The sequence below is a fragment of the Neomonachus schauinslandi genome, chromosome 4 (assembly GCF_002201575.2).
Source record: "Neomonachus schauinslandi chromosome 4, ASM220157v2, whole genome shotgun sequence".
NCBI lineage: Eukaryota > Metazoa > Chordata > Mammalia > Carnivora > Phocidae > Neomonachus > Neomonachus schauinslandi.
This window is the reverse complement of record NC_058406.1, coordinates 82,656,732-82,728,820: the sequence shown is the minus strand read 5'-3', so window position 1 is coordinate 82,728,820 and position 72,089 is coordinate 82,656,732. Positions and strand designations below refer to the sequence as shown.

The window sequence follows — 72,089 nt, the reverse complement described above, 5'->3', positions numbered from 1 at the left end:
TTGTTATCTCTAAGCCTCAGTTCCCCATGAAAGTGGGGTATTGATAACTGTCAAGCATTGTAGTGAGCATCAGTAATAATGTATATAAAGTACATGCCTGGTATACAGTAGGTGCTCAGTGAATGGTGCCTGTTCTTATTAGTAAATGTTTTAAGCTACAGAAAAACGCTAAGAATACATCATCTGTGTGTATTATTTTTAACTTGAGGATTTACATTGATGGGTGAGATCGAGACCATTAAAATCATGTAACTTTGTTCAGTATGCAGGTTATCACCCGTATCTTGGTTGTATAGTGATGATTTTAGCAGTTCTTCAGCCTCTTTTGGCAGCCTTCAGGCCAACTTTACATGACCCAAGGTACTTAGAGCTTTTATATATAAATGGTCTTAATGTGGATATCATTATTTGGCAAACTAATTCCTTTTTTTTTAATTATTATGTTATGTTAATCACCATACATTACATCATTAGTTTTGTTTTTTTGTTTTTTTTAAAGATTTTATTTATTTGACACAGAGAGAGAGAGAGAGCTAGAGAGGGAACACAAGTAGGGGGAATGGGAGAGGGAGAAGCAGGCTCCCTGCCGAGCAAGGAACCTGATGCGGGGCTCAATCCCAGGACCCTGGGATCATGACCTGAGCCGAAGGCAGACGCTTAACGACTGAGCCACCCAGGTGCCCCTACATCATTAGTTTTTGATGTAGTGTTCCATCATTCATTGTTTTGCATATAACATCCAGTGCTCCATGCAGTGTGTGTCCTCTTTAATACCCATCACCAGGCTAACCCACCCCCCCACCCCCTCCCCTCTAGAACCCTCAGTTTGTTTCTCAGAGTCCATAGTCTCTCATGGTTTGTCTCCCCCTCCGATTTCCCCCTCTTCATTCTTCCCTTCCTGCTATCTTCTTCTTCTTTTTTTTTTTTTTTTAAAAAAAACGAACTCCTTTTTAAGTGAAAACACTTTGCATGTTATAAAATTCAGTGATAAATTATATTTACTTTAAATGGTTTTAAAATGTATTTCAGATACCTAATTCCTAGGCAATAAGGGAAATTTTGTGCTTTTTATTCTCTTGGGAATTAATTGTAGTTCTGTCACTTTTGAGAATACTGACTGGTTCTTTATTTGGTAGAAGGCCAATGTTTAACTGGACTCATTGGAGTATGGGCACAGCTGCTAGAATAATAGCAGGTAAGTAATTGTGATGCCACTTATTCATATATAATTGCTGGTTGTTTATATTGCAGATGGTAATTTGGCTTAAATGATTTTTAGATGTATTAGTAATTGGAGTAATTGGTTGTTGAGGAGAGATCAGTCTTAAACATTGAAATCCAGAAAGTAATTTCTAGAGGTGACTATTTAAGTCATTTTTTCAGTTTTAAGTTTAAGGTTTTTGAAATGGCTTTAAAACTTTCCTTCTAAGACTCTTTTTTTTTAGCATTTGCCTTTGCCCACAGAATAAGCTGTGCTAATGGCCAAACGCTCAAGTTGAGGGCCATTTGTGAGTTGGGCTGAGGTGGGCTGTGGGCGTCCCAGCCTTCTGTCTGCAGGTCCTTTCCATGGAGAGGGTACCTTCCAGGGAAGGGTGATTTTCAAAAGTCAGGTGTGGTTATCCAATGTATTTTGATGCTTTGTATAATAAATACATAAACTGACACCTCCTATTCTTTTTTTTTTTTTTTTTTTTTTTTTTTTAAAGATTTTTATTTATTTATTTGACAGAGAGAGAGATAGCGAGAGCAGGAACATAAGCAGGGGGAGTGGGAGAGGGAGAAGCAGGCTTCCCGCCGAGCCGGGAGCCCGATGTGGGACTCGATCCCAGGACCCTGGGATCATGACCTGAGCCGAAGGCAGACGCTTAACGACTGAGCCACCCAGGCACCCAACTGACACCTCCTATTCTTACATTTTGATAGTCTTTGGGGGTTCTTCGTGGAAGCAGGAATCAACATCATAGTCAACAATGATTTCCATACTTTTCTCCCTTTCCTACATTACAGACTTAAAACATTTTGGAAAGTTTGAGTGTCTCTTTTTAAACAATTGATAGATCATCATTTAATTTCCCATCTTACCGTTTCTAGTCTTACAATTAAAAAAAGATTAATTATTTGGTCTTAAATATTAGTCTAATTCAGCTCATAAACTCTTTTACTGTGTTTTACTTGATATAATACACACATAATTACCTCTCTTGAGGGTGACTACATTTGAATATATATATTTTTCTTATAAATGTAGTGGCAGCAATGTTCCTGGGAATGGATTTACCAGGACTAGATCTTCCTGGCCCATGGAAAACCTATACAATGATTGGATTTGTAGCCTGGCACGTTGGGGTGGAGATTGTTCTGGAGATACATGCCTACCGACTTTCTCGAAAAGGTAACCTGCTCAGCCATGTTATATAGAATCACCTTTATACAAACTCTAGGAATGTGATTAGTTTCTAGATACTGATGGTTGGCTCTTACAGGATAGCTCACTAAAACTGTCTGTGGTGATTAGTCAGTGTTAGAACTCATGGAAATATTCTGCCCTTGTTTTTTATACTCATTAGTATTACAATTTATGAGGAAAAAAAGGGAACGATTTTAGGTTTTAGGGAAGAAGTCTTTTTTTATAATGCTGGTCTGACTTGGAGCCAGTCCACACTGAGAATCCTGAATGCATGGAGCTGAGAGAACTCAGAAATGGAGGAAGAAGAGATGCCTAAAGTCAACAGAGGGCAAAGCTGCAGGCAGGTTTTGCCTATTTGATAAACTTACTGTGTACTAACACTTCAGTTGTCATGTACATCATATATAGCTAGCTAACTAGGCAAGCTAGAGGGGAAGAATTCTTTTACCATGACTTTCTAGTGGCCAGTCCATTTTGATCTTAGTACGAAATGGGCCTTAGGCAGGGTCGAGATACCTATAGCCATTAGGAATGGAGACATTAGTAGAGACTACGTGACATTTTAAACTAGCTTGGCTTCTCGGCTGTGTCCTTTGTGTCTTATTTAGTTTCCACCCCCCTAAATGATAAGTTAAGGTGGCCTTTTAAAAATAAGACCTCTTTGTTGTGAATCTAGGAGCCTGGGCAGCTTTTAGGAGCCGAGTAGTAAATATCTATCCTGCCATTTTTGGTTCTCAACAGGGTCACATACATGGGGTTTCTGATGACCACTGAATTATGGCTTGCTATTTAAAATACATACATACTTAAAACATGGTCTGTTAAGACTTTGATATGGTGTTTATTGACCAGGAGAAGAGGCATATTTTAAGTCCCTTGACAAATATGTTCTGTAGCCCACTTGTCCCAATTTGTGAGAGCCTTACATGTTCAGGAAGTTTGCAACATTTGGTAGCTTGATATGGGAGAATATACACCTGGAAATCAACAAATGCTACACAGCAGGACTTTTTTTTTTGAAAGTTAGTTTACCGGCATACTCACAGGCCTTACAAACTTATGTTGTTGTTTTTGACAGTTGAAACATTGGATGATGCCAGAATTCAGATCCTTCAGTCATTTACTGTAGCTGAAGCAGAAGTAAGTCCTCCTTTTCTTATTTACTGACACAAACTTCAATGATAGTCGTTTCTTTCTTTCACGTCTCAATTTTTTCTTTCAGGGTCATGCTTTTAAAAAGGTGGTGTTTGCAGTTTATATCTGTGGGAATGTGACTTTTCTCATCATCTTCTTATCTGCAATCAACCAACTCTGAGCAAGCAAAGACCTTCGCTTTGCAGACCAGATGATAATGATCATTAAGCCAAAGAAACTTGAAGCTTATACTGACTGCTTGGAGCATATTCATGAATTCTGAATTAGAAGAGCAGGTCATATCTGTAGAGGAATTCTGAGTAGCGGTCTTTAGAGATCAACGTTTAGCAGGGTCCTGTGGACTCTAAAAAGGACATCAAGCCTTTATATGTGGCTCTGAGTGTTACCAGGGAAGGTTATCCTTGAGGAGAAATGACTCTCAGATATTTTCCATGATGAGATTTTTAGAATGTTAGCATTTAAGAAAAGAACTGTTTGGAAAGACAGAAATGATGTTATTTGGAGGAAATGGAGATTGTATTAAAGTGAATATATTTTGGACTATAAAGGTGCTGTTTTAAAGCCGATATTTATGCTAGTTTATCTGAATGGTCTTTCTTAGGACATTTTTTTGAGAAACTGTGTTTTTCAGTCCAGTTTTTTGGACATGTCCTTTTTTCTATGTATTCTGTTACTTCTCTGGTAAAGGTGGAAGTGGGGCTAACTTACATTGTATTAACATTTAAATATATTACGGATATTAGAATTTCTTAGCAGTGAAATGCAAGTGTGCATCTTCTGCTTAAGACTGTATTTATATGTTCAGTTACAGGGCTGAAAGGACATTTTATATATTAATTGTTTTGACTCTAAGATTTAAGTCCTAGCTTTTGGAGATTGTAGACTTGCATTTCAAAAATAATAAAATTTACCCTTGTGAATATATTTAGCAGTTACTCTCTTTCTTTGTGGTAATAAATAATATGGATGGTTCTTTTTTGTTAGAAGTTCCTGATGGTGTAATGAATTAGAATATTTTCCTTCCTACTCCAATAATCTCTTTTTTAACGGTTGGATTTCATATTTGCTATGAGGACTTCTAGCCAGTGGGTGGCGCCATAATACCAAAGTACTGCTTTGTTCCTGTTCATTGTGTTGTTAACTCATTTTTAGTACTTAGGTAATACCATGGAGTGGCATTTCCCTTAAATTCACCAACTCTTAATCTTTATTTGAAAAGTTTCTGCCTTTTTTGGGAGGGAGAGGGGGCTGGGGTTGTGAGTTAGAAACTGAAATTAGGGACTATTATTATTTTTCTGGTTACATTTCTGTTTGTTTTCTAACCATGATTGTAACTATTGCTTGGTAGTTCCCTTTACGTTCATCTGACCCTGTGATAAATGAATATAACTATCTTAAGCAGAGGAAGCAAGCAAAACTGGACATTCCTAAAAAAATATTTAGGAAGGCATGTTTTATTTTTTAGGTGTTCTGTCTGATTATCTTATAGTTTCTGCTTAGTCCAAGGACCTAATTTGTTTTTGGTGTAAATAATAGCCTTGTCTGTGTTTGCTACATCTTTTATGGGGTAAAATGATATGGAAGTTTTAGTTTTGTTCCTTATATAGGTGTTTATCGTAAATAGCTTAGGGTTGAGATGTGGATCTTCTGTGTTCATGTTCTGTGAGTGCCAGGCTATTTATAGTCTAAACTTTCATTTTAAATACTTTCATTAAAAACATTTTTTTTAAATATAGAAAATTAAGTGTGCACTAAAATATTTTCCTCCAGTTTTCAATTATATGGGGCTTAAAGGTTAATACATTTCTTTTAATAAATTATATTCTGTTTATGACAAAGAAAACTTCCTTTAAAGGGAAAATGAACCTTGGTGTTTAGTTTTCAAATATGTGACTTTATTGGGTTTCTAGTACTGAGGCTAAGATATTTTAACTTTTTCTTTTTCCCTGATTCATCTGTTGGCACTATTTTGCTGTATCATCAATTGATATACAGAGTTGTCCAAAAAGTCTTTCTTATTTAATCTTGATAAAGACACCATTTTATTAATACCAAATTATGATTTTTCTGCTTATGAATGGTTGATATCCACAGATTGAAAAATGCTTATTTTTTACTCCTGTCATTATTTCTTTTTGTTTTTGTAATAAACAATTTTTTTTACAACTTCTTTTGATAGGAGTGATTGTAAAACTAAATGTCTTTAGATCTTCAGCAGTGTTGCCCCCAGTGATCAAAATCATAAGTTTTCTTCCTAAAGATGATTTCCTCTATAAAATAAAAATATGTTTTTTGGAAAAGATGAAACAAATTCTCGAACACTACGGTTGGGGTAGCATTCACAGCTGAGGCTATTTTTTGCTTTTATTATTTTCTGCTCTGTGGAAATGAATCTTAAGGGTGTAGGTAGCCTATGGCATAAGTTGGCAAATAAATGAATCAAAATCCCTTTAGTGCTTACTTGATTTCAATCAGGATTTTGGCTGTAATGTGTGTGAAGTGATATTCTTCCCTTCCACATCCGGCCTCAGTCCGGGATGCGGTGAAAAAAGACGGTGCCGACCGGCAGTCAGTGCCAGCTAGGAAGCTCTAGGGGCACATGTAGCTTTTGGCTGAAATGTTATTTATCTCTGTGTTCTGCTAGAGCAGGAAAAAAAAAGAACAAATGTCCTTGTTTAAGATAATCCATTATAGATGGGAATGAAAGATAGGAGTCTTCTAAGCTCTTCTCAAATTTGATTAGGATACACCCTGTTCCTATCCATATCCTGCTTCTTTCCTCCTTGCCCAGTACCCAGGCTCATCTGCACCCAGGTCCCTGATGGTCATGATGATGCCTAGAATGCCCACTGTGTTTCTCTCTTTCTAGCAAAAGCTAGTTTATCAAGTTCTATCTCAAGATCTTCCTTGTCCTTGGAGCCTTCCCTGGCTGTCCCTTCCACATGGGTCTCTCCTGACCATCCTTATGAGTGGTGTGGTATTGGGCTATGAGGCAGCTGATCCTGTCAATTAAAAAGGATTGGGAGTGGGGCGCCTGGGTGGCTCAGTTGCTTAAGAGCCTGCCTTCAGCTCAGGTCATGATCTCGGGATCCTGGGACCGATCCTGTGTTGGGCTCCCTGCTCAGCGGGGAGCCTGCTTCTCCCTCTCCCTCGGTCCCCCCCCCCCCACCCGCTCATGTGCTCTCTCTTTCTCAAATAAATAAATAAAATCTTCAAAAAAATAAAAAAAAAGGACCAGGAGTTTGGGAATGGAGTTGGAAGATCTTTGTGTGCGTGTTTATATTACAAGTTGCCTATCCTTGGGCAAGTGACTTATGTCTTCTCTGAACCTGGTTCCTCACAGGGCAGTTGTGAGGAATGAATGAAGTGATTTCAACAAAAGTTGCTTTGTACATGTTATTGATGACGTTGGTGCTGTTTGATTACAGTGTTAAACTTGAGTCCTTTTTGCATATAAAATGTATATTTTTGTTTTATAAAAAGTTTTGATTTTTACCATGAAAACATTATGCTCAGTGAAATAGCTAAGCATAAATGGACAACCAGGGTGTGATTTTATTTATTTGAAGTACCTAGACTTGTTAAATTTCATAGAGAAGAAAGTAGAGCTGTGATTACCAGGAGCTGAGGGAGAAGAGGGAATGTTTAAACGTTTAAAACAGTTTCTGGGGCGCCTGGATGGCTCAGCCGTTAAGTGTCTGCCTTCAGCTCAGGTCATGATCCCAAGGTCCTGGGATTGAGCCCCTCACTGGGCTCCCTGCTATGTGGGAAGTCTGCTTCTCCCTCTCCCACTCCCCCTGCTTGTGCTCCGGCTCTCACTGTGTCTCTCTCTGTCAAATAAATAAATAAAGTCTTTAAAAAAAAATAAAAAAACAGAGTTTCTGTTTGGGATGATGAAATAGTTCTGGAGATTGGTTGTGGTTATGCTTGCATAATACTGAATGTATTTGATGCAATGAATTGTACACTTAAAAATGGTTAAAATGGTAAATGTGTTATGCATATTTTTAACAATAAAAAACAAAGAAACAAAAGAAATTTGGTGTTCATAGCAGCACTAGTCACAATAGCCAAATGGTGGAACTAGCCCACATGTCCATCAACAGGTGAATGGATAAACAAATTGTGGTCATACATATAAGAGAGTATTATCAGCCATAGAAAGGAATGAGGTAATACTACATGCTATAATGTGGATGAACCTTCAAAACACTATAGTAAGTGGAAGAAGTCAGATGTAAAAGGTCACATATTATGATTCCACTTACATGAAATATCCAGAATAGGTAAATTCATAGAGACAGCAGAGTGGTGGTTGCCATAGTCTTGAGGGTGGGGGAGGAGGGAATGAGTAATTGCATACTGGGAGTAAGATTTTATTTTGGAGTGATGGAAAAGTTTTGGAGATAGAGGTGATAGTTGTACAACATTGTGAATGTGAGAAATGCCACTAAATTGTCCACTATAAAATGGTTATTTTATGTGGTGTGACTATCACCTCCATTAAACAAATATTTGTCCTTTTTTTTTTTTTTAAAGATTTTATTTATTTATTTTAGAGACAGCACAAGAGGGGGAGCGGGAGAGGGAGAAGCAGACTCCCTGCTGAGCAGGGAGCCCGATGCAGGACTTGATCCTGGGACTCCAGGATCATGACCTGAGCCGAAGGCAGTTGCTTAACCAACTGAGCCACCCAGGCGCCCCCAAATATTTGTCTTATTACTGCTTTTGGATTATACCTTTGGGTGGAAGGACCTGGGGTTTTTGCTGGCCCTAAACTTGGTATCAGCTTCGTTATCTCATTATCAAAGAAGTTAATGGAATTTTATGTCATGCCTGGTTATATACCTCTAGTTTAGGGGAGAAAAAGTCTCTGGAACATATCTTTAGAAGTATATCTTCTTCATATGATGTCTTATTCATGTGTAAAAGAAATTGTTATTGTACTCTGGGTTTCCTGTAAGGACCTAAACACATTTTCTGATTTGTCCTCAGACACTGCTATATGGTAATCAAATTCTTGGTATAAGAATTTCCTGAACCCATGCGCCTTAAATATGTACAGCCAATAATGGCCGGGTGAGATCCTGCCAAACGGACTCTCCTCCAGAAAACTAGTGTAAACTTCAAAAAAGTAGCTATGAGGGTTCCAGAGAGTGAACAGAAGTAGGAGGATGCTGGAGAGGAGTCCACACTCAGAGGAGGCAAATTGTTTAGAGTGCCCTGTTTTCAAAGTTTTTAAGTTCCGGGCAGTTGTAGTCAACTGTGTGCGGTGCTGGGTGGCAGGGGAACCACCGGGCTTCTGGAAGAGGAAACCAGAGGACTGATGGCTGGGTCAACTACCACTGTCAGGGGGAGGGGTGAGGTGATCTTGGAAAGAAAACATGAGAGAGGAGATCCCAATTCATATTTGCCAAAAGCTCTGGTTGACCCTTGGATATGTTCACATGAGTGAAGCAAACACAAAGCAGTTAGAGCAAAGAAAAAAAGTTGACCTGAGATTGGAGCTGTAACACAAGAAACAGAGTTTGCGTTCTAACCCAGTTAATTGGAAAAGTTAATTGCTTCATTTCCAATGAAGGAGCATTCAATGGAGAAAAATAAGAGAATCCAGTATTTTTTAAAAAAGATTATTTATTTGAGAGAGAGAGAGAACGTGTGTGTGGGGGATGCAGGGACAGAGGGAGAGGGAGAAGGAGAGAAGCAGACTCCCCCAAGTGCGGAGCCCACATGGGGCTCAATCCCATGACCCATGAGATCACGGCCTGAGCTGAAATCAAGAGTCGGATGCTTAACTGACTGAGCCACCCAGGTGCCCTGAGAATCCGGTATTTTTATAACCTAATATTTTATGATGTACAGATGATAATCCAGAATTACCTAAGGTAAGAAGAACCAGGAAATTCTGACCCATTCTCCAAAGTAAAGGTTGGCTATCTTTTTCTCTAAAGGGCTTGATAAGTAATAATTTAGGCATTGTGAACTACGTATGGTCTCTGTAGAATATATATATATGGTTTTCTTGTTTTGTTTTTTAACTAATTCTTCAAAAATTTGAGAAACCATTTTTAGCTTGTGGGCCATGGAAAAACATACAAAAACATACACAAACAGGATGTGGGATGGATTTCCACCTATGGGCTATAGTTTTTCAACCCATGCTTTAAAGAAAGAATAATCAATGAAGACCAACCTTAAAGATTTCTTAGATGATTAGATTCAGTAGATAAGGATTTTAAAGCATCTATTATAATTATTCTCATGATGTAAAAGAATATATGCTTGCTATAAATAAAAAATATGCATAGAAATAGAAACAATACAGAAGGACCATATAGAAATTGGAGAGCTGAAAAAATAAAACTATTTGAAAAATTCCCTGGAGGGAATTAATATCAGAATGGAGACGACAAAGAAAAAAACCCATGAACTTGAAGACAGATCAATAGAGATTGTCTAATGTTTTAAGAGAAGAAGGAAAAAAATTTGGAAAATAATTGAACAGAGTCTCTGGGACCTGTTAAATAATAGCATCTTTAGGTGTTATCTAAGAAGGAGAGGAGAATCTGAGGAGATTATGACTGGAAAATCCCCAAATATGCTAAAAAGCTTAACTTTACTCACTCATGATGCAGGAAAACAACTTCAGCAAAAAAAAAAAAAAAAAAAAAAATGAAGGCAGTTATGCTTTTTAAAATCATAGTCAAGCTTTTGAAAGCAAAAAAAACATAGAGCAAATCTTGAAATGAGAAAGAGAAAAAGGAGGGATTTTATACAGGGAAACAATGATTTAACATCTGACTTCTCATAGGAATATATAGAGACCAGAGAAAGTAGAACATCTTTAAAGTGCTGAAAGAAAAAGTCATCAAGAATTCTACCTGAAAAAAAAAATCCTTCAAGAATGAGGGCAAAACGGGGGCACCTGGGTGGCTCAGTTGGTTAAGTGTCTGCCTTTAGCTCAGGTCGTGATCCCAGGGTCCTGGGATTGAGCTTCATGTTGGGCTCCCTGCTCAGCAGAGCCTGCTTTTCCCTCTCCCTCTGCCCAATCCTACCGCCCCCTCCCCCGCTTGTGCTCTCTCTCTACCTATCTATCTCAAAAAATAAACACAATATTTTTTTAAAAAAGAATGAGGGCAAAATGATGACATTTTTGGGTGAAAGACATCTAAGAGAATTTGTTGCTAGCACGTTTGAACTATAAGAAATGCAAAAGGAAGTTCTGCAGGCTAAAGAGAAGTGATACTAAATGGGAGCATGGATCCTCAGAATGGAACGAAGAGCACTCAAAATGGTAAATAATTGGTAAATATAAAATGCTTTTTGGGCTTTTCCCACTTAAATTCTTTATAATAAATATGTCTGTTTAAAGCAAGCAAACAAAAAAGCCTACATTGTTTCATGGGGGTTTATAATATAGGTAAATGTACTACATATAACAAGTTAGTATAAAAGATGGGAAAGGATAATGGACCTATATAGTTGCAAAATGTCTGCATTTTATTTAAAGTTGTACAATGTTAGTTCTCAGTTCTAATGCAAAAAGTTAAGAATGTATATTGTAATTCCTAGAGAAAAAAATAAGACATATATAAAAAGCCAAAAAAAGACTTAACATGGAATTCTAAAATTATTTAAATAACTTTGAAAGGCAAGAAAGGAAAAATAAAGGAGGAAAAACAGAGGGGATAGAGAACAAATAATAAAATGGTAGGCCAAAACTCAACCCTGTTAATAATCACATTAAACATTAGTGGACTAAATACTCCAATTAAAGGGCAGAGAATGTCAGACTGATAAAGGAAAACCCATGATGTGACTTAAGTATAAAGAGGCAGACAGGTTGAAAGCAAATGAGTGAAAAAAGGTATACCATGAAATATTAAGAACAAGGGGGCTGAAATGTCTGTATTTATGCTAGATAAATTCATTTCCAGCCAAGAGTATTATTAGATATAAAAGGAGACCTTTCTTAATGACTGAAGTATTCATTTATCAAGAATACACTGCATTCATAATTGTTATGTTCCTACCAGACTTCAAAACACATGAAGAAAGAGTTGGCAGAATTAAAGAGAAGCACTCATTCATGATATAAAATACACAGCAAATGTGAAATAAAAGGGAATTTCTCAATCTGATAAAGTTATCTAAGAACAACCTATAGCTAACATCATACTTGGTGGTGAATGACTGAATATTTTCCTTCTAAGATCAGGAACAAGACAAGACAAACACATTAGCCATTTTGCATCTCCATGGTATTGGAGGTTTTAGCAAGGGCAATTAGGCAAGAAAAAGAAGTAAAAGGCATCCAGATTGTAAAGGAAGAAGTAAAACTATCACTCTTTACAGATATATACAGATACAGATATCTTATATATAGAAAATCCTAAGGAGGGGTGCCTGGGTGGCTCAGTTGTTTAAGTCACTGCCTTCGGCTCAGGTCACGATCCCAGGGTCCTGGGATCGAGCCCCGGATCAGGCTCCTTGCTTGATGGGAAGCCTGCTTCTCCCTCTCCCACTGTCTCTCTCTCTGTCAATTAAATAAATAAATAAAAAATCTTAAAAAAAAAAAAAAAGAGAATCCTAAGGAATCCAGTAACTACTAGAACAAATGAATTAAGGAAGGTTGTAGCTGTGGGATGCCAAGTCAATGTATAAAAATCAATTGCATTTCCAAACATAAGCAATGAACAATCTGAAATTGAAATTAAGGAGATAATTCTATTTACAACAGCATCAAAAAGAATAAAGTAGGAATAAATATCAAGAAATGTAAGACTGGTACATTGAAATCTACAAAACATCGTCGAAAGAAACTAAAGATCTGATGAAATGGAAAGACATCTCATATTCAAAACATTTTGGGGCATACATCAAAGGCATACAGGAGCCAGGAGATCAAGGTCAACATCACCAGGAATAAATTATTGAAATTTTGTACCCTTGATATGATGCAATGAAAATGTTACTTTACCTCTGTGATCTTCCTCCTCCAACCCCACTCTAATCATGAGAGAAACATTAGACAATTTGCAACAGAAGGATATCCTGCAAAATATCTGACCAGTAATTTTCAAAATTGTCAAGGTTATCAAAAACAAGAAAAATCTAAGAGGAGCAAAGTAGACATGACAATTAAAAGTAATGTTTTCTGTGTGGGATCCTGGAACAACAACAAAAAAGGACAGGTAAAAACAAAGGAAATTTGAATAAACTATGAGACTTAATAATAATAATAATGTATCATTATTGGTTCATTTAATTATAACAAGTGTACCATACTAATAAAGAAATTAGTCATAGGGGAAACTGGGTGCAGGGTATATAGAAACTTTGTATTATCTTCTCAATCTTTCTGTTCATCTAAAATTGTTCTTCAAAGTAATGTCTAATGTAGTTAGCTGTGGATACAATGACTCTTGAGAGTGTGTGTCTCCTCCTTTGGGGAGAGGGTGAAATCTTTGTATAAAAGGTAGCAGCATCTTATTAGATGGAAACAGAGTTGTGTTTTGGTTTCTCCAATGTTCAAATCTATGTGGAAGGATAAATATGGAAGCTGAGTATAAAAATGGGTGGACTGTGCTAGTTTAATGTTTCATCTTTATCATCATCATTTAATGTTTCATCTCCAATGCATCCTTTGCCCTGTTTCGTGATCTTGACCCTGTAAACATCTCTCCTTTGTCACTTGATGCAATGTTAGGCTTTGCTGAGAGAAGGTGGTGGAGGGATGCTGCGAGGCAAGAGCCGCAAGAAGGCACGTCACTTCCATTTTCCAGTTTTCCTTTCTATTCACTGAGCACAGGAGTCAATGGGTTGGTGTGTGGGATAGTACAGTTTCACTTTAGCCCCCCTGACTGACCAGCTCCAGCTTTGCACTCAGTCCCCCCTCTGCTCGCCTGGCAGCCAATTCCACTGCAGTTCTAGCTTCACCCCTAGATAAAAAGCCAGCTCCAGCCTTCGGTATTTTCTGGCCATGCTGGGCCACTTCTATGCACCAGCCCTGGCCCATGCCTTTTCGTAAGGGACCAGATATCGGCCAGCCAGATTCTGGCTCATGTTGCCTGAGGCCAGCTGGTATTACACAGTCCCCCCTTGGAGAGTACATCTTTTCCTTTCTGAACCATTCATTCATTTATTCATTCATTTATCGATCATTTGCTAGGTGCCAGGCAGTTCTAATAAACATTTGTGTACGCACAATCAAAACCAAAAATCAGTGCTTTAATCACAAGTTTGGCAGAGCTACAAAAAATGTGCCATTTTACAAGTCACTTATGCTAAAGTCAGAACCATGAAAGGGAAGGAATGGGAACATTGGACCTGGGACAGGGGTGTTTATGTCAAAGTGTCTCTGATATTTGCACCTCCACATTTTCCAGATTCCAGGCCAGCAGAGAGAGGAGTTTTCTCATGCTACAGAACAACTGCCCCTTGCAAACCATTGATCTGAGGTTGATGCTTGGCAGGGTGTTAAGCTTGTCCTCATCAGGATCTGCTTCTTTGACCTCTCATTGCCTCCACACCAGTAACACTTAGGAATGACATGCTCTATGCATTCTTATTAAGTTTTAATATTAGGCTTCTAACATCTTTACAAGGATTGGTCAAACATTAGACTAGATTTGTATTCTTTGAGAATATGGGAAGGCCTCCATCTAATAGCCTTAGGTCATAATCAGTCATTGCACCATGTAGTTCACACCGAACTGAATGAAAGAAAAGATAATATTTCAAGAAGAATAAATATGTCAGCTGTCATGTACAAAGTCATGAACACTATCAAGATACTACAAATCTAGTCCCCAAATATGAGGTTAATTATGGCATGCACCTTTGGGATGGATGCAGAGTTTGAAGTCTCGACCAAATCAATTGGTCCTTAGAAGGAGGATGTAGATGTCTTAGATATGGGATGTCATGTTTGTTTGTTAGAGTTGAAGATGAATATTTCTGTGATGAGGTCGCAATGGCTTCCTATGATCTTTCAATCTTTGTATTAGCAAAATTACCATGTCAGTTAATAGAATATAGTCAGGCTATTTTAAATAACTTTATTCTTAAAATTAACACACTCTTATTAGAAATGCTTTGGTATCAGTACAATAAAAATATGCTGGTTTTTCCCCCCGCACTGAATTGTGTCAAGTAACTGGAAAAGTTAAGCATTTGTTCTTCCTAGCTTTTTGGGATTTTTTCACAAATGATGACTACTGCTTATTCACATGGCTTAATATGGCTATAATTATAATTTTTGGAGTCTCAGGAAAAAAGAAACAAAATACCCAGAAGAGAAGTTGGCAAATGTTTCTTAGTTTCTTCTCCAAAGGATGTTTAGGTAGATGATACACCTCTCAGATAACTTTTTTCCCCAGTTTTGCCATTCTCATCCTTAAAGCTGAAAATTAAAAAAAAAATAGAGAGTTATAAAAAAAGAGCTCTAGTTTTCACTCTAAATGACCATTTCATAGAATGCAGGAAAGTTTGAAACATACCTCAGATGATTTTATCCAACAATGTGAGCATTGTTTTAGTAGCACAAAAAGATAGTAGAAATAATAAGCTATGGTTAACTAGGGCTGAAGCAGGTTCAGAACTAGAAGGAACCTATTTCTATAAAGGTTAGAAAAATTAGTAGGGCAAACATAGCATAAGTTGATTAAATATAGGATTAGTGTGCAATTTCACTATTAGCCTTAGATAAATTCTATACATCGATGACCATGTTTTGTGCCTATTTCTGAGCTATGTATTACTAAAAATAAAAAAGGCATTGACATAAACTTAATTCATGGTTGAGTTATAATTTAAGTCATCAAACATGGTTATCCCAGGGGACTCCATCCTTGGATATAGAATGACAAAAACATATTTCTTTGTGTGCAAAAATGTGATCCAGTTATTAAGAGTTGGAGTAATTATAAAATTATGTCTTTGTCAGGATATGTTATAAGTATACTTTCAAATATATCTTTTGAGCATATTCCACTGCTAATGATAAATATGATGTAGAAACCATTTTTTAAAATGTAGATTTAGAATTCATAACACTCCTCCAGTGTTCTGGTATCATGCCCTTAATACTTAGGCCTTCAGAGTATAGCTGCCTTGGTCATGTTCCAAAAGTTGAAAGCTGCTTTCAAGGCACTGATCATTGTGTTCATATGTCAATATGGCCCAAGAGCCAGCTATTTAACTGATCGCAAGATTTCATTTAATGTAAAAAATAAAAAAAGGGAAAGCTTGTTCTCTCATTTTCCAGCCATATAATTAGTTGTCTTTTAACAAATGAAATGACCCCATCTCTAAGGAGCTCTTTTGCATAAATATGAGAAGAGATGGGGGAATCCAATACTGTAACGAGACTATGATCATTTTTTTTTTTTGTTATTCTACTTACGTGAAATGTTTTCATTTAAATGAAGTCAAGGAACGTTCTTTCCTGTGGAATCTTATGGGGAATGGTCATTTCTAATGTCAGGGTCAAGAATATTTCCTTGAGGGATGCCTGGGTGGCTCAGTTAGTTAAGAATTGCCTTTGGCTCAGGTCATGATCCCAGGGTCCTGGGATCGAGCCCTGCATCGGGCTCCTTGCTCATCGTGGAGCCTGCTTCTCCCTCTCCCTCTGCCTGCCCCGCCCCCCACTTTCTCATCTTCTCTCTCTCACTCACTCTCTTTCAAATAAATAAATAAAATATTAAAACAAAAGATTTATTAAAAAAAAGAATATTTCCTTGAATTTAGGACCAGCTGAGAGAATTTTCTTTACTCTGTAGCCAGGAGGATGGTCTCTATTGCTGGGGATGTTGGATGGTGAAGCCTGAGGAGAGGACTGTAATTCCACAGTAGGAGGTGAAATGAAGGCAGAAGGAAAGGCTTTATATTTTCTACTCTTGGATTTTATAGACCTCTACCTTGGCCATACCAAAAAAGAGGGTAGGGGAAAAGTCCATTTTAAGGGACTTTTTAAAGGTCTCTTTTAAGGCAGGGACAAAGTCTTCCTCCTTACAGTTATTCCTCAATTTGAGATTCAGTAAATCAGGCACAGCCTTTGTGCTATGGACAATTCAATGAAGTTCTTGAAGGACACCTTAGATGTGCACATCCTCAGGAGTGAGGGAATGCAGTAGCTCACTGTCCCATTTCTTAAGGGAAAAATGAATTCTAGGTTGTTAGAGTCTGCTATTTTTTTTCTTTAGGCCTATGGCAAGTAGATGGTGTGAATTTCAAGTAGGCATGTGGGGTCTGAGCATGTTGGCAATAGGAGGGCGTAACAGGTAAAATACCTGGGCCATCAGTCTTCTTTTTATTTCTCCTTTCTGCTCTTTTCTGATCTTTACCTCCTCCCCCTACAGCAATTCAGACACATAGTTTTGGCTGGTTGAACTTGGTGGAAGAGAACTTGCCTCCTTACTCTCAGTATTCCTTGGCTCCTAATGATTGCCACAGGTTGGCAATTTTGACACCAATAGCATGTGAATCCCTCGGAGCTGAGGTTCCCTGCCTCTATCATCCTGAAATGCTGCTGACATATCTAAGAGGGGTGAATAGAGCTAGAAGGAATACAAGAGTAGGTTGGTGAGGACTAAACTACAAAAGAAAGCCAGCTGCCTAGTTGGTGGGAATAGTAGTGGAGTTCCAGTAAAAGCTTACTGGGGCCACTCATTGGTGGATGTGCCTGGCATTGAGTTATACTTTAGAACACGACCCTATTATATTTACATTAGCAGATGGACATAACTTCGCTGAATTTTCTTGTCATGTCTTTACCTATTCAAAGGTTTTGACTAAGACATCTGGACTTCCAGGCTCCATTTTTCCACCTCTATCTTCTTCCTTTGTGTTCTTTTCCAAGTTCAAAATTGCTCTTAGATAAGGCTCTCATAACAACATTTACACTGAGAGACTAATAATTCTTATTATGCCTACCAAGAATATTTTAGCGGGGGACCTATACCATGAATAAGGGAATTTATTGAAATGATGGATTTTCAAGTATCAAAAAGCATTTTTGGGGTGTTGGGGGAAACGCTCAACCTACGTGGTGCTTGTGAAATTGAACTGCACAATTTCACAATTGAAATTTGAGGTGGCTATACGTTCTATGAATATGGATGCCTCCTGAGGGTGAGGTCATATGTCAATATGATATGCTTATTTAAGAAACCCGTTAGAAAAATATCAGCTCTGTAATCCATGCACTGAATTGGGAAACAGGAATGTAAAACAATATCATGATGGAAGGCAAGGAATTTGGAGCAGTCTGTTTATAATATGCTTCGACTGATAGTATGGAACTTTGTATTGTTACTTTGTCTGGAAAAGGTCTTCCTGTTTTCATTATTTTAGTTCAGTGGCATGATTAGTGTTGTCTGGAAATGTTAGTCACTTCCTGTCTTTTTCTATGGGGTAAATGTGTTGACATGGGTAAGGGAGAAGGAATAAGGGCATGTGGGGGGAGGTGGCTAACATCCAAGTTCAAAAATGGAAGGCTTTATGATGGGTAATGTTACTGCTCTTGACCATAATCAGTGTGTTTCTCTTTTCTAGGTCTACTGTGTCGTTGTTTTAAAAATGAACTTAAGATGCAAAATTTGATCAGCAAACAAAATTCATTCTCAAAACGGAAAGGAATGTTTAGTTTTAGCAGGTTTTCATTGTGGGGACACATCACTCAACTCTGATTGAGGAAGATAACTGTACACTTACCAAAAGGTTAGAAATTCTTCAGATAATTAAAATTTCAGTGTATCCCTGATTTAACTATTTAAAAGGATGGAAGAAGTCCATTTCATTGTATTATTGGCAGCCCCAAATTGGGCTTATGGGTTGCAGAAGAACCCTTCCTGAATTGTGCAAGTACTACCATACTTCTATAGAAGTATCAAGTTTTGCTTGATGAATTAGCTGGGACTTAATAGTTATTACTTTTTAACAAGAATCCTTCCATTAGAAACATTTAAAATTTACCTTCACATTCACACACCTAGAACCTATATGTCTGGGTAATTCGATGTAGGTCTTTAGCTAAGGTTAAGTACAGCTATTATAATTGATTTTGTCAGATTCTTATTTATTTTTTTGTAAGTGAGGAGTAGAATACAATATTCAAGTGATAATAAGGAATTTAAGTTGATGAGCTATCACTTTTATAGAAAAAATGTATTTTCCATTTAAAGCTAAAAAAGCTAGATAAGCTATAAAACTATAGAGAATGAGAAATGTAAATATATAGGAAATAGAAAAATAATTGTTAAGTTCATGAAGACTATGGAAAGGTAGATGTTCTGTTTGACATTCTGATGTTCTGTTTGACAATTGACATTCTGTTTTAAAATGTAGAAAAATTAAGGAAATAAAGTTAAACTATAAAAGTATAGAGAAACAAGATACAGCAAAGTAATAAAATATCACACTGAAAATAAAATTTGTTTCTTGTTTTTTCTTGCAAAATTAAGGCAACTTGTTAACTTAGATAAGAAGTTTAAATAACAGAGAAGCACAAACAAGTAGCTGGCATCAGTTTCTGGTGGGAAAAGACATGATGTAGATGATCCAACATATTAGTGATCCAAATACATTCACAAACAGTACCACACTGTGACAGAAGACAAATTTCAAGTTTCTTAGGTCAACCAATGCACTATCCAAATAAGGCAACAATTGTTTTTTCATTTTATCTTTCAAAGTGACTTAATCACTTTAGTTATGGCGACAATAATTCAGGTCAGCATGAATTAAAAAACAAAAACAAAACCAAAAAAACCCTTAGCATGTATTAGTCTATGAGGCGGTCAAAAAAGCTGAAAGCAAGAGGGTGTGTTAACAACGCAAAAGGAAGATAGTCACATGATTAAACAGCAGTGGCAAGCCTTGTTTTTCTCATTACCTGTTAAGGACGGGTCCTCAGTCCCATCACCGGCCATCTGAACGTCAAGCGGAGAATGTTGAACTGGCTTGCCTAAGTTTTCTTCTTGCTCTTTCCGGGATATGGAATTTTTGTGGGGAGATTTGTGGTTTGTGTTTTCATAGGGATTAACTTCTGATCTCTTTCTAGGAAGAGGTGTTGGTGTGGCAGGCTGGTAAACCTGACTGTAGGACGCTACAGGATGGTAGAATGGTTTCTCAGCTTCGCCTTCACCCTCCTCCTCATCATCAATCACAACCAGCTCAGCATGGATGATCCCATCATACCCTGTCAGAAGCTTCTTTTCTTCTTCATTGTCTTCTGCCTGCTGATACCCCATGAAAATCATCGTCACAGGTTCTGAATCAGTCATATCAGAAGGCAGGGAATGAACGATACTGTATCTAATATCTTCCTCATCCTCCTTACAAGCAGGAGAAGAATCCTGGTGTTTTGACTTCCCATCTAGTGATTCACTGGGACTCAGTCTTGCCTTTGGAGAGGCCACATATTTGTCCTGCATCGCACTGGGTTCTTCCCAAGGAGTCATCAGCCTCTTTTGTAGGCTGTGGGGCATCTCCTCAGCTTGCTGAGTCATTGATCGGGGTTGAGGTATGGGCCGAACGGGGCTGACATGATTGAAGCTCTTGTGCCTCCCCTCTGAAAGCCCATTGTCCAGATTGTGTATGGATTCATTTATATCATTACCTAGTCCATTAGCTTTCATCTTTATCCTTTCTTGAAAGTTTGGTCCAGGAGTTACCTTCTCCCTCTGTGGTGTTGTAGGTCTGCAAAATGGATTGGCATAGACAGGCTCATGATACTCTGTTGGGGATTTAGAGTTTCTCTCGGAGGCTTGTCTCAAAAGTTCCTCCACCTCAACTGGGGCCAGGCCATCCATGCCATTATATGCCGCACCGTGATTAGAGCTTACTGCATACACTGACTTGCGCCCGTCGTCGTAAACTTTTATTCCTGTACCTTTAAAGTCATCTGAGGGGAGAGGTATTGAAGACAGGACTGTACTTTCTCCAGTTTTCAAGTCTTTTTCAACTTGAATTTCCATGGCATACAAAGCTGTTGAAAGAGAAATTTGATCTTTGATTTAGTTAAAATTTTCTCAAGCAGCCTGCTTTCACAGTGATTTTTATGCTAAGGATACTCTTTGATATTCTTTTCTGTGAGATGTTGTTGTCTGTTCTTAAAACTTTTGACTTCATTCCTTAGTTGTATAATGGCCAACAGGGTAATGACAGAGGTTTTTATGCAAGGATGCATGGGATGACTGAAAAATGGGATTGAAAAGCTGGTTGGAGAAGAGAAGCTGATGATTCCAAACAGAAAGGATCTTCACTGGGAAACCACAAAATATTCTATTTGTTTTTTTTTTTTTTTAAAGATTTTATTTATTTATTTTAGAGACAGAGCACAAGAGGGGGGAGCGGGAGACGGAGAAGCAGACTCCCTGCTGAGCAGGGAGCCCGATGCGGGACTCCATCCTGGGACTCCAGGATCATGACCTGAGCCGAAGGCAGTCGCTTAACCAACTGAGCCACCCAGGCGCCCCCAAAATATTCTATTTGTAACTAATAAATCTGACAAGACGGATTATACTCTTACGTTATGCAATGGGAGGAATCAGACCTCTTTGTCAGTTAGGAGCAATATGTCGTGCTAGGCACTGCAGCAGGTAAAAGGCCTAGCACAGTATATTTCATTCAGTTACATCCTTGCTGTGCGGGCCAGCAGCCTGCTGAAATTATAGAGGAGTGTTCTAAAGTTTCCACAGCAGGGAGCTTGTTTAAATGTAGAACTGCTATTGAAGAGGGAGGAGGGAGGCTAGAATCACATGCTTCTCCTTCTGCCTTCTTTTTCTGGTTCTTTCACTCCAATTTTCAAGTAGGGGGAAAAATAGAGCAGTATCAGCTGAACTGAAAACAATTGAACCGGAGAGCGCTGGGTGGTTGAGCTCTGCTTCCCGGCCCAGGCAAATTCTTTAGGAGTTTTAAGAGCTAATAGGAATCTGGGCCAAATAAGAATGGAGCTTGCTTCTGTTGTGACCTCCCACGTCCTTTTTTGGACCCATCTTGGATTCCATACATCCTCCTCAGTAGCCTGATTGTTCTTTGCCTTCCCTGTCTACCCAACTAAAACTGCTAACTCCCCACGCCCACCCCCATCCCCACTCTCCCTGTCCTCCTCCTCTGCTTTAGTCTTTAGTATTTTCACACCTTCATATGATATATTTTATGTATTTACTTAATTTTTGGTCCATTTTCTCCTTTAGAATGTCAGCTCCAAGAGGGCAGAGATTGTTGCTGTTTTATTCGCTCTTGGATTCCTACTGCAAGAACTGAGCTTGCCATATAGTACGGGGTCACTAAATACTTGTTGAATTTTTTTTTTTTTTAAGATTTTATTTATTTGACAGAGAGAGGTACAGCGAGAGAGGGAACACAAGCAAGGGGAGTGGGAGAGGGAGAAGCAGTTTTCCCGCGGAGCAGGGAGCCTGATGCGGGGCTCGATCCCAGGACCCTGGGACCATGACCTGAGACGAAGGCAGACGCTTAACCATCTGAGCCACCCAGGTGCCCTACTTGTTGAATATTTAAATGAATAACTGCTCCCTGCTTACAGAGTGTGGTTTCCTTTTCTAGTCTAAACTTCAAAGGTTCCCTCTCTGCCCGCAGGCAAGCCTTCATTTTGTCCGGAGGCTTTGAAGCATAAGTTTTATGAAAATCATTCCCACATGGGGGTAAATCATGTCTAAACTTCCCCAGGGGATATTTTTATTTTCATAAAGGATCTTAGTAACCCAAGAGAGTGTCTACTAGGTGGAGTACTTGGGGAGAGAGATTTTTGAGCAGGGGAGCTTTGCTTTTAAGAGTTTGTCTCTTTCAAGCCTTTACCTTCTTTGTCTCTACCTAGTTTGCATAAGTACTGTAACCCCCTTATCCTTATCAATGCAAGTGACTCAAATACCTCTTGGAACTTTGTAAAATGGACCATTGATTCACCTGAAGCATCGGATGTCTTAGCAGGTTGTTAATGTCTGACATTGTAAAATCTGAATTTGAGAACCTGCCTTTGGATACAGATTTTTCATATACCTTTTCTGTTTTGTTCATCATCTTCTATTCCTTCATATCTGTCCTTCCTTAATCTGGAAGGCACGTAGGATTTTGGAAGGTCAGGGATATTAGCATAGATGTCTTCGATTGACTCTGTAAAATTAATATTAATTCAAAAATACATTTAGGATAATTTATAACAATGGGAAAATTTTCTGTGGGTTTATTAAGAAATATCATAGTTAGACATAGAATAGACTGCTTGAAAACATACCTTCTGATCTTTCTTCCTTTTCCACTTTCACAGACTATAAGAAAAAAGAATTCTCTATGATTAATACAGCTTAAAACATAAATTCTAAATGAGGATATAGTTTAAATAAGTATATACTATTTGTGGACTCATTCTAGGAGGAGCTCATAGTTTTACATGTTAATGCTCACCCTTATTATGTCTTCTGTTGTCCTCTCAACTGATTTTAGTTTCTTTAAAATTGCCTCTTCATTAGTTGAGATTTGCAGCTCAGCCTTTTCAAGATCTTGGATCTCTTTCTCAAGTCTGACAACAGAAAGATATGCTTTTCATTGCTTAAAGTAGTACAAATGCAGAGTTCCCAAATATATTTTCTCCATATATCACTTTTCTTGGAATATTGCTTGTAAATATCCAGATACTTTTTAAGAACATAGCATCACACTAATCACATTTAATACATAGAAGGCACCTAACACCTGACTTTGATTTAACAATCTTCATTCAAGTTAAAACAAAAATTTTTTTTTGAAAAAAGGAATTCTTAGGTAAAGTATTGAAGCCTTGCCTCATTTTCTTCATTGCAATTACTAATGTTATTTCCAAATAATTAGAGAAATTTCTTTTATAAAGAGACTTAAGTTTAAAGCTGAACCAAAAAGAATGGTTCATCAGTAGTTACTACATAGCTCACCAATTTTTCTTACCCAAGTCTCCATATAAATTATTGGAGAAAGCAATATAATTATTTTTTTCTAACCAATCAACACTTTATAAGATTATAATGTTTAGACTTAATTTAATAATCAGAACCATCACTTCAAAACCCTGTATATCCTATCATTGAAAATGACACTTGATTTTAATTTCACAGTTTCCTAGGAGTTGTGCCTTATTATAGTGAGTAGGGTAGAGAGATGGGAAATGGACAAAACCTAGGATAGTGGCCTCAGCTGCTGCTGTTTATAGAGACTACATTTTCTAGAAAGAAAAAAAAAAGGCACACATGGCCTGCTGAAGTGTAAGGGAACTTATAAAGACAAAGAGACAGACATTTGAAATCGGACTGTCGCAAATATTCTGAGCTGGAATCTTGACCAGAGTGCAGTTGCATTTCAGATTCAAGTTAACATCGGGGTGTGGTGTCATGACTTCTGTCCTGTATAAACACATACAGGCATTGGCACTCATGCAGTTAATAAAGCTGACCCTTGACTGCCACGAAATATGCGTGGTGTCTCAGCCAAATACCCTAAACTCTAAAGTCAGCTGCCTCTGGGGATGGCTCATTAGGTAAAGCAACTAGTCTAGGAGGTGACAGCCATGGGTATTTGCATGTTATGATAATTGTCAGTTTTTTTGGCTTCCTTCTTTAAGATGATTATGGATCTGACAGCTCAAAAATCTTGTGCTATTGTCACAATAATAATAGCCCAAGATATGGTCTGCTTGACTATTCTCCTACTCATTGCTACAGTTCCAAAGTTCTGACTTTTCTGCTGCCTCTGGCCATTGCTGGTTGGCTATTTGCAGCTAAGGAAGTTTTCTCACATATCATAGAACTCCAGGTAAAATGTAGTACTTTTGTTTTCTTAGAAGTTACTGAGGTGTGACTGTCATCCTATAGATCAATGGAACAGAATAGAGAACCCAGAAATGGACTCTCAACTTTATGGTCAACTAATCTTCGACAAAGCAGGAAAGACTATCCAATGGAAAAAAAGACAGTCTCTTCAACAAGTGATGTTGGGAAAATTGGACAGCCACATGTAGAAGAATGAAACTGGGTCATTTTCTTATACTGTACACAAAGATAAACTCAAAATGGATGAAAGACCTAAATGTGAGACAGCAATCCATCAAAATCCTAGAGAGGAACACAGGCAGCAACCTCTTCGACATCAGCTACAGCAACTTCTTGCTAGACACTTCTCCAAAGACAAGGGAAACAAAAGCAAAAAGGAATTATTGGGACTTCATCAAGATAAAAAGCTTTGGCACAGCAAAGGAAACAGACAACGAAACCAAAGGACAACCTATAGAATGGGAGAAGATATTTGCAAATGTCGTATCAAATAAAGGGCTAGTATCCAAAATCTATAAAGAACTTATCAAACTCAACACCCAAAAAACAAATAATCCAGTGAAGAAATGGGCAGAAGACATTCACAGACATTTCTCCAAAGAAGACATCCAAATAGCCAACAGACATACGAAAAAATGTTCAACATCGCTTGTCATTGGGGAAATACAAATCAAAACCACAGTGAGATACCACCTCACACCAGTCAGAATGGCTAAAATTAACAAGTCAGGAAACAACAGGTGTTGGCGGGGATGCGGAGAAAGGGGAACCCTTCTACACTGTTGGTGGGAATGCAAGCTGGTGCAGCCACTCTGGAAAACAGTTTGGAGGTTCCTCAAGAAGTTAAAAATAGAGCTACCCTATGGCCCAGCAATTGCACTACTAGCTATTTACCACAAAGATACAAATGTAGTGATCTGAAGGGGCACCTGTACCCCAATGTTTATAGTAGCAATGTCCACAATAGCCAAACTATGGAAAGAACCCAGATATCCACTGACAGATGAATGGATAAAGAAGATGTGGTATATATATACATATATATACAATTGAATATTACTCGGCCATCCAAAAAGATGAAATCTCACCATTTACATTAATGGGGATAGAACTGGAAGGTATTATGCTAAGCAAAATAAGTCAGAGAAAGACAATTATCATATGGTTTCACTCATATGTGGAATTTAAGAAACAAAGCAGAGGATCATAGGGGAAGGGAGGGGAAAACAAAATAAGACGAAATCATAGAGGGAGACAAGCCATAAGAGACTCTTAACTATAGGAAACAAACTGAAGGTTGCAAGATGGAAATGGGGGAGGGGGATAGGATAACTGGGTGAAGGAGGGCACGTGATGTCATGAGCACTGGGTGTTACATGCAACAGATGAATAACTGAACTCTACATTAGAAACTAATGATACACTATATCTATATGTTAACTAATTGAATTTAAATAAGTTAAAAAAAATCTATCTCCATCCATGATAGCATATTTGCCCATCAGTAGAGTTGTGGGGATATATGTTGGTTGGTAGAATGGAAAGGTCTATACTAAACATGATAGATCTGGATTATTCTGTTTCGGCTATTCACTACTTGTGAGAACCAATTCCTTTAACCTTCCCGAATCTCAGTTTTGTAACATGTACAATGAAAATATGGTACCTGCCTTACTATGCAGAAATTTGGTGAAGCTAAGAAGAGGTGATGTATATGAAAGCACATCAAACGTGGTTGATATCAGATGTAAGTATTATTTTGGTATTAAAGGTTTTCTGCCATATGCTGTGTCTCTTTCTCCCTCTACACCTTGTCTCACAGGGTCCTTTACCCAATAGCATGTTTGAGACAGTCTAATGAGGAGCCTTTGAATAGAAAATGAGGGTGTTCAAATCATTGCTGCAAGCAGCTCTTGGACTGCAGGATTCACCTGTGGAATCAGATGGACCTGGGTTTAAATACTGGTTCATCTTCCAACTTTCTGTGTGACCCTAGACAAGTCAGCAGACCTTACTAAGCCTCATTATCTTCGCTCATTCATTCATTCAGAAAGATTTGTTTAGCATCTATTTTGTACCAGGCACAATTCTATCTACTAAGGATATAATAGTAAACAAAACAAATACCCTGCCCTCATGGAGTTTACATTCTAGTGAGAGGACACAGACAATACACTAATAGAGGGGCTGGCAACCTTTTCTATAAAGGGCCAGATAGTAAATACCTTAGGCTTTGCAGGCTACATACAATTCCTGTTGCATATTCATCTTTTTTTGGTTTGTTTTCCTTTTTATATCCCTTAAGTAATAAAAAACCATTCCTAGCTTGTGGCTATACAGAAATAGGCCAGGGCTAAATTTTGTCCTGGGCCATAGTTTGCCAACTCCTGCAAATGTACATACATATTTACATACATATGTACATATATATATTTGTTTATTGTATATATATCTGTTCACACACACACACACATTTATTTATGAAGAAAAATATTTCCACGAAAAAGTAGGATAAGGGCTATAACCAGAAGGAAAATGGGATGAAGAATGCCTGGGGAGGGGACACTGTTCGCACAGTGTGGTCAGGGAGAGACTAACGAATAAAGTGTCATTTGAGCAGAGACATGAAAGAAGCGAGAGAAGGATATGTGAGGGTTTCAGGGGAAGTGTGCTTCCAAGAGAGGGAAGAGTAACTACAAAACTCAAAGTAAGAGCACAGGGAGTAAGGAGGAGAGTGGTGAGAAATGAAGTCAGAGAGGTGGCAGATCATATGAGGTCTAATGCATGGTGAGGTCTTTGGGGAACCATGGGGAGTTCTGAGCAGAGGACAAACAGGTTATGACCTGAAATTTAGCCAGTTACATTGGCTGCTGTGTGAAGAATAGACAGGGGTTGGGTGAAGGAAGAAACATGGAGGTCAGTTGTCATACTTCACACGGAGGTGGCTTATTCAAGATGGTTGCTGGTAGAAGGGTGAGAAGTGATAAGATTCTGGAAATATTTTGAAGGAAGAGTTGCCAGGATTTGTTGATACATTACATGTGGGGTGTGAGAGAAAGAGAGATGTCAAGTGTGATTCCAGTGTTTGTGAATAATTGGAAAGATGTGAACACAAAGACAGAAATCTGGGAGGGAGAAGAAGGGAAATTGGTGGGGGATGTGGTTACTTCAAGACAGTCAATGGTGATGTTGAGAAAACAGCTAGATATAAAAGTCAGGAGCTCAGAGAAGTCTGGATTTTAATATAAATTTGGGAGTTGGTGGGGTGCCTGGGTGGCTCAGTCTGTTAAGTGCTGCCTTTGGCTCGGGTCATGATCCCAGGGTCCTGGGATCAAGTTCCACATCAGGCTCCCTGCTCAGCAGGAGTCTGCTTCTCCCTCTCCCTCTTCCCCCCTCTTGTGCTCGCTCTCTCAAATAAATAAATAAAATCTTAAAAAAAATAAATTTGGGAGTTGGTATTTATAACCATAGGCATGGATAAGATTTCCTAGAAAGTCAGGGCTTCCAAGGATGGAATCCTGGAGCAATTAAACATTTAGAAATCTGGGCAATGTTACGACTTCACAGGGTATAATAAAGATTAAAAGAAATAGCAAGCATTCAGCAAATGCTAGTTTCCTCCTGTTTCTGCCCCTTTCTATAGCTGGGGCACAGAGACAGATTCTGGATCTGTATGGCCAATTACATCTCAGGGGCTTAGAAATGCACTGGTATTTGTAGTTGTTTTCCTCTGTAGAGAGAGGCCCATGGGTAATGTAAGGCCATATGATTCTCATGGATGTCTTTAGACTAATATGGTAAGAGTATGAGGTTGAAAGCCTGCTAACCTCATCAAAGTATCTGCTAATGAATGTTTTTGAAGGTTTTCAAGTCACTGGGTACATGACGCATTAATATGAGTCAGATGACACATCAGGAATGTTTATGAAAACCAAACAGAAACAAACAAACACACTCTTTCTGTTCTTTATTATTTAGTTAGAGCCAACTGTCAGTTAAATAGGATAATATGGAAGTCTCTTGGTGCTAATTACTTAGAGTCACAGACCTCTACAGGAAATGCTTACTGATGCAGACCATTTCCTAAAATTCTCACTTCAATGCAAAACGCTATATCCCATTTTTATTTTATTTTTAATTTTAATTTTAATTTTAATTTTTTTAAAGATTTTATTTATTTATTTGAGACAGAGAGAATGAGAGAGACAGAGAGCACATGAGAGGGGGGAGGGTCAGAGGGAGAAGCAGGCTCCCTGCCGAGCAGGGAGCCCTATGCGGGACTCGATCCAGGGACTCCAGGATCATGACCTGGGCCGAAGGCAGTCGCTTAACCAACTGAGCCACCCAGGCGCCCCTATATCCCATTTTTATAAGTTGATTTGCTACTTCTGTATATTATTTGTGGACAATATAAATAACCTCAAAAGATAAATGTTAGAGATTTGTCGTTCTAGAAAAGCTTTTTGACAGCTCAGAATGCCAGTGGAAGTGATGGGAAACCCAGAAAAGAGTAACAGAGCAGGGACCTGGCTTCTGCCCTCCTCCCTCTCACAGGGTCGGAACTCAAAGGCACTATGGTAGTCCAGCAATGGAAGAAGAGGAGGTCTAATGAGCTCCACACTAGGTAATGCGCCAAGTTTTTGAGGATTGTCTGTTCTTAAGGAACATAAAACAAAAATTGCAGGGCGCCTGGGTGGCTCAGTCGGTTAAGCGGCTGCCTTCAGCTCAGGTCATGATCCCAGGGTCCTGGGATCGAACCCCACATCGGGCTCCCTGCTCGGCGGGAAGTCTGCTTCTCCCTCTGCCTGCCACGCCCCCTGTTCGTGCTCTCTCTCTCTCTCTGACAAATAAGTAAAATATTAAAAAAACAAAACAAAACCCCAAAAATTGCAACTGGAATGTAGGCACTATTTTTGTATATATAGCACAGTGGGTCTCAACTGACAGCGATTTCCCCCTGAGGACATCTGGCAAAGCTGGAGACATGTTGGTTGTCACAACTTGAAGACTTGCTACTGGCATCTAGTCGGCGGACGCCAGGGATGCTGCTAAACATCCTAGGAGGCACGGAACTGTCCCCCATGACAGACTTCTTTGGTCCAAAATGTCAATGGTGCTGAGGTTGAGAGAGCCTAAAACAGTACTTGGTATGATAGGTGGTTGATACATGCTTCATAAGGGATTTTTAAAATATCCATCTCTCTGATATTTTTATTTTTTCCTCATTATTTCTCTTTTCCATGTAGCTATCAATGGAATTCAAACTATTATTTGTTGACTAGAATTTGATCAGCCTTATTTTTATTTAAAATTACCGTTTGGGTTAACTTCCTTCTCAAATTTCTCTGTATCTGTATCTATCTGTGCATTTATTGATTTTTTTCTGGCTCAGTGACCATTCATAGTGAAGTGGTTACTCAACCCCGATTCAGGGTTGTAAGCTCAAAAAAATTCAAGGCTTACATTAGGGATTCATATCTAATCCTTTTCCAAAAGTTTTGGGTAGAGAGAAAAATTAGGAAGTATAAATTAAGTACTGGGGAAATATATGTGTGTGTGTATATATATATATATATATATATGCATGTGTGTACATATATTTGTACACTCATCCATATTACACATACATAAACCACTTATGTGTGTATATATAAAATTTTAGTTTTATATATATAAAAATGTTATTTTATATATATGTAAAACTCTTTTTTTACATGGAAAGCTTTTGGGGAGGTCACTAGGGGATAACTTTCTAACCTTCACCTGCTTATCTCTCAGCAGATGGGTTAAAATTTCCCTAAGTGCTGCCATGCCCATCTTTAGAAGGTATTACCTTTCTGAATGGGAATTGAACTCGTAGAAATGCTGATTCAGTTTGACAAGAAACAGGTGGAGGAGAAAGAGAAATATCCTTCTTGGTGCCTCCTGGATTGTTAGGCGGGGCCTGATGGATGAGTTAGCACCTCTCACGATTTCTGAGAGATGGTGGGAGGGCATCATGTGCCAATTTAGATAAGCAGAGTACATGAAAAAGGATTTGTAATGCTATCCATTATTGGAATCTTTCTTCTCCTTGCCTATTTGCTGGGGAAAAATAGGGTTATTTCAAGAGCTCCCTAGGTGAAAGCAGGTAGCTTTCATTTCATGCACTGTTCTGGTAATAACCTCCCTTAATCATCACGAGATAATGTCCCCAATCCAATTTCAACATGCAATTTTTTGTCTTAGAAAAAGGACAGCACATAAATGCTGGATGCACCCAGAAGGGGTTATTTCAGAAGGCAATTTTTTCTGCTGCTAAGTGTTCATTTATCTCTTTCAGTTTTTGGTGGACTTGACAAGGACTAACAACCTAATGAAGTTTGCCACTGAGGCCAAAAAAGGCTGGAACTCAGGAGAGTTACATCCTACCTTCCATCATTTTATTTGCTAGCAATTGTAACAACCTTTAAAATGTATTGAGTATCTACACCATACCAGGCATTGACCTAATTAGTCCTCCCAACAACCCCCTTGAGTACCACTATTAGTTCTATTTGACAGGTGAGCAAGCAGGGGGCTTAGACAGGCAACGGGTCTGGAGGCTTAGAGGTAGCTTGTGGCAGGACAGAATTTGAAATCAAATCTTTGCCAACAGAGCCTGAGCTTTTAATCACTTTCTAATTAACCACTATGGGAACAAAACTTTAAAAAATGGATTCTTATGAACTTAGACACAACATTTATTTTGCAGAGCAGTGTAAAAGGATTTCTTACTTCCTATCATAATAGAGAGAGAGAGAGAAGACTGACATCCTAGCTGGGGTCCACTCACATGTAAAAGTGCTGACTCATTACATATAAAGGTAATATTTCTGTCCTGGCCTTCATTAGAGTTACTGTGTTATACTAGGAGTTTTTCTGCTTAGTGGACAGTCTGACCAGGATTAAAGTTAAACCTTTCTTTCTTCCTTCCTTCCTTCCTTTCTTTCTTTCTTCCTTCCTTTCTTCCTTCCTTCCTTCCTTCCTTCCTTCCTTCCTTCCTTCCTTCCTTCCTTCCTTCCTTTCTCTTTCTTTCTTTCTTTCTTTCTTTCTTTCTTTCTTTCTTTCTTTCTTTCTTTTCTTTCTTTCTTTCTTTCTTTCTTTCTTTCTTTCTTTCTTTTCTTTCTTTCTCTTCTTTTCTTTGCTGCTTGAGTTTGGATTTTGGTAGATGTTCTTAGAACAGTCTCTTTCAGAGTCTGGGGTTTCTCTGAGCTATAGCCACTTTATAGAGAGCCTTTCTTTGTTCGGGCACAAAACTGTTCTTCAAAGTAATAGAAGTTTTAGGTCTTAATTAAAAGCTGGCTGATGTAATTTGATTATAAAACTGTAGCTTGGAGGTAATCACTGATGCCATGTTTGAAATTAAGTTTATGACTGGCTTTAGCTGTATACTTTGAAAGGACTAATGACCTGTTTGCCTCTTGGGAGCCCATGCTCTCTTATTAAAAGCCAAGACTTCACCCAAAGAGGGCCCAATGATCATTTCTCTGGGATGGCCTGAATCAGCAGGACTTGATCCAGGCTGTGCCACCTTTGATTTACCTCTGAAACCAGTTGGTGGAAGTGCTAGGGCCATCTCACCAGCCCCACCCCAAGCAAGACAAGGAAGGATCTGGTTTCTTTTCGAACTCACAGGCTCTCAGAGTGTGTTTGCTTCCAGCAGGTGTTGAATTCGGCCCCGAGTGGTGAGCAGTTGTAATCTTTGACTCTTCTCTTGGGCTGCAGATTCTCTTTCCTTTCTTTCCCACTGAATCTTGGGAGAACAGGAGGTGGCTGGTGGCTTACCTACATTTTGTGATTTTTTTGTGGGCAGGGCTACTTTTTTTGTTTTCAGTTCTACCCATGGAAACAAGAAAGTGAGCCCAAAGTTAACCAAAGCTAACAGACTTGGCTTACTTACTTAGCCCAACCAAGCTTCGGTTTTCTCATTTGGCGAATAAGAATAGTATTCACAAAAGGTTGTCTTGAGGAGGTAAATGAAGTCATGTTTGTAAGCCTCTAGCATGGGGTGTGACATGGAGGAATTAGTTGATAATGTAGTAGCTAGTCCTTCCTCTTCCTACTCTGCTAGGGAGGGGAAGACTATCTATGACAACTCCAATAAAAAAGAAAACCTACCACGTCCATTTGGGGATTTGATCTTCAACTTTAATATCAATGATTTTGGAGCAAGGGTGGGTGTTAATATAGCTTCAGGGACACATCTGTTTTTAAAACTACAGTTCTAGACGGAAAACCAGAATAGCACTCCAGCATTATTAGAATTTTCGTAATATATATGGGGATGGGGTCTATTTAACAAATGTGATCTATTTTATAAATGAGATAATATGCTAGTCTGTTTTGACAACCTGCTAATCTCCCCCTCACCCCAATCCATTTCTCCTGTTCTTTTTAGTAATAGAACTCTTTGAGTTTTATATCTCTTCCCAGCTACCCTGCCATTTCCCGGTCTCTTTTGCATTTAAATGGTGCCATGTGACTAAATTCTGGATAATAGGATATTAGCAGAAGTGACCTCTGCAATTTTCAGGTCATATCTTTAAAACAGAACTGTTTGCCCTCCATTTATACTCCCTTTCCTACACTGGAATGAGGATGTGGTAATGGCAAGCTGTCTTTGGCCATCCAACCATGGCCAAAGCAAAGCAACGGGACAGAAAGAAACAGGGTCTCTCTATCATTGATCATCTCATGGGACGTTGCTTCTCCTCTTCCCTTGAATGTCTGCCAGCTAGGATTGTTATGGGTGTGAGAGAAATCTTTTTGGATTTTTTGGAAAAATTATGGAATTTTTTATTATGGAATCTTTTAAAGCATCAAAACCAGTGTGCTAACTAATCGCCTTATGTGGATGAATCTTTGAGTCAACTATTGTCTGAGATTTTTCCATATTTTTTCTTTGATTTGCAAAATTACTCATTAGTATCTTGCATTTCCAGTAGTTAACCAGTAAAAATAGAAAAAGAAATCAGCTTTGTGCCTAGTGGTTAAGGAATTTACATGTTTCTAGATCATTTATCAAATCTGACATGGCTTATATTTACTATAGTTAGTTATTATTGAATGGCTAAGGTTTACAATGAAAAAGGAAAGACCTTTTTATTTATTTTTTAACCATAGTTTGGTTAAATGAATAGCTTTGGAATCACAACAGATACTATTGAGTATATGTAGTTGATGACTTTAATCAGGTAATCTTGACTGCAGTGTGTTGGTCATATGTAATGGGCAAATAAGTGATTACTAATGGATCAGAGGTTAAAGATATTTTGTCTTTATAGACAGTTTACTTCATGGTATTATCAAACTATATTTTCTCATAAAATTGAGAACATGCAGTCTAGTAGAAGGTGGGCTTTTTTGTGTTCTTTTTAAAAAACTAGGGGTCTGATAAATTTCATCGAACATTTGACACATGGTTTAAAAGCACTTACTGCATGTCAGGCACATTTTATTCACCAGGCTGAAATAAAAGTATATCAAAAATGATGAAGAATACTTGTATGCACAGGCATAGGACAAGAATTGCCCGATAAACAGCCTTTGCCAAAGGGCATGTGTATAAAAGGAAGATCTAACCCACCAGTGCAAACAATCACATGCTATGGGTAAGCATGCCAGAGAATTAAAGGGCATTTGGCATACAACAAACATTCAGTTTGCCCTGAGCCAGATCTTTTGCCTCTAATCCAGAGCATTTAAGAACAGGAGGAGCAGTACAACACAGAAGCTTCAAGAAAACAAGAGGCAGAGAGCTAGCCCAGAAGTGACATTGAAACAAATGTCACTCTGCTCTGATAACTGGGAGCAGAGCAGATGTTTAGAAAAGCTGAATAATTTATAGTTACATGTGAGCAGCTTTTGCATGGGTGAATCTCATCTCCTAATATAACTCGGTAAATATTAATAATTATCTCATGGGCAGATGATACTGATTTGAAACTGCCCTGTAGGCAGGTAAAGTTAGAAGATAATAATTTAGTAGAAAAGCACACCCTCTTAATCAGAATCATATTTTGTAAATTAAGGGTTTCATTTGCCATGAAAAATAAGAAACCAAACTGGTTTTCAGAGAATCAGCCACTTTCACGCGCAGATTACAAACATAACTTTCAAATGAATGCAAATTAATGCACGCTCTGGAGGTTGGTGAGGTATGGCAGATTGGTTAGTTATGGGCTTTTTGAATGTTCTGGTAGGACAGAAACCGGGTGTGTGGCCTTTAATTAGAGCCTGTAGAGAGCCTTGTCGTACATGCCAAACACTTAATAAGAACTAAATAATTTAAAAATAATAATTCAAATTGACCTCTATATAGGTGTAATGAGTTTCCCAAGTGACCTCAAATACTGCTATCGCCAGGACATGGCAAGTTAGCTGCAAATGTGCTTATCCATGATTTGGGGAAGCTTTTTTTTTTTTTAAAGATTTTATTTATTTATTTGACAAAGAGAGACACAGCGAGAGAGGGAACACAAGCAGGGGGAGTGGGAGAGGGAGAAGCAGGCTTCCCGCAGAGCAGGGACCCCGATGTGGGGCTCGATCCCAGGACCCTGGGATCATGACCTGAGCCAAAGGCAGTTGCTTAACGAATGAGCCACCCAGGCGCCCCGAGGAAGCTTTTTTCTTAAAAAAAAAAAAAAAAAAGTTGTAGGGGAAAAATATTTTTAGTGAATAAACTACTTGTAACCATATTATGAAATGGCAAAGCATATGTAATGATGTAGACAGCCATTGACTCTCTACTCAGAAATAATGACTGGCTTTGTGCCTTGCAACCCTGAGCATTTGCCTCTCACGGTATTATAGAGCAGCCACTGTGTTTTCAACTCTCTTTCCACTTCATTTTTGCTTTGCTTCTTGTATTAATTGTTCATATTTGATACCAAGAACAGGACTCTATTATTTGAAGGCCAATAAATATAAATTCCAACCTTAATATAACATAGACTAACCAACAAGGATCAGTTAGCCTGGGGTGGTTTAAATGGACTAAGTGACTCTTGCCTTGTGGCAGACAAAAGAGGCTTTCCAAGGGGTGTGGTCTGGAAGCTTTCTGAGCTCATAAATATAGCCAAGGGGTTGGGGCTGGGGTGGGGGACAATCTTGGGCAATGGGGAAGCCTAGGCTCTTTGGTAGCACATTATACAAAAGAGTCTCTGCCTTTGAACATTCTTTATGACAATGACCTGGAGAATGGGTCCCTGAAACTAACTCCCCTCCCACTTTCTGCTTTGTTCATTTACTCCTTTCTTCCTTCTTTACCCATGTCAACACGGCCAAAGATTTATGACATTCATGCTAATGGTTTTAAATTTGTGTTTCGAGTTACTGAACGTTGTTTTGAATGAAATAATTAGTGTAAAGTCACTTTTGAAAAGTTAAAAGATCTAAAGAGAGGTAAACATAAATATTTGCTTTTGAAGCACTTATGATTTTCAATCTCTTCTAGAAGATGAAGATGGGTTCAATGTGGGGGGTTCTCTATAAATGTTTATTGACCCGAATCAAGAACAAGCAGAATGAGTCATGGTGGAATGGGTCTGGAGTCAGAAAGATCTATGTGTGACTCATGGCTTGACTGTTACTAGGTTTACAGCTTTCTGTGGTTTAGTGTCCTTATTTGTGAAATAACACCAATTAGACTTCCTCCAGAGAACTGTCATTCTCAGAATAATGCTTAGTACATAATATGTGCTCCATAAAGTGTAGCTGTTATTATTAAATTGCACTGGAGTGGTGTTATTCTAATCTACCTTTTGGCCTACCATGGTGGGGGGGGGGTGTTTATTCTGTGTAAATTTAACCCTTATTTCTACTAACCTATGGATGAGATTGGCAGGTGTGAACAACAGAGAAGGCTGGGAGGTGGGGGATAAGGAAATAAAAAAGCATATGTAAGAGGGGAAAGGTGAGAAAGTGAAGTGATGGTGAGCCATCAACGGTGGCCTCAAAAACCAGGGGTACCACTGTCATATAACTTTGCCCTTGACTCAAGATAGTTGGGTACTTATTCTTTTTTATTTTTTAAAGCATTTCAAGGTTTTCCTTTTTAGTTCCTTAATGTTCAAGTCATTGTGTAGTCTTTAGCTGGTCCCTTTAATAGGTGGTATTTTCAAATCTGGCCATCCATTCAGCCAACCATCCATTCAACCAACCATCCATCCATCCATCCATTGATCATCCATATTTTTCCATTCATTCATTTATTAAGCTATGTAGTCACAGTTATTCCTACTATGTGCTAGGCATTGTACTAGGCTTTCTCTAGTGGGGGTTGGGGATAGATTTCTTCCTTTTTTTTTTTTTTGCTGGAAATTTGCTTTATTTTGCTCTTTTTGTGAAGTTAAAAAAAAAATCTCCTGAATTAAAAATAATTAGAATATCTGGGAAATTAAAAACAACAACAGATGAACTCTTGCAAATCTGATAAACCAATTAGTCAAATATGGAGAGTGAAAAACATGCTTGGAATGATTTGACTCATGTAATTGCTTCAGAATAATTTCTTAAGTGTTTCTAGGCAACAGCAAATTTAAGAAGAAGAAACAAATGGTGGGTTCTCTCTCTCTCTCTCTCTCTCTCTTTTTTTTTTTTCCTTTTTTCCCTTTCTCTTCTCTCTCGCATTATCACAGAAGAGCAGGTTGCATCTCTCTCTCCCATGATGTGATGTTAGCTATGCCTGGCTGGGTCAGAGCAGGAAGGCAGAAACATTTAGAATGTGATTATTTTTTATGCAGCCTTCCTTGCTGTGTTGGATGAGGCATTAGTTTCATTAAGGTACACTTGGCCCTCACAGGTGGATCCGAGCATCAGGTAGGGGTTAAATTTGGATAGAAATCATAATGAGCTGAACTTTGATAAATCCATAACCAGGAAAAAATATCATTTAACCTTTATACTTCTACATTAATCCTCTGGGTTCCTTTTTGAAATTGAATCTTGTCTGCTCTTTTTTGAGTTAACTGAGTAGATTATTGCTTCATATGATATTGAGCAGAATGTATTTCCTAATAACTGCATCTCCATTTGTGGAGGAATTTCCCTTAACTTATGTGGGGTGATGGAAGCTGCAGTAGGGGCCCGTTCCTCAGATTTTCTCATGGCATACAATCACACAGAAATCCACTCCTTCATGCAGCTTCCTGTTAGTACCATATGGGCAGGCAATTTCTTACCATTTGGAGACAAATGAAAGCTCGTTAGAGGAAGGCAGAGGGTCAGAAGGGTACTTTGGAATATGAAAAAAAAAAATCCTTACTAGAGAACATTTAATCATAAGTAGATAATCCTTCTCAAAGGGAAGGCAGTGCGTTTGCCTCATTCTCCTTGGCAGTTAACCTTTTGCATTTTTATGCTTATGACATTTCTGGCAGGCGCTCTGTGTGCTCCAATTAAAGTCAGAGGTCTTTGGACACAGTTCAAAAAGTAGCAAGTGTCTGGAGGGCAGCTCGATGCAAGGCATTTTGGCAGAGGGAGTCACGGAGAACAGCTGGGCAGCCGCATAGGAAAAAGGAATCTGGAATGTGAACGACATAGCTCCTTTGGATACTTCTGAGGGTGTTTGGGGTGGGGGTGGGGGGCTCATTTTGGGTGTAGGCTATTGGATGGAGGGAAGCAAGAGATGTGACAGAAGAGGATTTCTAAGCCAGCCTATGAATGTGTGCACGTGCTGTCGGCACCAAGAAGTCAGCGCTGGATTTGCACCTGTGCCTACAATTAGGAAGTAACTGGTTCACTGGTCACAGGAAGAACAGGGCTCATTTGGGAGGCAAATTGAAACTCTACTTAAGCAAAGGCATTAATCAGGGCACCAGGCAAAATACTCACTAATGTTGTTCCAAAGCTAAGAATGTGTTTCTGAGACAAAAACCATGGAAACCTACTTGTTTTCTGAAATGTTGCTTCTCTGAAAGAAAAGATGAGAAGAGGAATGAGCAGACACGCTTTCCTTAAAGGTTAGGTGTGAGTCAGGGGACCTCTGAGTGTGTTCAGTATGGCAGAGAGTCATCTGAATGTCTCTATACAATGATGCATGCAAGAGAGTGAAATCATAGCATGGATTAGAAATAAAAAGGTGCTGTAAAAGGGTAGCACTTACAGGATTTAACTTCTGTAAAAGTTGTCTGCAGGATCTGAGGCATAATTTATTTTTGTAATTAAGACTCTTAATTAGGTTTTAAATCCTGAGTCTTAATTTTTTAGTTATATGAGCCAGGACAAGTTAACATCTACAAATGTCATCTTTCTCACCTATTAAATGTTATCTACCTCATAAGGTGGTTGTGAGAATTCAATGAAGTAATCTATATGAAGTGCTTAACACAATGCCTGGTCTATAACAGATACTCTGTAAAACTTAACTGCTGTTGTTAACATTTCAGCCTTTAAGCCATAAAGAAAACCCATCAATTATGTCTGAATGGAAGGAATCCTCGTTGGGTGATAATCTCAGTTTACTCAAAAAAAAAAAAAAAAAAAAAGAAAGAAAGATTCTTTGTACTGACGTAAAGAAATGAGAGACCTTGGCCAAAAGATAAACATCCCCATCTTTCTCTTAATTATTTTTGACTCTTAATAAGGAATAGGATCTAATATTTTTTGAACACCTACCATGTGTCAGGCACTCCGAAAGCTGCCTCCCTCATAAAGTCTTGTGAAGTCGCTCTAATTGTCCCACTATTACTGACAAGGAAACTGAGGCCCAAAGAGATGAAAGAACATTTCCAGGCTTCTATGTACTACGGTCGGCAGAACAGGGATGTGAAGGCCAAAGGCCACGCTCTTTCAGTTCATCTCACAAGACTGTGGGAATAGTAGTGGGAATGAAAACTCCAGGGGCAGCCTAGCCCTGCTACAGACTCTGAGGTAATAGCAACGTTTCTATTTTGATGTTCCCATTAAAATCTTATCCTCTAACTGAGAGGCCTGGCAGATGGCAAATGTCGCCCTTGAGCAGTCACCTAAATCAAGTGATAAACCGCATTCAGGCTTTGGGATGCCTTCGCTGCCTGGGGAAGGAGCACGGCTCTGCCCGGTTCAACTCCGTCCGTTGACTGGGTTGCTTCTTAGAGCTAACAGGAAAATGTACTTTACTTAGCTGGTAAGAAAAGCTCCTGAGGCTCTGCGGGCAGTTGTTTTGGAGAAAGATTGACTTTAAGAACACCCACTTGATTGTTTAGCAGCTTTAGAAACCTCTGAGAAGAAAATGTTCAGTTATCAGGTAAAGCTGCTTTGGCAGCTTGATTTCTCTAATGCGGGGCAGCAGCGGAGGCTGTAGGCTGAGGAACGCAGACAAGGCACACATATTTTGTGTCTCCCTATGTTGCTTCAGAACATTCTGTTCCCTGCCCATTTTTAACGAGATAAACATGCCTTCATGGGTCACAGCGATGCAAATTCTTTACTAACTCTTTGCAAATACGGCTTTTTGGTTTTTAAACAAAGCGATTTGCTATGAGGTGTTAGGGGTTTTACCATTTCCAGAACATTTACACCCACAGCACTCCTTTAGTTTTACAGTGGGAGAGCACCGAACCTGACTTGCTCTGAGGCCCAAGTTTACCCTTTAATGACTCTGTGACCTTCATTCAGCCCCTGATCTCTCTGAGCCCTGTTTCGTCATCTCTGCCATGGAGGTGTCAGTGTTTTCTTTCTAGGATTGCTGCGAGAATTAAATGGCATGATGTAGGTTCAAGGGCTTTGCAAATTGCACAAGGTCATTTAAAAATGAACCATTCCTGCTATTATTATTTGTATTTGGGGGTTAACATCATCTGGTGATAATAAAGAAGCCCTGATGGTTAATGACATCCCGAAGATCTAAAACAAAGTTGTTAGCGAAGTCACAGGAATGAAAAGCCCGCGTAGGGAATCCAGTCAATAATATTGTAATAACACTGTATGGTGACCGATGGTGACTGCACTTATCCTAGTGAGCGTCATGTAACGTATAGGGTTCTTGAATCACGATGCTGTACACTTGAAACTAATATAATAATATATGTCAACTATATTTCAATTAAAAAAATTAAAAAAGTAAAGTCATAATAAGATGCCAGAAATTGGGTAATGTATAGACACGGAAGTGGTAATTTAATACAGATGTTAGAGCGACACCGAAGAAGATCCGGAGTGTGGTAGGAGCTGTTTGGACAAAGGAGAACCAAGGGACAGAACATGCGTTAAAGACTTCCTATAAGAGATAACAGCTCTTCAGCCCATAGTGTGTGGTCTGGAATGCTGTGTGCTGTCACTTTATAGGCAGCATCGGGTAGTCAAATGAGTTAGTTTCTGATTCACCACTTCCTACTTGTGTGAATTCTTCAACCTCTGTGCAGAGTGATGATGATGACACTGTGTCACAGGGTCATGAAGATTAAATGGAATGATATATATAAAGTACCTGGAGGGTAATATGGCTGGTAAATATGGTTTCTCTACTTCTTCCTGCTCCTCCTCCTTTTTTTTTTTTTTTTTTGGTCAGATAGGAACTCTAGGCAAGCCACCGTCAATACCACTAGAAGCTAATGTGCTTCTCAGAGCATTCAGGCCAGGTTTGAAAGCAATCAGTAGAACCCTCGTAAATTCTCTGGGATTGCTTCCAGTGTCGCCCAAAGTTGTTAATGGAGTTTGAGTTTATGTAGCCACTTCAAAGATCATCAGGTGCAGAGAAAGTTGTAGGTGTTCAGTAAGGGCAGAGACTCTTAACCAGGGGGCTCTCAAGGGAAGCATGGAGGTGTCTGCAGAGCGCAGGGTATGCAGGGGTTAAATTCAGAACTCCTTCGGGGATAAGAGTTCTGTGTTGACGATGAGAAAGTAATCATCAGCTAAGCCAGACTTTGGTAAGAAGCTCTTGCTAAGGGACGCCTTATAAAGGATCAAGTTTTCCAAACTGTAGACTTGATTTAATCATTGAGTTATTTTTAAGTATTTGTTATCTACCATTCAGAGGCACTTCACATCTTTGAGCAAGCAACTGAGGGGTTCGTAAATGTAAACATATCAATGATTACAATATAACTTTTTAAGAATTGTTAATTTAAAAAAATGTCAATAAGAAGGAGTAGTCAATGATTTTAGCTCTTAAGTATACAAGTGTATGAAATTAGGCAAATAAAATGAGAATCAGTTTAAAAAGGAAGCTTTTCTTTATGCTGTCAATTTGACGCCTAATGCAATCTGTCCAGAGTGTGGTGAGGATGGACAGAATGTAGTCGTACAGCTATGGGATATTTTCACCTTCCAGGTGTTTCCTATAGTTCTCACTAAAAAGAACAAATTCGCAGTGAGATTTTGAAAGCTACCTATGTTTCAAAGATCCATAGGCTTTAAATTACTGTCATTATTATACCACAAGAAATCCCATCTTTTTTCCACACATAGGTTAGAAAATGATTCTGACATTTCCCACATCTTTCTTCCATGCTATCTATATTTTGTGCTGATACTGATAACCCCATCTTCTATTCCAGCTTTTCAATTTTTTTTTTCATGTCCATCGCCTCATTTTAAGCCAAGGCAATTTTAAAACTTCCCTTGTTATGTCACAAGTTGCTGACTCGGGACTGACTGTGTGTGATGGGCAGGGGAGGACATCGAGAAGTGAGGTCAACGCCTGTGACCAAATAATTAGGGAAGTAGAAGAGAGAAAATGCTAGTGAAGTATTCCTACAATGTCTTCTCTTCCAAAATATGGTTGTGACTGAGGAGAGCCTGGGAGAGGGGTGACGGAGAGACAATGTAAACACACCCATAGAGTTGTCCCCTGTCCTAAGGTGAGAATGGAGGTTGGGGCTGTGAAGAAGGACTGTGTTTTGATCACCTGTTATGTGCCAGTAGCTTAGCTACAATATACAAAATACATATATTGCTTATTTGCTCAACAATGGTAAGAGATAGATATTGTTACTACTGTTTTATAGATGAGGAAATAGGCTTGGAGTACTTTGGGTAAGTCACTAATATGTATTTAAAAAATAAATCTTGTGTTGCTATGTGTAGGGGATATTTATAGTGAAATTTCTATTGCTTTCTGGTATTGCCTTGCTTTTTATTAAAACCTAAACATAAGAATGGCTCTTATACATGCAACATGGGGCAAAGTCAAAATAAAACAAGTTTGTGGAGTATCTCCGTGAGGGCCGTACCTGGGGATACTTTGTTCTAGAACCTGGATCTGGTGCTGGTCTTGTTGATTTTGCTTCTTCATCTCTTCCTGTTCTTTTCCGCTGCTGACTCCCTCTAGAAGCCATTTCTCCCTTAAGGCCTTTTTCTGATATCAGGAAACAAAGATGTTCTTAAATCAGTCAATAATTTCCAAAATCTCTGGCTGCTTCGAAATCTTATGAATTTTAATAGTGGACAGAGTAAAGAGAAATTATTTTTTCTCACTGCCTTGCCTGAATAAATCTGGTATCTTCCTTCATTGCACCCTTTGTGACCCCCTTCCAAAGCCAGTTTGATGTGTCTAAATCCTATTTGTCCTTTAAGTTCTAGTTCAGGTCCCTCCTTCTCTGTGAAAATCTCCATCCTGCCCCCAAACCCTCCACAGCCCCATCCTCGCCCTCAGAGAACTCTCTTCCTGCAGAATCCCGCGGCACTCTCTGTGTATGTCTAGCACTCGTATGGGGACCTTATCTGTGATACCTTGCTACTGTTTACTTGGTTAATGGTTGTACATCTTGTGTCTTTGGAGTAAAAGCCTCCTTGAAGCCATTTTTTAAATTCATCTCAATGATACTGTACAGCGAACACTCCAAAAAAAATTTTGGAGGGATTATTTGAAATGGTGGCCAAAACAGGAGGTTGCTATTGTATCCTAAACCAATTCAATGTTAGTCTTAGTGGTGTGGTCAGCATTTATGACTTTGCCAACCCAATACCCTTCTTTCTTCTGAGAACCTCCCTGGTTCCAGATACTTAAGTTTAGCACGAATTACTTGTTCTGATAATATGATGCACAAAATTTACTGATCTGTCTGAATATTGGTGAGCTGAATTTTTGTCAACTTTAACAAAACAAAAAATATTTATGCTTTATCACATGGAAGAAAACATTGAATTTGCATGAAAGAATTACAATCCTGGACCTTGAGCCTAAGAAGACCTAAAGCAAATGAGAGATGTGTAAAATTTGGAGGGAACTTAGCTAACATCCCATCCATGTCTTACATAGGAACTGTTAGATATTATTTCCAAAGAGTTTGAGTTTCTCCTTTTCTTCCTGGAGAAAACTGTTCTCTCTATATATCTAATCTATCTGTGCAAACTATTTGTTCAAAAATTATTTTTGGGGATTCGCTGTGTCTAAAATGATGAGAAGAATGGGAGCTTTGTATTTTCTGAGACTTCTTTCTCTGATGCCACAATTAAAATGAGAGCAAGTTAATAGAACTTCTGTCTTTTTTAAAAGGATGCTAGGATCAATCCTACTGGAATATAAATACCTTTGAATTTTAAACAAAATTTAAATAAGGTTGATTGTGCTAGGTAATTACCAAATGATGGTTATATTAAGTAAGGCAATGGTTTTCAAACCAGTAAGAAACATTACACTGATTATGAATATATATTAAATGGAATTGTACTTTGTAGGACTGATATAAACTGGGCTGCTCTAGCTGACACAGTTTGAAAACCACTAGATCGAGTAACAACCTTGTCCCAGATCATCGTATTTGTGTTGGCCTTTCCAGAGTTTCAAGCAATTGCATGTGGACAACAAACCCCATAAGAGAAGTTTGTAGCCAGAGATTCTTTCCCTCAGTATTATCTTAACCCTTAATTACAGCTCTTTGGCTGTTTGTAAAAATGTTCTCCCACAGACACAGTTAAATGTTATTAATAAAGGTCAAGATTTATCTTTTGAGATCAAAGATGCCAAGAAAATCTTGGTATACTATCATTTTAAGAATTTACCTTAATTTAAATTTATTTTTATTTGATGGAATGTGATGATAGCTAATGCATAGTAAAGAAGACAGAGGACACCTGTAAGTAAATTATAGTCCTTACAAACCACCTACGAGGACAGTTTCAGTCATTTACATCCATATCACTATCAGAAGCATTTAGATGGGATAGTCTTATGTTGTTGAGTTACAGAGAGCAGAGAATAATTCTTGTGATGTGATTATGTGAACTTGAGGCTATCGTCTTGGTTCTTAGTCTGGTTAGGAATAAGAATAATTTTAATTTTAGCCTCATAAAACTTTTTTCATAACTCACAAATTGTCATTTACCCCTGGCAAAGAACTCTTTGCCAGAGGTAAAATGAAAAAATGAATTTGTGAATTAACTCTTTGCCTCTGAATATAAAATACATAATTTGGATGTGCAATTAAAATGATACGGTACAATCACATATTGTAACAACTTAAACATAGTCATTTTGTTTTTTTGTTTTGTTTTTTTAAATGTGGAATAACACCTTATTTATTTATTTATTTAAGAATTTTTTTATTTATTCATTGAGACAGAGAGATACGGAGAGAGAGAGAGAGAGAGTACGAGCAGTGGGGAGGGGAAGAGGAAGAGGGAGAAACAGATTCCCTGCTGAGCAAGGAGCCCAACATGGGGCTCAATCGCAGGACCCTGGGATCATGACCTGAGCCAAAGGCAGACGCTAAACCATCTGAGCCACCCAGACGCCCCAGTCATTTTGTTTTTATGTCTCAGTTTAAACTTGTGATTTCATCTATGAGGTTGATGAAAAATCTATTTCACAACAACGACATTCAGAATCAAAAGCGATATAAACTAAATGAAAATAGAAGGAACATGCCGATAATAGATCTTTGGGCAGTTTTTTTAGGGAAAGGCTTTCCTGAAGCACTTTGCATTCTATATAGCAATTACAGTATACTTTAGGAATAAATTAGTTTTTCATACCATGAATCAAATGGACTTCCAGAAAAGAAAAGTTTTCTAAGCTGAGTGTAGTTTGTGTTTCTTGGTGGCAGACTGTGATCATGTTACTAGGTGAGGAGACCCATAGTGTACAAATCTCAGAAATGTTTGAAAGTTAGAATGCTCCTCATATCCCTGGAAACTCCCTTTCTAGCATGTCATTGGTATGATTGCCAGGTTCCAGAGCCAACGAATATCAGAGTTACTACTATTATTTTGCAAGGTATGTACTAATGATACAGAGGAGCGCTTTGTAAATGTTTGTGTTTGTGTTGTTTAGAGTGTGTCATTGAAGTGTAACGAAATAGTTTGCAATCAGGAAAGTGCTGAGGACAGTCAGTGGAATGGAGACGGATGAAGAAGAAAATAAAAGAAGGACTGGTAACTATAGAGGCCGATAGGGCTTTCCTGACTTGGTGAGGGTATTACAGAATCAATTTTAAAAATACTTCTGGGACGCCTGGGAGGTGCAGTCAGTTAAGCCTCAGAATCTTGGTTTCCGCTCAGGTGGTGATCTCAGGGTCACAAGATTGAGCCCTGCGTGGGGCTCAGTGCTCAGCGGGGACTCTGCTTGAGACTCTCTCTCCTTCACCCTCTGTGCCTCCCACTCTGCTCTCTCTCTCTCTCTCAAATAAATAAATAAATCTTTAAAAAAATACTTCTGCACATTTCTGACCCCCATTTGTAATGGTGCCTAGTTGCTGTTTGGTGCAGCCAACCATTTTCTGCAAAACACGTTGCAAACAGCGACTCCTTCCTTTGTGTTGCTTTTGCAGTTTGTGCCTTGCATACACTGCTCATCACGGTGTGTGGGTCGTCTCAGGGTTCTGGGTCAGTTCTCTTTTTAAGGACACAGGTCAAACTTTATTGTGTATTCTTAGTGTCCTGCTTAGTACCTTACACATAATAGGTAATTAATAAATGTTTTTTGACTAAAAGGCTCTATACACACCTATATAAATCCTATCTAGCAGTTAAGACTCAGCTTAAATCCCACACCTTTAACAGACCTGCTTCGACCACCTCAGATTAAAGAGTTACTCCTTATATTCTTATTTAAATTAAAAAAATCATCTTTTAACTTGTCCTAATTATTTATTTAATTCTGAGTTCCCCACTAGGTTGCAGGCAGAACGGCTACAGCCCTCTAGGGCCACTGGTAGTCTGTATGGCATTAGTATGAAAATCAGAAAAAGTGCTGTTCCTCACCCCACTCCTTTGGGTCAGTGCACAGCTTGGGAAAATGGATAGCACCTTTGTGCAGAGGAAAAGAAATATCGTCCTTCAGACAGAAGCAGCCCTATGCCACCGTGCACAGTTCCAAGCGAGTGTGGACAGGGTTTTAGCACCCCTTTCTCGGGTATCTTTGTGCAGTACACAATCTGCACAATGGTCTTCGGCAATCCAGAGCCTGATAAATGTTCTGATTGGATTGGATTAGACAGTCTCTTGGGTTGCAGAAAGCAAACATAAGTTTCCCTATAAAGGGAAGATCATGTATGACTTTTTTTTTAAAGATTTTTTTTAATGTTTTATTTATTTATTCATGAGAGTCAGAGAGAGAGAGAGAGAGAGAGAGAGAGAGGCAGAGGCAGAAGGAGAAGCAGGCTCCCCACCTAGCAGGGAGCCCGATGCGGGACTCGATCCTAGGACCCTGGGATCATGACCTGAGCTGAAGGCAGACGCTTAACCATCTGAGCCACTCAGGCGCCCCTGACTTTTTTTTTTTTAATAAAGATTTTATTTATTTATTTGACAGAGAAAGAGACAGTGAGAGAGGGAACACAAGCAGGGGGAGTGGGAGAGGGAGAAGCAGGCTTCCTGCCGGGCAGGGAGCCCGATTTGGGGCTCAATCCCAGGACCCTGGGATCATGACCTGAGCCGAAGGCAGACACTCAAGGACTGAGCCACCCAGGCGCCCCTCATGTATGACTTTTTGGACTGGTTTTGGCAAGTATTGAAAAGAGGTGCCACCTCAGAAATGGACTTTTCAGTGAGTCAGTTTTCTTATGTCAAACTTGCTTCCTAGAATGAACTCGGGGGATATTTAACCCTTTCTCCTACTGTGAGCTCTACTGTTGTTTGGCTACCCACTGGACAAGGATAGCAATTGCTGAATGTGAGAGAGCTATCCATTTACTCAGAAGCAGTCATTAATTTATTGAGAGACTCAAATTGTGTGTGTGTGTTTGTATGAGCGAGAGAGAGAGAGAGAAGGAGAGAGAGAGGTTAAAAGAGAGAACGAGTTAGAAATGGAGTTAGAAATGGCTTAGCTCAAAAATTATTGTGGAATTGGCTTTTGGTTTGAGTTTCACCAAAATAACTTGGTAAAATTTGTTTTAATCTCATTGATTTTTCTGGTTATACACACTGCATTTCTTGGCTATACCCACCACTCATGTAAATTCAGTGTGAGACATTGCAAGAATAACAGGCTAACTATACTTTAGAATTATCCATCAAACATTGGAAATGCCAATTTATATAGGAGCAAAGAAGCAAACAGAATCCAGAGAACTGAGGCTAATTGGAATCTTAAATTATGTTTCTTTTCAGAGGTGGTTACTTGATCCCTCAGAAAGCTGGATGTAGCTGAATTTGGCAAGTTTAGCTTAAATGTATAGACCCCATGAGAAGTAGCTTCCTGCTTGAGTCTGTTCACAAGGAGCTCCTGTTTGTCATTTGGTTGCATCCTATGACCGAGCTACGTAATACAATGTTGAAACTCAATGTGCTTTAATTACAAAATGACCACACCCATGGAAGTTGCAAAGTCTGGTTTTAAAAATGGAGGTTTATTTCTGGTGATGATCTCATGGTTTGTCAAAACAAGGCAAAAGAAAACAAAACCCCCAAAAGATATTCAAACAATATTGGATTCATTGCACTGAGCTTTTAAATACAAGCATCCTTGACCAGGTCAGACAGCGTCTGTTTCTCACCCCCTGGGGGAAGGTTGGCCTTTCATTGATTTCAAAAGGGACTTCCTAGCTGGATCCATCCCTAGGGATGTTAAGCAAGACTGTGTTGGTGGGGAGGGGGGCAAATTATCAAGGCTGAATTCTCAAGGTTACCCAAGAAAATGAGGAAATTCAGTAATAAAGGGTAAAAGTAATAAAAGCGTGTTTTCTACATGTTTACCAGAAGGTATTAATCTCCTATGCAAATATTACTAGCTTCTTGGCCCTCCCCTATCATTATTAGGGGGTTAGTAGAACTATGCTGAATTTTTTCCTTCCTAAAGCATCTTTACCATAGAGATTTTGAGTGCCATTAGGATATTTGAATACAAAAATCACTGAAATGAAATTAAAATCATAAATTACCTTCAAATGCTGGTGCTTTAGTTTTTCTTCCTCTATTTTCAGACGCTTCTGCGAGATTTCTTCCTGTATTTTTCTTTTATCCTGAAATAAAAGAAGTTCCAGCATAATCTATTTTTTCAATTTGCTTAAATATGCTTCCTTGGGGTTGTTGTCATTACCGAATGGCTGGCCAACGGTACGCTCTTGGCATTGGTAGAAAGCTGCTTTGGAAACTCATATTTCAAAGCGAAGGGGGGGCAAAGTGAGACATTCAAAGCATTTTGCTGATGGAAAACGAAAGAAGGTGCTTTTTCAGAGAGAACTTGCAAATATTTTAATGTCTTTCCTTCCCCACTCTCCTCCCCTCCCCTTTAAAAAAATCTTCCCCATTAATCAAGCAAGATTGAGCTATTGAGTGATGCAATGGAAAAAGTGAATTTTAAGGAGGGAGTTTTGAAATAGGCCTGAGGAAACCCTGTGAGGAGAGAGACTGTTCCTGGCACAGGGCTGAAGAAACTGCTGGGTAAAAGGTCTGCTTATGTGGGAAAACAGGATAGCTGTTTCGAATGCCTACAGAGCATTCGAAAACTAGGAAGCTAGAAAGTGGGAGTGTTTCCTCCTTGTATAACTTGCTATGTGAAGATAGAGAAAAAAGGGTTCAGATAATGCTTGTTAACAGTAAGAGGGCTTTTAGCTGTGGTTAAAAAAAATTCATGGAGAGATAGAGTCTCTTTCACCAAGTTTAAATTGCATTACCTCAAAAAACCCAGGAAGCATAACTGTTAATGCCCAGGGGTTGTACTTTTTAGAAAATATAGCATATGTACTATATAGTCTGGTTTTGATTTCTGGCTCTGCCATTTACTAGGTTTGTGTCCTTGGACAAAATCCTTAACTCTTCTGTGCCTCACTTACCTCATCTGAAATATGGGGATAAATAAGAGAATCTACCTCATAAGATACGAGCATTAAATGTACGTCAAATTTCCTAGGATGGTGTTTGACGCATAGCACTCTGTATTTGTTTAATAAAATTAAGTAAATAAGACATAATCTGTTAATCACAGAAAGTAGCAAACTAATTCTGATAATGCTTCCATAAGCCTGAAATGTTTTAGAGAGTCCCTCTCCGGAATTGTTTGAGGCTTTTTACAATCTACGCAAAAAGGCCCTTATTTCCTTATTTTTTGACCAGAGGTGACATTATCCTCCATCTCTTTTATAAGAGTAGATTTTAAATCTGCTTTCAAAATTGAAAACTCCCAAAGGATAAAAAATTTGTTGCCAGTGAAGACAACTAAAAGAATTTGAAGCAGGCTCAGAAGGTAATTTAGAAGGAAGAGTTCCAAAAATACTTGGCAGCATTGTTGAAATAAGTGCATGGCTTCCTGATGTGACTCCTTTGAATATAAAAACTCTTTTTTGATGTGTAAGTTCAGGTACATTTGTTGAAGAAAAACAACATGTTGCTCTCCAACTTTATGTCATGTTTTTCTTTGTGTGTTAGAAGAATATATGACTTGGTCTGTATCCCACTTTGTAAATTTCATAAGCAGCTATTTTGAAAAAAAATAAAAACATTAGCTAGGCAACTAGCGTGGTCTTCAGTATCGCTTCTTTGGATCAAAGCTGGTCTTTAGGAACAAAAATTCTGATGACCTGTGAGTCAGTTCTCCATTCTCTCTAGAGGTTGTAATTGAGCAAATACTAGTAATATTTATAATGTATTATGTCAAACATTTTGGTAAGTATTTTATAGGCATTATTTCATTGAATTGTCATAATAACAAAGATATTGCGATAATTTTCATTTCAAGAGAGGAAATGTAAATTTAACTAACTAATTAACTAATTAATCTGAGCTCTCACAAGTAATATGTGGCTCAATCAGGGTTTGAACCCAGGCAATTTGAGTTCAGCCTTCACACTCTTAGCCAACTCATGACACCATTTTCCTGAGTGAGAAATTCGTCCAGCTTCTTACAACTTCCCTCATTGTCCTCTCTATCATGAAGAACTGTGGCTGGAAACAAGAGTGGGGCCTCTCATTAGAAGGGAGCCCATTTTTCATTCCATATTTAGTGTTGGTGTGTAACCATCCACCTCTCGTCACAGGTAGCCCATCGAGAAGAGTACCTTAAGCATAAGAGACAATGCTGAACCTAGCAAGTTTTCCCCACCCCTGTCAATAGCCAGTTTGGGCTGGTTTCATCTTGAGGTTAGTAAGAAGGGAAGGAAAGCTGTGTGGGTAGAGGCAGGGTGTCTGAAGTGTTTTCGCAACACAAGGCTTATGTTTTGTCTCTCAGAGGTAACGTGATACCTCCCTTATGTCAGTCTAGGTAATTAAGAAGATAATTTATAATGTCATAGGCATGATTCTCTTTTAAGATAGAAGCACTTTTTTCCTCATAAAATATTCAACAAAAAGTTGTTATCGTTTTGCCAAATTTCATAGGGACTTATAAGAATTACTGAAAAATAAGATGGTAGTAATTTAATTTTATTAAAGCAAAATAAATAAGTCAACCTTAAGTTGCATATCTAGCTCTATTGCTAGCGTACCCAAAGTTACCAGAGCCCACTAATTCCTTTCCAAATTATCACGGAACAAATAGATGTGAAATGCCATCTGCTTCCCAAAATTTTCCCAGGAGCTTGAGCATCTCTATAGACACCTGTTATAACCTGGCACATCAGCTATTTATTAATGTTAACTCTTATGAATAACTTATATTGATGTTTACTTTTTTAATGTTCAACTAAGAAAGACTTCTGTTTAATGAACTGTTGTCTAGATAGATTTTTAGTTGTCTGACTTAGAATATTTTAGCAGTTGACACCCACAAATTCCAATTCTGTATAAAGTTACCTTTTGATTATGCTGAAAATTAGTTTATTTATTTGTGCAACTAGAAAGCTATTGTGAACATCCATGATCCAGTATTATCGCAACCACGTACTTGATAAAAATCAGCACAATACTTAGGAGTATGACTATTTTAGAGATATTATAGATTGACGAGGAGCCAATATTCCAGAATCCATGAATCTGTAAAGAAGGCAGGATTGATCCTGAGTTATTTAATGATTAATTTAGCCGGTACTGGGGTACTTATGTACAAACGTTGTGTTCAAGGTGACGTTAGAAGTTGTGCAATGTTTAAAAATTATTCAGAAGTAGTTTCATCAAGAAACTTACACTCTCATAAAGAAAGAAAATCATTCATTCAAGTAACTGTATAGTCTAAGAAATAAAATGAGAAATGTCATTCCTGAGGCACAGGGAAGGTCTATGAGAGTTGAGGGGAGATAGGGAGCAGTTGTTTCTAGCTGATGTGGTTGGGAGAGGCTGTGATGTAGCACTTGAGAAGAGTATGTTGGATAGTTGCTGGGGAGGAGGGGGGTGGGGAGAAAGGGCATTCAAGTTAAGGACACAATGTGTGCAAAGGCCTGGAAGTAGAAAATTAGTACATTGTATAGAACAGCAATTCTGGAATCTAAGTTGTCATACGAATAGTGGGAAATAAAATACGGATAAGAGGGTGAGGATAAGTCCTCAATAGAAATACTGAATGGCAGGACAAGGGGTTTGGAATTTGCTTATGTATTGATAGAGAGCAATGAAAAGTGTTCAGAGGGAGAGGATTTGTAGAGTTAAAACCATGTTTTAAGAAGTTTAATCTAGCCTAACTGGGTAATAGATGTTGAAGGAGGAGCACGTGAATGGGGATCATTAGTTAGGCTATGACTCATACATAAGACCAGGAGAGCTTGAGCAAGAGGTAGGAGAGGGTATGGATGTCAGCGATAGCAAGGAGTTAAAGTTGGTGGGACAATATGGATGCAAGAGAGAAAGGGGTCAAATGCGAGTACAAGGCTTTTATGCCTAGGTAGAGCAGAATTGCCAATAGACGCAAGATATTCAGGAGAAGGAAAGAGAGTTTGGTAGGGGAGATGGTGGATTCACACCAAATTTGAGGTGTCTTTGGGAAAACAGGTAGAGTTGTCTGGTGGACAGTTGAAACAATGGTTGGAGAGAGATGAGGGGTGAGAGCTAGAGATAAAGATGTAGGAGTTTCAGAAGGGATAGCTGAGGTCAGAAGAGAAGGAGAGCTAAGGACAGATCCTTCATGAAGCACCTACATTTAAGGAGTACAAGAGGAAGGGAATCCATATGGAATTTTATTTCGGGGTAAATCAGAAATTAGAACTTGGCAAATTAGGCTAATTCAATTAGTTGAATGGTTTCAGATTCATTCTGCTAGAAGCTGAGTATCTTATAGTTTCATGACTAGCTTTGCTGACATTTTCCTTGCTTAAGGTCTCCAAAGAACAATAATAGAAGCTGCTTATTTGGATCTAAGTACTACCAACAATACAGAACTTCTTGGTGATGTGCAGATAATGGTAACCTGGAAAGAAAGATATGTGCTCACACAATATTCCTAGAAAAGAATCCTGAGCATAGAGGTTTACTAGTTTTCACTGAAACTTAGATTTCTAAAATTCTTGAAACCTTCTTTAAAAAAATTCTTGAAAAAGGGACTAGCATTTCAAGAGTGAAGATAGACCACAGAGCCTGGGAAATTTACAAGTGGAAACACGGCTACACAATTACAAATGATCTCAGGTAAGAAGAAAAGAGTGCTACTATAAGCAAAACAAACCCAAATAGTTTGGTATCATTGGGAGCTCTCCAATGAGCTCATGAAACCAAGAGGGAAGATTAGCAAGTGGTACCTATTTGTAATAGTGTAAATAAAGGTAAAAAAAATCTGGGGTGTTGTGAAGATGAGAAGCATGTGAGAAACATTGAGGGCACACAAAGCATGGGTGTATAAATAATTATATATCCTTAAGTTATGTTGAGAACAAAAAGGTAAAGGACTAAGTCATTGGACAACTGCTGAGATACATAGTATAATAGCAACATGATGAAAATACAACTATTCCATTTCTATTTTGCTTCCACATTTTTGATTAAGGAGAATAATCTTAACTCTGGAGAGGGTAGAGCAAATAAGCTTAAAGGAAAATTGAAGCACAAGAAGAAATAGAGCACTGAAGACAGAGCTGCTCAGACTCTGATAGGTTTCGTTTCAGGAAGTAGAAAAATCTAGAGACATGACAGAAAATTATTATTATTGTTGTTGTTATTTTTAAATAGAGAGTGAGTGGGAAGGGGCAGAGGAAGGAAGTGAGAGAGAATCTTAAGCAGGTTCAATGCCCAGGGCAGAGCCTGATGTGGGGCTTGATCTCACGACCCTGTGATCATGACCTGAGTCTAAATCAAGTCGGATGCTCAACTGACTGAGTCACCCAGGTGCACCAACATAACAGAAAATTATTGTTAAGTAACCTTGGAATCTTGGGAGAAGAGGTCTCTGAAGACTGAAAGCAGCAAATGCCCCAATTTTTGGAAGAGGGACAAAGGGGAATTATGAATATTTAAAGACTGGTGAACTTACTGGTTAATCCCTGGCAAAGTTGTAGAATGAATCATTAAACAATGTTGTATTTAGACAAGCAATGTCTAAGAGATAACATTCGATTATTAAAAATGAAGCATTTAAAACTAACTTTATTTCTTTTGCTTAATTCTTCTACATCAGCAGATGATGAAGATTATGGTGGTTGCAACAATAGCGAACATTTACCGATAACTTTTTGTGAGTCAGGAACTACTTAAAGCACTTAAATGAATCAATTAATTTAATCTTCCCCCGAATTTCTTTGAAGTAGGGACCACATTTATCCCCATTAGGTAGGTGAAGAAACTGAGGAATGAAGATATCTAGATCATGGAAGTTCAGCATACCTTGGTTTTAGCATGGCTTTAGACAAAGTTTCTTATTTTATTCTTTCAGAACTTTGTGTAAATTCAAACGGAAAAAAATATAGTTGAAAATGATTACCTTAACTTTAAAAAACAAAACAAAACAATGCCCCATAAGAAGAGAGAACACTAAAATTAAATCCAATAAACCAATAAACATAAACATATTGAGGTAACTTTCTGACTCAGAATTTGAGGGTGTAGTAGGGTGTGCTGGAAGATTTATTGTTAGAAACTGTTCCTGGTCAGCTAGTTTTAGGAGTCAGTGAAATAAAAGAGGACCAAATCAAGATTTTGAAATATCTTGTCTATTAGGACTGTTGGACCCAAATTAATGATTAATTTTATTCATTATAAATGTAAACTATGGAACTTTGTAGAATATGTTAATTGTAGAAGATTAAAAAAATCCAGACAACTTTGAAGAGAAATATAAAAATCCCTCATACTCCCACTGCTTTAGAATTAACTGCTATCCACATTTTGGTGCATTTTATTCCATCTTTTCTTCAGCATACCCAAACCATAGATGGGCACCCTGACACAAACACACTTGCAAACCACACCAGGGGCTCATACACAGTTTGTGTTCCATCTTTTGCACTCAATATGGTGTCATGAGTGTTTCTCAGGTTATTAAATTTTATTGATAAAATATTAAATTTTATTCAGAATATCATAATTTGCTTAATCAGTCTCCTTTTTTTTTTCTGCCCCTTAGGCTGTTTTGAATCTTTTGCTGTTATGAGTAGTTGTATGATGAAGTTCCTTGTATGTAAATTTTGGACCTCTTTTCTCTGATTATTTCCTCAAGATAGGTCCCTAGAAGTTAGTTACCTAGGGGTAGGGATGTTTTAAAGATTTTTTTTTTAAAGATTTTATTTATTTATTTGAGACAGAGAGAATGAGAGAGAGAGAGCACATGAGAGGGGGGAGGGTCAGAGGGAGAAGCAGCTCCCTGCCGAGCAGGGAGCCCGATGCGGGACTCGATCCAGGGACTCCAGGATCATGACCTGAGCCGAAAGCAGTCGCTTAACCAACTGAGCCACCCAGGCGCCCCTGTTTTAAAGATTCTTAATACAGATTGCTAAAAAGACTTCAATGAAAAGTTGTTTTAACTTACATTTCTATGTAACAGTGTCTGTCACATCAACCTTACTAATTATGAATATTGCAAGTAAAAGATCTTTTAGCAATTTGCATAGGGCAAATAGTATCTCATTTTGATGTTTTAATGAGATTCCTGAGATTAGTGTGGTCAACTATTATTCATAATTTTCTTGGCTATCTGTATCAATTATTTTTTAAATTGTCTGTTGGTGATGTCTACCCATTTTTCTGTAAAACCTATTAATTATTTACTTATCAATGTGTAAGAGCTCTTTGAATTAGGGATAGTAGCCTTTTGTTTGTCGTGTTAGTTAAAAATAATTTTCTTATTTGCCTTTAAATTTTACTTCTGGTGTTTTTAGAAGTACTGAAAGTTGGGATGCCTGAATGGCTCAGTCGGTTCAGCAGCTAGGCAGCTCATGTTCCCAGGGTGCTGAGATTGAGTCCCGCATCAGGCTCCCTGCTCAGCAGGGAGTCTGCTTCTCCCTCTCCTGCCGCTCCCCTGCTTTTGCTTGTTCATGCTCTCTCTCTCGCTATCTCAAATAAATAAATTAAACATTTTTTTTAAAAAAAGAAGTGTTTTTTTCTCTATTGCCTTGATGTTTTTAATATCTTTATCATCTGAGATACAGTAATTATTCATCCATATTTTCTTTCCGTTTCCTAAAGATTTTTTTAAAAAGCCTCTTTAATCCAGCTGAATTGATTTGGTTTATGGTAACTGCTAAGGATCTAATATTTTTTTCCAAATTTTTGGCTGATCTGAAGCTTTTTCAAAGAATTCTTTCGTATTGATTTACTTGTAAAACATTTATTAATTTTATCATTTACTAATTTTTTATGTACATTAGGGTCTGGTTCCGGGTTACCTGCATAGTTGGCTTTGGTACTAATATTACACAGCTTAGACAATGGCTGATGAGGCAAATTAACATTATATTGGTCAAGTTTTCAAACTTTATTGCTTTTGCCTAAAATGTCTTAATTAGTAGCAGTAGTATTTTTTCCACTTGGACTTTGGAGTTATTTTGTTAAATTCCTATAGAAATGACATTGAAAACCCAACCGATTCCTTATCCATCTTACTCCCCACCCAACCAAAAAAGCCAAACAACCAAACAACCAAACAAAAAACCACATAACCTGACAGAATTTTAAAAGTCACTCCTAATAGTAATTATCATTATCCAGAGATAATCAGAGATCAATACTGTTATATATGATTTATATCTGCATGATATAAATAGGTCATATAAAATTGGAGGTGTTTTTTACATATTTAGTAATCTGACTTATTTTTTTGATATATCATGAACATTATGATATGCCATGTCATTAAATAGTCTTCTAAATTATTTTTAATGGCTTCATATTATTCCATTATATATAATATATACATATATATTATCCTATATATGTACACACACATACATATATGCACTAATTTACTCAGCTAAATTCCTATTTTTAGACATTTTGTACTATAAGATATGACTTTGCTATGTTATGAACATCTTAGGAATCCATCTTTGAGTGCATCTCTTGTTTTTCTTTAGTATAAGTTCCTTGTTAATGAAATTCTAGGTCAAAGGATAAAACTATTTTTGAGGTTTCTGTCCTGTTTAACAATTTCATGCTGCCACCAGCAGTGAACGAGAATGCTTCCTTCAAGGATTTTGATTGGAATTGCATTAAACATAAAATAAATTTGGAAAAATATGACAGCTTTTTTATATTTGAGCTTCACCTCGAGGAGTGGTGTGCCTCCTCAAACCACATATATTGCTTAGTAGTTTCATTATATAAATTCTGCACATTTCCTTACCTTAGTGGGTATAAAAGTATAAAAGTTTTTTGGTATAAATCCTGCACATTCCTTAAGTAGGATTATTTTTAGCTTTTAACAGTTTTTTAAATTTTGTAGCTATTAGGAATGGGATATTTTCGTATTACATTTTCTGACTATTGTTTTTCAAAAAGCTATTGATTTTTGTGTATTCATTGTGTGTGTGGCTACTGAACTTTCAAGTTAAAGTTTATTCTTAACTTTACAGACAATGAAGCTGAGGACTAGAGAGTTTATTAATTTTCCCAAAGGGTGTGGTTGGTCCAGAGTCAGAATTGGTATTCAACCTAAATTTCTATAACTCCAAAGACGATGCTTTTTTATACCACACCTTATCACTTCTCAAACCTGTCAGTAGAAATACAGTTTCCCAAACAAGTAATGTTAGAGCACTAAGCACTCTGTATGGGTCAGAGTGTTCTGTTCGACTCAACACCAAATTTTAAGAGTGACGCTGACATTTCAAAGAGTGTCTAGAATGAGCCTGTGATATGAGCAATGATTGAAATCAAGAGAATGAAGCCGTATGGCTTCAGTGGCTGGAGTCATGATGAATGGGTGGGATTTTAAGGAAACTAGATTCGGAACTCAACACCAAGGGCTGTTCTCAAATGGAAGAGGGTTTTGGGTGAGGTATTGATACACCTGATGCTGGAAGTATTCGAGGAGAAGCTGGGCGAGCATCTTTGGAGCATGGCATAGCGAGAATGGGAATATGGACATTCTCTAAGTTTTCTTCTGTTAGAATGGGAAATCTCTAGATTTTCTCCTGGTTCTATGATTATTTCTGCATCCTCTTTCTGAAACACCCTCATTCTTTTTTAGTTATCCATGGGAATTGGATGTCATTATCACTACTGCTTTTGGGGTGAATGAAAAAGCACACATTTTCTAAACCTCATTTTATTCAGTAACTTTAGTCTTCTTTCCTAGCCTGACAACAAATTCTGACATCTCAAAATAAAACTCAGTTTGTGTGCTACTTGTTTATTCCTTTGTCTGTCCTTTCCTGTTTGTTCAAATGAATAGTGACAAAACAAAACAAAACAAGGATAAAGAACAAACACAAAATGAGACCCCCCAAAATTAAGGGGTGATGGTAAACTTGGTTATTTTCTTCAGTGAAAAAAATCTTTCAACTTGATGGCATTCATTCATAATGGTGTGTGTGTGTGTGTGTGTGTGTTTGTGTGCTCCAGCTAGTGTTGAGCTCAGTGCTGGGGAGCTGTGTGAGATGCAGTGATATCCCTGCCTTAAGAAATCCTGACTGGAGGGAAGAGACTGTGTAATGGAAGTGGGATGGGAAGAAGGTCACAAAAGCTTAGTTAGAGTATGGGATGCTCTGGGAAATGATGCCATCCCAGCCTTGTTGAAGCAATTATAAATGCTTCTGAAATGGCATCATGTTCTCTCTTTTCCCACCTCTATTCCCCGTGAACTGGGGAAAGCAGAGGAGACCGGAAGGGCTGAAGGACTGGTTTGGGTTAGAAAACGTGGTTAAGTGAAGCAGAACCTCCACGGATTCTTCTCTTTGCTCCACGTCAAACTCTATTAAGAGTGAACCATGGGGAAGTTCTAAATGGAGTGAGGTTTGTGTTTTTTTTTTTTTAAAGATTTTATTTATTTATTTGAGAGAGAGAATGAGAGGGGGGAGGGTCAGAGAGAGAGGCAGACTCCCTGCTGAGCAGGGAGCCCGATGCGGGACTCGATCCTGGGACTCCAGGATCATGACCTGAGCCGAAGGCAGTCGCTTAACCAACTGAGCCACCCAGGCGCCCAAGGTTTGTGGTTTTGATGTTCCTTAGAATTTATTGTGATGTTGTGGTCAGAGAGTCTGACAAACAGAAGAGCTGACTCAAGTTGTATTTAGCTAATCCCTTAACTTTTTATGGTTTTAGGTTTTCCACCTACAAAATGGGGATGGTGACATCTGCTTTTGCAAATACTCATAAGATATTTGGACAAATGAGATATGGATGTGAAAGTTTTATATATATGTCTATTTTTAAAGCCCAAGTTCCAGTGACAATAGGTGCTGTTATCGTTATTAATCTTGGAATTCTTTCACTTAAGAGACGTCCTTTATGTTCTAGATCTGCGAGCATAGGTTGATTTTGAGTAGCAGTTGTAGCTTATTTGAACACGTTGCACCCCTATGTCAATCACAGGCGCAATTACACATGGAAAACTTGGTGCTTAGGACAGGAACCAGTTTTGAGTTCCATTCAGAGCTTCAGAGAATAACCTGGTTCCGTGTCTCCAAGGGCTTGACTGAATCCACTCAGTCACTGGGGGGTTTTATGGGAAAAAAACCATAAGTATAGATCACACTCAAACTGCTCCTATGGCCTCTTAGGAAGGTGGACATCCTACCGGCTTCCTGGTGAGGGAACTTGTGGAGGCAGTAAGTTTTCAGGGAGTCTCTTCCCCCAGCGACATCACTGTCACTGAAATAAGTTAAAATATTTGTATTTTATTTTAAGAGAAGTGAGGCTGTTTGAGACTGGAGATGAGGGAGTAGAAGCCCTGTTTGAGTTTAAGCCAGAACTCTGCGGCACTTGTTTATACTCTAGTTAGACTTCAGAGCTTAGACTCTGTTTATTTCAGTCCAAGTTTTGTAAAGAAGCAGCTTTTGTCTTTTAACCATCTGGTACTATTCAGAAGGTTCCTGGGGATCCTTGTCAGGAGAGGTCTTTGCAAAGTAGCATTATCATTCTGTAGCACGCTGGAAAAACCTCGCCCTGTTATCAAAAAGCAGTTTCCTTAATAACTATCAAAATTATTATACCTCATCACATGCTCTCCTTTGTGGGTGGGCTATTATGTTTGGCAAAGAAACATGGTACAGAACATTCTGTTTGAAGAAACCTTTCCCTCTCTGGGAGAAGCAGGCAATCTCAGTATGGCACTGTGGAAAATTGGGCAGAGGCTTGATTGTTTGAATATCCTAGCACGAGACTTCTTTATTTAGGAGATTTCTGCGTCTCCATGTACCATTGTTATGTGAATGCCTTTCGATGCCCAGGACAAATTAGAAGTGCTTCCTGTAACTTTGTCTTAACCATGAGGTACTTCCAAACAATGGTGCCTTATGCATTTTTTTAGCCATTATTATTTTAAGAAGTCCTTAGAACTCTAAATGATGTAATGATCCAAACACATGTGAGGGTATACCTTTAGGAAGATCCAGGCTGCTTGGTCTCGTTTTCACTCTCCCATTTGTACTGGCAGAATGAACGGGGGAGAAACGTATATGGCGGGCCTAGGACATAGAAGTAGGGCTGGTTTCTTGGGCAAGTGGCTTGTGAAGACATGCTTGACGCCACACTGAGAAGGGCCCAGCCCTTCATTTAATGCTGCGCTGTTGCCACGTTGATATTCTGAATGCTTTTTGAACAGGGGTCTGCATATTTTCCTTGTGTACTGGCCCCATAAATTATGAAGCAGGTCAGGCTTTGAGGCCATCTACTGTCTTATTAACTGCTAGAAGATCCCAGCTATCGACGAAACGGGAACGGGATGAGGTGCGGTGTCCGGTGACAGGCTACACATGCTAAAGAAATAACTAGAACCTGTGTGTGTTTGTTCTTGTTTTAATGTTGGTCTTCATATTAGATGGATTTCTGTTTTATGCAAAGAATTTTCTGCCGCCCAAATTCCTATGTTTACAAGTCTAGGAAAAATTCTTTGGGAGTGGAAAGAAATAGGGAGTGGATCTGGGGAAATGTGAGAGCTCCTTATTATTTTGCGTCACGAGCAGCTTTGGCCGGCAAATCTGGCTCTGTTGCTCAAATTCCAGCGTCAGGACTTTATATGGCTCCCTTCCCAATGGAGTCAGTCCTCGGCAGGTGCTTGTTGTTGTGATTAGTACCGTTGTCTAAATTTTGACAGAGCTCACCTCTTTCACATCTATGCTTAAATGTCACCCTCTCTGTGAGGCCCATCCTGCCAATGCCTCTGTGATTCACGGCCCACTCCCACCTACTCCTGATTTCCCTTATTTCACTTCCTTTCATTTAAATACATAAGGCCTGGCGCACAGTAGGTGCTCAATCACCATTAATTAAATAAAAGAATGAGGGAATGAGTTGATAGCACACATTCCTAGCAATTAAAGATAAACTTTGATGAGAATAAAAATGTTGACTTTATTCTATCCCTTTACTCCCCAGCTGGCTCTCTTCTCTGAAAAATTGATTCTCGTTCTCAGAATTCTTCTGGGGTCAGCACCAAACTGCCGTTTTTATGATCTCTAGCCAGTTTAAGGTCTAGGGGCTTTCCAGTCTGAGTGTCCCCATGTTATTTAGGAACTGGATTTTCTAAGGTCATAGTGGGAATGGAGATAAGATAATGCGTTCCTCGCGGAGGAGGATGCCGAGAGCATATGGAATATTACTAATCCTAAGGGGATCTTTCTCTTTCTGGGGGGAATTCATCTGGGTTTTTTCACTGGTTTTATTGTGGGCCAAGTTTCTTTCCAGGGAGGAGTTCTGTCAGGATAACTGTCAGTCCTTCATCTCACTCTTCCTGAGGATGCTGGAAATATTGGTGTCGTCTATCCCAGTAATATTAAAAGTGAAATTCAAATTACTAGTCTATGTCAACAGCTCTTCTTTTGTATAAAAACCGGCTATTTGTTAAAATACATACTAACTCGAAAAGAGTCTCAGGAAATCAGTTTGAAGCAGTCCTGCTTTTGAGTTACAGCTGAAAACTGAACTCTTTGGCTGAGAGATACTTTGACGATTAATTCAGCGAAGAAAGTGTTGGTACATGGATAAAGTAATGAAGGGAGAATGTGAGAGTACATGTATAAAATAGAATCCATATTTGGTATGCCCAAACTGATATACTGGCTTTTAAACAATCGTTTCTGTGTACTTTCATAAATTTTTTTCTTTATTCTCTTTGAGTCTTTGAGAAGATTTCTGACAATCTAACATTCAATTTCCTGAGAGGAGAAATGAATGACACAGTTACAGTATTAGCTCTCAATCCGAGAGCCTAAATGCCACATTCCATCTACTTACTGTGTTTAATCTATTTTTTTTTTTTTTTTTTTTTAGAGGAACATGAGGACGGGCACTTGGTTCTGTCAAGTTATAGGCAGAGACATTTGGTGGAAATAATGACTGTTTGGACACTTGAAACGAGGTGGGATAAATGCAACAGTGAAGATCATCTCGTTTCACAGCGAGGAAATGGAAGAACAAATTTTAATACAAAAATCAAATAGATATGAGAGTGTAAAAAGGTGGTTTTTTTTTTTTTTCCCCTTTCCCTAACAAAGTCTGTGAGTTGCTGGGTTGGGTACAGTGGAAAAGTCTTATGACTTTGTTCCTGAAGTATACAAACATTGTTTCTGTGAAAGGAACCAGGAGGGAAACAGTTAAAATGAGAAGATTGTGTCTGAGTTTTAGTTTCGGTCAGAGATTTTGAAGATTTTAAGTATTTCCCAAAGTGAAACAGTCCCAGCGGATTCTCTGGATACTGTATGTTTTCATTCTCCCAGGGGGGGATGGGGCAGTGCTAAGGTGGCTTCCTGGTAGAGCAAAGGTGGAGAAAGCTGGCATCTCCCGGGGTGTCTAGCAGGAGGTGAGTGGATGTGTTGTTTCCATGGACACACCATTGCTCCATTTTCCTCTCTAGGTTGTGACAAATTGGGACTGGGCTTCGCCTGGTGAGGTGGAGGCTAGTGTTAATTTATTCCCATAAACTTTCCCCCCAACTTTCCCCCCTGTAACCTTCATATAACATATTACTTCCAAGGTAGAGTTACTTTGTGATTACTTTGAGTAGGTGACTAGAGTTACTTTGGAGATTTGCTTAATTCCTTCTAATGGGATATGTTCAGGCTAATGGAATAATTCACAAGTAGGGATGTGTGTGTGTGTGTGTGTGTGTGTATGCGTTTGTGTGTGACTCATCAGAAAAAGCACACACCAGTATATTCAGGAACCTGCTTACTCTCTTGCCTGCTTGGAAGGCGTGATGCCTCTTGTTCTACCTCTATTTGCATTTGGAACCCTCAGTGCAAATTCCTGGTCTTCCTGAATAACTGTACGCATCGGAGCTGCAGACCACGCGCTGCTTCCGGAGGAGTTGTAAGGTGCACTGGAGGTACTCAGGGCTTCAATAAGGCTGTGCTACAATTCAAGAAGGTACAATGGGGAACAGCGGGCTTGTGTATTTCTCCAGCTACATGATTTAGTTTTGTAAATTAGGAGGTAGGAGCAAAGGCTGAGCTTGTGCCCACAAAACTCACACAGTGTGATAAAGTAACCTTTAGACAACAGCTGTAATGCAAAAAGCTCGTGCCAAAAACAACAGAGCAGGGCCCAGTTCCTGTCCCTTAAAGCCCGACAGCTGAAACGGTGGCTGAGTTTAAAGACAAAAAAAAAAAAAGAAAAAAGAACAAAACAAAACAAACAATAGTTCCAAAGCAAAGTCTTCTGAAGAAAGGAAAATGTACTAATTAGAAGTTAGACATTTCAAAAGCATTGTCTTATGGAGAAGTGCCAACCTTATTGGTGGATGTCTGGACTTCTGGTTCCTCACTATTGGCTGAGAAAATGTTTCAACTTCTTGAATCCTTTTTGGGTGGAACTAAGACATTGTATCCATTTAGTAAAAATTCTAAATTTGGATTAGCATTATTATTTATGCTATGGGAATGAGAAGAGCAGAGAATAATATCCTCCTACCCACCCTGATTTAGAATCAGTTTTTAAAAGTACTCATTTCTTCCTGACAGCTAATTTCAGTGGCAGAAAATGCCACTGGGATGTGGATTTCCAAGTTTTTAGAAAATTATATCAAAAAATTGTAGCTAATCATAAATGACTATGCCACAGATTTCCAGGTTACTGCCAAATACAGGATTTTAGAAAATTAAAAAAAAAAAAAAAGCTGGATCACTTAAGGAAAGTAGTTTATTTCTTGCTGCAATTCTTTCCCAGAACAAACGTAAAAAATGCACTATTTTCCTTCCCGGTATTAACGAGATATTTTCCAAACCCATTGCATTGCATGCATTGCATTCCTTTATCAGGATCTTACTCAGTTTGTGACTGTGCTGAAAACTGATATCTAAGAATTAATCTGATATGGGCTTTTACCTACTTTTCTCTTGTTTAATGCTTAGTTTAAGTACAACGACATTCATTTTAATTCTGTTAGGCTCTCTGGAACATACTACCACACTACAAATAAAAAGTTTCAAGTTGTTTTATCTCTTTCTCTCTCCCCCATTTAAAAGAGTTTAACTTTTAGGTATATTCCTTGTTTTGAAAAGTCTCTAAGTTTTAATCTCATGTCTGGCAAATACCAATCGAAGGAGAAACTGCTTTTTTAAGGCACTGAGAAGGTGAATGACAGTGAACCAAACTGCCTCCCAAGCTTCTGAGTGCTCTTTAAAACGCCCGCACAGTTTTTTTTGCGAAAATAAAGAACATCGCCCTGCCCTCAGGTTCCGAAGCCCGAGAATGACAGAGGGTCACAAGGGTTAAGAGAGCGCCAGAGCCGCGGCCGTGAAGGGTGACAGTTCTGTTTTTCCACTCACAGGGGCTCGGCGGCAGGGGCAGCCACAACCTGTCTGCCGTTCCTCTAAGCAACCACCTCCTTGTGTTATAACTGGATGCAGACTTACTGTGATGGCCTGAAGTCTTTCCTTCACCAGCTCAGCTTCTTCCATTCTAGAAGTCAAGGGCAGGCAGACGGGTGCAGGAAGTCCAAGGCTACCATAAAGCGGGAGCGTCCTGGGGCAGAGGCGAGGGGTGACCGAGGAGAAGCCCTTCGCACCAGGGCAGGAAGGCAGAAATCCCCGGCGCGCCAGGAGCGCCTCTGAGCAGAGGTGCAGAGCAGGCCAGACAGACACATGTAATGAGAGTGTGCCGGGGAGGCAGACCCTGGGGCTGCTGGCGAGAGCTGACTGACAAGTTGGAACGGCAGCCGCACCAGCCCTTTTCCTTCAGGAGCTGCCAGCTCTTTGTTGTAATGTGCACAGTTAGCAAGGCACATTTTCTCATTAACTGTTCCTTAGCCAACTCATTATTTTCCAGGAGTGGCACGGCGAGCCCGGGAGCTGAGTGTGTCATCAGCCTCGGCTCCAGCGACAGCCAGCCATCTCTGGGTGTGCGTGGGTCTGTGTGTGTTTGTACAAAGCTCACCGGCACCCTCCTCCTGAGTTTACAAAGACAGGGCCTCGCCTGGACTGGCCGGGGCAAGCCACTCGCTTGCCTTTCTTCCTCTGACTGGCTTCAGACAATCATAATAAATGCTGGGGTGATCTTAGAACTTCGTATAGTGGTAAATTTACCTCAGGGCGTCCTTCCCTCTCCCTCCTCCTCCCACTTGAGCAGTTGCTTTCAAACTTTGGAATCTTGAGGTCAAGGAGAAATTAAAGGTGTTAACGTGGCGCTTGGCCCACCGAGCGGCGGTGGGTGCGATTTAAACGTCAAGTACCACCCTTGGTTGTTTCTTGTCTTGGATTTCCACAGGACGCCGTCCTTTCTTGGACCTTATTCAGAAATGACACTCTCGGCTTTCAGGAAGGTGCCCATTTTGACCTCACCAGTGGTGCAAGAGAAAGGAGCGAGCCTTTGAAAGTGTGACCAGACATTCTGTAACTCATGCGGTCTGACATTGTGTGGGTGTTCCCTTGTCCTTTCGAAAAAGAAAGCCAAGCCCAGGGAAACTCTTAGCAGAGGCTGGAAGCTTTGCTAGTGATTTTGTTTTCTTTCCCTTATGATTTCTTTGATTAAATTTTGATGTAGTAAACCGTAGTTACTGTCTACCTCGTTGTTACATTTTTGGATGCTAGCAAGCACCTTTAGATCAGCATTCAGCTGAACAGGTTAAAAGGACAAGCCAAACAGTGACCATATGGTTTAATTTCCTTCACATTATTGATCATAATAATAATAGCTAATATTTGTTGAGTACTGTCTGTAGACAAATGTTCTCCATACTATTTATCGTACAAGGTGCTGCTATTATCCCTATTTTACAAATGAGGAAACTGAGGCTCAGAGCTGTAATTTGCCACATAGCTAAAAATGGCAAACCCAGGATTGGCGGACTGACTTTATAACAGCCATTCATCAAGACCTGCCCAAAAAATGGGGCTGAAGGCTATACCAATCTTTATGAGAAAGAGTTGGACCCCCAGCCTCCTCCTCTATCTAGGTCCCGGAACACTTACATCTGAAAGCAACCCCCTTAGGCAAAACTCCTTATGAATCTCTAGAGTAACTTAGTGGCCCTAGAGAGAAAAGATTTTTCCATATTGTCATGTAGAGCTACCTAGCCACAGAGTGAAACCCACCAGTTTCAAGAGTCTGAAATCCTACTTGAGAATAGTTTGTCCGTGTTCATACATACTCAAAAGAGATGGTTTGGGAAACTAGAGCATTGGAGAATTGATTAGGCATGGGCCAAGTTTGGTTACTATTGGATGGATACTCATGCTTAAAAAAAAATCAAACCTTCAGAATTTTTGATTTTGTTTATGTAGGCCCTAGGTGAAATTAAATACAAGAGAGAAGTAGTCATAAATATCTCAGTCAGCATTGCATATTTGCAGCCCAGAACAGATGGGCAGTTATCCAATTATTAGTCTGGATATTTTCCTAAAAACAACTTACTACTTAAATCTCATTTCTGCTATGGGAAAACTCAAAGGTTTTCTAGTGTAGGGGAGGATTCGATAAAATAAGAAGACCAGGGAATTTAGGAGGGAGCAGAGTTGTGACAACTGATTGGTATCATCCTGTGTTTATTCATTTATTTAGTTGATAATACTAATAATTGCTAATATTTTAAAGGCATTTGTTATTCATTTATTCTGCACATATTTATTGAGTACCTATGATGTGTCACACACTGTGCTAGGTGTTTGGGACACAAGGATGACCAAAATTCCTGCTCTCTGGACCTTCTCTTTTGGTAGGCAATGAAAGATAAACATAGTAAGCAAGCAAAATAGGGTAGGTGAGAAGATGATTCTGTTGGTTGGAGTCTTCTGAGTAAACAATTAGCAAGACAGGTTAGGAGTATTAAATTTTATTAAGAGAATGACTCTATGAGAGACGATGGGGGAGGTAGGCAAAGAGGGTTGGAGCCGGGAGTCTGGGAGAGTGGTCAGACTGTGGCACAAGTCTGGCTCAAGTGAGGGAGAGAGGAAGAGAAAGTGGCGTGGGAACAGCCTGATCTGCAGTGCAGCCTCGGCCAGACTGGCAAGGCCATCAAAAGTCCTGCAGCCAGGGTGTCTGGGTGGCTCAGGCAGTTTAGTGGCCGATTCTTGATTTCAGCTCAGGTCATGGGCTCAGGGGCGTGAGACTGAGCCCCGTGTCAGGCTCCACACTCTGCACCCAGTCTGCTTGAGTTTCCCTCTCCCTCTCTCTCTGCCCGTCCCCCTGCTCACGTGCTCACTCTCTCTCTCTCTCTCAAATAAATAAATAATAAATAAAATTTAAAAAAGATTTAAATTATTTATTTGTCAGAGAGAGAGAGAGCACAAGCAGGGAGAGTGACAGGCAGAGGGAGAAGCAGGCTCCCAGGTGAGCAAGGAGCCCGATGTGCGACTCGATCCCAGGACTCTGGGATCATGACCTGAGCTGAAGGCAGATGCCTAACTGATTGAGCCACCCAGGCGTCCCTAAATAAAAAAAATCTTAAAAAAAAAAAAATCCTAGAGCCAAAGTCAGCTACCAGAGAGGGCACATGTCTGCCAGGAATGAGCCTGTTCTAGCATTTCTGCCATACTCACCCATTGGCTGGGAGTAGCCACTGAGAGGCAGGGTCTTGATGCAAATGCAGGGAAGGATTTCAGGATGCAACAGCTGGGACCCTTTATCAGTTATGCTCCTGTAGTTGGATGTCTGGGAGGCACATTTTTATGACAGCCACAGTGATAAATGCAATGGAAAGAAAACAGAGCAAGGACGGAGAGTAAAGATTGCTAACGGGCGGAAGGTTGCAATTTGGAATTTAGAATGAGAAGGGAGCATTTGGATAAGGCCTTGAAGGAGGGGTGGGGATTAGCCACGAGTATGCCAGTGGGAAGAACATATCAGGGAAAGTCTGTGCAAAGGCCCTAAGGTGGACTTTCTCAGGCCTGTTTTAGGAACAAGGCTACTGTGGTTTGACAGGAGGCGCTGCAGGGAATGGTAACAGAGGTGGTTGGAAATATAACAGGTCTCAATCCATGTAGGGTCTTATAGAACGCTGTAAGGACTTTGTTTTTATTCGGTGTGGGGTGAGAAACCATTGAGAGGTTTTGAACAGAGAAATGGTGTGACCTAGCTGTTTTGCAAGGATGGAAGCAGGGAGACTACGTAGGATGCTATTGCTGTAACCCAGTTGAGAAATGATGGTAGCTTGAGCCAATGTGATAGCAATGAGGGTATTTATTGGGAATTGGTTGAACTGTGGATATATTTTAAAGTAGAACCAACAGGGTTTCCTGACATTGGATATGGAGTTTGAGAGAAAAAGAAGATTCATTATAACTCTATGACTCTTGGACTAAGCAAATGGAATTTGCCATCAATTGAGATAAGGAAGTGGTGAAATAGTTTTCTTTTGACAGAGAGGGCAGATACCTAGAGCTCAGGTTTGGACAAGTTAATTAGTTATCACATGAAGATGTTTAGGAGAAATTGGATATATGAGTTTGGAGTTCAGGAAAGAAGCCTCAGCTAGATTTATAAAATACATTGTATCTCTGAAAGTCAGCAGGATCACAAAATATCTAGAACTGTAGTTCACAATGTAGCATAATTTAGTGAACTAACGTTAAGTGTTAACTATGTATTCATAACCAAATTCAGTCTCTGTAAAACAGATATACAATAGAACTTATCTGTTCCCAGATACCTTGTTAAACTAATTTTCCCGAAGACTTTGTTGTTTGCCAACCAATGTAAATGAAGATGGCAAGAGTTAGAAGTTAAAATCAGTGACCCGACCTTATGTTAAGAGGTAAGGGATATAACAGATTCTGAGACAGTACCCTTTCTCAAAATGAATTCACTATCTGGTTTGGAGAGGTAAGACATATGCTAGAAACAATTAGGGTACAAAGAATAGTAAACCAACTGTCATTGTACTGTGATAAAACAAAGTCTTAACGATTGCACTATTTGGAACCATGAGAGTATAGCATAGTGAATAACGGTAGTGTGTGGCAAGAGCAGTAAGTGTGAAATGAGTTGAAGAAGATAAGGATTAATGTGAGTTGCAGAAAGCCACTGCCAGGAGAAAGCAGAACTTAAAAGCCATTTCTAAGGGTGAGAGGGAGGGAAACATACTGTGATAGAGGATCTGAAAGGAGAGGTCTTACCTGGGGCAGAGAGGAGAAATTAGATAGAAAGATTGATGGGAATATACATCCATACCTAGAATTTGATGTTCGGAGAAAATGGGCTAGAGGAGTGGGAGACGAAAGATCCAATTCATATTTTAGGAAAATAAAACTGTTGACTCTTCAGAACATATAGAAAGAGGGAAAGATTAGGTAGGAAGGTAGGAGATACGAAAGGTGAGTGCCTGTGGAAAGAGTCTAAAAATTTTGCCAGTGTTCTAGGGAAAGTCCCCAGGTTTCTGCCTGTCTTTCAGAAAGAAGGTCTGAATCCAGAGACCAAGACATAGGACAAAGTAAGTGGACTAGTAGACTATTATTTAATGTGCTAATTTAAATATTTAAAAACCCCAAAGTGACAGCAATGGGAATGATTTGTAAGGGAGGAAACCAAAAAAACATTTCAGTGATTGTTAAATTGGAGAAAAGAATGAGAATTTGTAGGTTCCAAATTAAGTACAAAAGGGAAGCTTAGATTAGAGATTTTGGATTGAAACCACAGAGAATTAAAATCCAAATAAGGAAATAAATAATTCTTGGATGTATATGTAAAAAGACTTTTCTAGAACTTTTTTGAAACCAGATCCCATTAAAAAAGTAAGTGTTCACTCCTGACTCTTTTCTCTCTCTCTCCTTTCTTTATGACTTCTCAGACTTCTGAAAGCCAGAAGTGGTATTGACCTAAGGAAAGGGAATTTCCTTTTTCCTACTACATCTCTGAACGAATCCTCAAAAAAAAAAAAAAAAAAAAATCCTGAACCTTACATTTATTAGTACTAACCAGGCCATCTCCTTTCTTTCCTTTCCTTTCCTTTCCTTTCCTTTCCTTTCCTTTCCTTTCCTTCTTTCCTTTCCTTTCCTCTCCTCTCCTCTCCCCTCTTTTCCTTTTTTTTTTATGGTTTTATTTATTTATTTAACAGAGAGAGAGAGAGACATCAAAAGAGGGAACACAAGCAGGGGGAGTGGGAGAGGGAGAAGCAGGCTTCCCGCTGAACAGAGAGTCCGATGTAGGGCTCAATCCCAGGACCCTGGGATCACGACCTGAGCCGAAGGCAGACGCTCAACAATGAGCCATGCAGGCGCCCCTCTTTTCCTTTCTAAAATTTATTTATTCATTTGAGAGAGAGGTGGGGAGGCACAGAGGAAGAGAGAGAATCCCAAGCAGACACCCTGCCGAGCGGGGAGCTCACGACCCTGAGATCATGACCTGAGCCAAAACTAAGAGGTAGATGCTTAACCAACTGAGCCGCCCAGGTTTCCCCAGGCCATCTCAATTGTTCTTACCTTTGAACAGTTACTCTTCCACATGGCTGGGCAACATGGGCTTTTTTGCATCCTTTCCTTCTCTAGTAGACCCCTAGATGGGATTTAGTTGCTATCCACAAGTAACAAACAATTATGTGAATAGGGTGACTGCATAAACTACAAGAGATCCCTAATAATGAGCTATTGTCATCGTAGAGTACTCTATATAGTTGGGTTGGCAAGATACTGGTGTCTTTGTTAGGTAATTTGAGCTCTACAATTTAGAGGATAAGTGGAAAAAATGCAGTAGGCTTCAAGACAGTCTGTAGCCCAGGTGCTCATTGTATGTGAACCATCCATGACACTGGACAGACTTGTTCCTTCCTCCTATCTTCCCTGGGCCTCTGGGGCGCTTCACTCTCTTGATTTTACTCTTACCTCACTAGCATCTCTTTCTTAGCCTTCTTCGCTCCTTCCTTCTCTTTTCCACTTGACACTGGAGTGCACCAGGGCTCAGTTGGTGTCCTTTTCTCCTCCATTCATCTCTACTCACCCCCCAGGGATCTCATTTAGTCTCATCCTAATGCTCAATTAGATGCCTGAACTCTAAATTTATTTAATCTCCAGTGTAGACTTCTTTTCTGTCCTAGGGTCTTAGGCTGTTACCTCTGCCTGGAACTCACTTCCCCAGCTATCTGTATGGCTCACTGCCTCCCCTTTTTCAGGTCTTTGCCAAGATACAACCTTCTCAGTGAGGCCTCCTTGACCACAGTAGAGAGAACCGCAGAAACCTCTCTCTGATTCACCTTTTTTTATTTGTTGTCATAGCTCTTATCTTCTGCAATACTGTATATTGCACTCTTTTGGTTTGTTTGTTTATTGCATGTCTTCTTTCACTAGAGTGTAACTTCCAGATACTGAAAGTTCTGTCTGTATTCTAAGTGCTTACAATATTCCTGGTGCCCAGTCAACACTCAACAGATAATTGTCGAATGATGATTATTATGGTCTTCTATTTGATTGTCCGTTTGTGTCAGGTGCTTTATAGGCCTACTTAATGGATTGGGA

The 72,089-nt window shown here is 39.0% G+C and overlaps 2 protein-coding genes across 2 annotated transcripts in view; one reads left to right on the top strand and one right to left on the bottom strand.

Annotated features, from left to right (window-relative positions):
* The window catches only part of FRRS1 (ferric chelate reductase 1), a 44,011-nt gene extending 39,428 nt beyond the window's left edge, over nt 1–4,583 (top strand). Inside the window, exons 12-16 of the mRNA XM_021690078.2 lie at nt 263–360; nt 1,137–1,195; nt 2,249–2,392; nt 3,486–3,547; nt 3,630–4,583. Coding sequence (XP_021545753.1) covers nt 263–360; nt 1,137–1,195; nt 2,249–2,392; nt 3,486–3,547; nt 3,630–3,722 — 456 coding nt within the window. The 3' untranslated portion in view covers nt 3,723–4,583. The remainder of the gene's footprint in view (nt 1–262; nt 361–1,136; nt 1,196–2,248; nt 2,393–3,485; nt 3,548–3,629) is intronic.
* A 10,025-nt stretch (nt 4,584–14,608) lies between these two features.
* Nucleotides 14,609–65,527, bottom strand: PALMD (palmdelphin). Its single transcript, XM_021690010.2, has 8 exons — nt 65,064–65,527; nt 48,645–48,725; nt 42,558–42,682; nt 22,991–23,105; nt 22,821–22,854; nt 22,586–22,699; nt 19,458–20,552; nt 14,609–14,966 (listed from the first exon to the last, which is right to left on the bottom strand). Exons 1-8 carry the CDS (start codon nt 65,106–65,108, stop codon nt 14,923–14,925), a joined length of 1,653 nt encoding a protein of 550 aa, XP_021545685.1. The 5' UTR covers nt 65,109–65,527; the 3' UTR covers nt 14,609–14,922.
* Nucleotides 65,528–72,089: the final 6,562 nt, after the last annotated feature.

What these genes read in the sequence shown, in the direction of transcription:
- PALMD (XM_021690010.2), bottom strand. Translation starts at nt 65,108, where the DNA reads ATGGAAGAAGCTGAGCTGGTGAAGGAAAGACTTCAGGCCATCACA. An exon ending in TAAAGCACCAGCATTTGAAG is followed by an intron (nt 42,683 to 48,644) that starts GTAATTTATGAT and finishes TCCTGATATCAG; the next exon opens with AAAAAGGCCTTAAGGGAGAA. An exon ending in AAAGGAAGAAAGATCAGAAG is followed by an intron (nt 22,700 to 22,820) that starts GTATGTTTTCAA and finishes TTAATTTTACAG; the next exon opens with AGTCAATCGAAGACATCTAT.